We start from the raw sequence: 72,089 nt of genomic DNA, 5'->3' as shown, positions 1-72,089 counted from the left end.
AGTGAGGCAATGGATTTCCGGTAGGCATCCCAGTCAGCACAGCGGTAGTCACGGATGGACTTTGGAGGGGCAGCTGGGTGGGTTGTTGCAGGGGGCCACGGGCAGAGGAAATGGTGAGAAGGACGGGAAGTTGGTTACTACCAATGAGATCAACGATGTCTGTAGCGATACAATCGAGGAGGTTGGGGGAAGCAAAGATAACATCCAGGGTGGAGTTACATTCAGGATGGGTCTGTTGTGGAAGAGGAACAAGATCACCATGGAGAGTAGCAAGGAACTGATGCCACAGCTGAAGTGCGGCTGGGTGTCGCTTGTGGATGTTAATGTCGGCGGCAATCACATAGGTCGAGAAGGTATGGTCAACATGGGAAGTGAAGTTGTAGGGGGAGAGGACCTGTGGGATGAATATAGATGGTGGTGCAGGTGATGGAGACGGAGGTAAAAAAGATGCTGAGGAGAAGGTGTTCAGTTGGTTCACTGAGGAGTGGTTGTGGCCAGATAGGGAGATGCTTGAGGTGGCAAAATGCGACCTGACCTCGGGCAAGAGAAAAAGGATTTTCGGTGTGGTGAAGGAGATCTGAAGAGGTGCGGGCAACATTTTGAGGTTGGATACAGGTTTCATTATGGATGGCGTCAACCTGGTGCTGGGGGTGGGTGGGTGGGGGGGGGGGGGGGGGATAGAGGAGAGAGGGGCTCAAACGATGGTGTCTACATGTGTGAAAGTAAAGTGGGCCTGATTGTCGGAGTAGGTGGCATAGGTATTCAAATGGAAGACAGAGGGGCTGTAAAAGGAAATCTGCTGGAGGTTGTGGGAGCATTGGAAGGAGTGGATGTTCTGCAGGATGATGGTCAGGAACCAAATGTCTTCAGCTGTAGGAGGAGAGTGGAGGGAATTCTTGGGGTGTATGGTCTGGTCGATGGGGCGAATGGGGACTGTTAGCTCAAGATTGGTGGGACGGGGTTTGGGTTTGCATTTGGAGGAGTAGGTGGAGTGGGGTTTCATTGCAGATTTGCACAAAGGGGGAGAGGCAATTTTAGGACACTGTTTAAGAAAGTGGAGGTGATCTGTGGAGCAAGGGGACTCAGTAAAGATATGCATGAGGAAGGTAGGGCGAGAGGAGTTGTAGATACAGATTTGTAGATATGGTGGGCCGTGCAGCTGAGTTTTGTGATCACAGTGGAGAGTGTTGACAGATTACAAGATGGTTGGGGCTTGCAAGGAGAGGAGGGCATAATAAAAGGGGTGAGGGATGCAAGGGGGCCAAAGGGGATCTGGTCAAGGTGGGGGAGGAGATCAGCATGGAAAGAGGGAGAGGGGGATTTGATGAGGACAGAGTCTCGGGGTTGGCTAGGACGACGATATATTGGGGAGAAGGGGGGGGCTGAGGAGACAGGAGGAGGGGTGGTGTCCACAGGGGGATCGGCAGGAAGTGGGGGGGGGTGGTAGTGTTTTGGAGGAAGGGATGGAGATGAGGTCGCCATTGGGCGCTTGGGCGGTTTTTCCCTGGTGTCGCCTGGGAGGAAGGTGAGGGACTGGACGGATGGGATGGTGGTCGGACCAGGTCCCTCTTGTGAGGCGGTGGCACTGGCAGTGGAGGTGGTGTGCTCTGTGGTGCAGTGGGTGGTTACTCTGGCCTGGGAAGGGGTACCAGTTGTAACAGGGCCGATGGGGTTGGGGGGGGGGGGGGGGGGAAGTCATCACATTGAGTGATAGCAGCAGTAGGGGGCCAGGAGCAGGAGCAGGAGGAACGTATAGATGGGGATACCAGGATGAGGAGGAGATAGAAGCTGAGGAGACTGCGAGGAGCAGAGGTGGAGTAGATGGGTGAAGCCCAGAGTAGGCAGTCCACGAGGTAACAGTGGGTGGAGGGGAAGAGGAGGTGTAGATGTAGGGGTGTCCACAGTGGAAGGCTTTGTCCACTGGTGCCAGGAGTTGCCAAAGTGGTAAAAGAACCAAAACGGGGAGCAGTGGTGGCGAGCACTGGGAGGCGGCGGGGGCACGCAGTAGGAGGCGGCGGCGGCAAGCAGTGGGAGGTCGTGGGGGCAGGCACCGGGAGGCAGCAGCGGCGGACACCGAGAGGCAGTGGTGGCGGGCACCGAGAGGCAGTGGTGGCGGGCAACGGGTGGTGTTGGCGACGGTGAGCACTGGGCAGCGGGCAGTGGGCGGCAGTTGACAAAGAGACAGCTAGCAACAGTGACGGCAGGTGGGCGGTGGACGAACGGACGGATGATAGTCACACAAATGGATATATGGCAGCATAAGGGGGTCCTTCCAAAAGTGCCGATTTCGATTGCACCTGTGTGCAGCTCAGTAATTGATTTGGAAGTTAGGGGATCCAACCTTTGAGATCTATTCCTGTGGTTAAACAGTGTTTCCAAAAATTTAGTGAGATATATTTTTCTCTTTTTTTTTTTTTTTAATCGAATTTTGACTCCCCCCCCAGAGGGGGGCCTACAGACGAGTTAAAACACGGAATGAAAAGGTAACAAAGAATAAAAACAGATGATAAAAAGATGCCACACAACAGCCAATGGCAGAAGGGGGGAAGGGGGGAGGGGAAGGACACGGACAGGTGAGGGGAAAAAATGGGGAGAAGAGAGGAAAAAGCAAAGAGGGGTTGTGACGATATAGGGAGAGGACACATAAAAAGGAGGGGGGGGGGGCAGGGCGGTCAAGAGAAGGAGGGGGAAGGCAGAGGCAGAGAAAGCAAAAGCACTCTGGGGAGAGAATGGAGTCAAAGAGGGTAGAGGCTGGGAAAAAAGGAGGGAAGGGGGGGGGAAGAGGCAGACCATGAAAGGGACAGAGGCAGGGAGGGGGAGTTGAGGATTAGAGTTCAAAAATTAAGTGAGATAAAAGTTAGTTTATCTAAATATACAAAAGGAAACTTTTTTCTTTGTTGCACTTCAGTTCCCCATCTGGGTCTGGCTGGCAGCAGCATAGGCGCTGCTCTTCTGCCAAAAGACATTAATTATACAGTAGAAGACATTTAAAATAACATAAAGGTGAAAACATGGCGATACATAAATATAAAAAGGGGGAACATTATAGAAGAGAGCAGACAAAAAGGAGGTGACCATAAAATGAAGATAAAAACGTTAAAAAAGAAGTGTACGCAGAAAACCACACACTGTGATAATTAAAAAAACACAAGGCGAAGTATAGCTAGAGCATAAAAGTTGTGACAGGTGTTGTATCGCAGAACAATCACAGACAGCAACACTATGTACAAGTCCAGCACACGATTGAAATCACAGCTCTTGACGTCACAGGAGAACAGCACCAAACTCAACACAGACTGCCGACGACAAACAAACTGAAGGGGTCTGCCAGGAGTAAGGAGACAAGGGAGAAGGGAGGAAAGAGGGGACGGGTGGTGCTAGAGGGGGGTAGGGACGGGGAGATGGGTGGGGGGGCCACTGATGGGGGCCCAGGGAGGGAAGCATGGGGGAGGAAAACAGCCGAGGAGGGATGTAGAGACTCAGAGGGGGAAGGAGGAATAACCGCTCTGAGGGAAGGAGGGGAGATGGAAAATGGGGATCCCTTGGAGGGGAGGTGGGAACAAGGCCATGCTACAGTTTGTAGGAAAGGTAGATATCACAGCAAAGTTCAACATCTGGGAGAGGGAGGTGCTGGGCATTGTCCTGATGAAGGAGACGAAGTATGTGGTGGTGGGGAGAGGCAGGGATACAGCGATAGAGGTGCGGCAATGGACGGGGTGTGGTGAGGAAGGAGGACACCAGAGGGTAGGGGGCATCAAGCTTGTGGACAGTGTAAAGGATGCAGAGATGTTGGAGGGAAAGGAGGAGGTGTGGGAAGGGGATGAAGTCATACAGGAGTCGTGTGGGGGGCGGAAGGCGGATACGGAAGGCGAGGCAGAGCGTGTGTGGTGTTCTAGACTTTCGAGGGCCTTATAAAAGTGGGAGGGGAGGACATCCGGGCAGTGCTGGGATGACAGAGGATAGGACGGATGAGGGATTTGTAGGTGTGGGGGATGGTGAAAGAGTGAAACCCCATTTCTGGCCAGACAGGAGTTTCATGAGACAGAGGTGGGAATGGCTTTCTGCTGGATGTTCGGGAGATGGGGGGTCTAGGTGAGGGCATCATCCGGGAGGGGGAGTTGATGGAAGCCACCTTGGGAAAGGAGATGAAGGGTGTAGAGATGGAGGGTTGGGGGGATACAACAGTGAAGGTGAGGCCAAGCTATCTCAGTAGGTTGAAATCGTGGAGACGGAAGGAGTGAGTGGTGCGGCCTGGGCTTTGGAGGAGTTGATATGAAGGAAACACTGTTTGCACCAGGTGGTGAACTGGTCAGTGTGGGTTTGTAGGGTGTGTTGTTACCATTGAAGGGTAGGATAGAGAACCAGGAAGGTGGTGTCATCAGCATATTGGAGCAGGTGAACAGGTGGGGGTGGCTTGGGCATATCTGCGATGTGCTAGAGGTAGAGGAGAGGGGAGTGGACCGAGCCGTGGGGGATGCCAGCAGTGGGATAAAAGATATGGGTGTTGGTATCATAGAGGGTGACATAGGAAGGATGGCATGAGAGGAAGGTAGTGACCAGAAAAACAAAATTTATAGGCAGGCAGGCAGCAGCTTATTACCCTGCTCTGCAGCCTACAGACTTTTTAAAACGTAAGAAGAAGTTAAGAAACAATAAAAGCAGGCGATAAAATGGGGAGTTAAAATGCAAAACCGGAAAATTGTGGAAAGTTAAAACATAAAGCAAAGGGTTGACAAAGCGAATAAAACTGCACTAAAATGTCGGCACAAAGAGGACACACCATAGCCTAGGGCAGATGGCCAAAGGAGGAAGAGGACTCATAATGGGGGAAGGGGCAGCGCAGACGCGAGAGGGAATGGGAAAAGGCAGAGGAGGGAAACGCAAAAGGACTTGGGAGATGAGAAGGGCGTCAGAGAGAGGGTATATGGGGAAAGAGGATGGAAGGGGGGGAGAGGGAGCCCAGGAAAAGGATGGAGGAAAGGAGGGGGGTGAGGGCAGAGATAGGGAGGGGGAGGTGAGGATCAGAGTTGATAAGAGGGATAAATGGAGGGTTAGAGGGCATCATCCGGGAGGGGGAGTTGATGGAAGCCACCTTGGGAAAGGAGATGAAGGGTGTAGAGATGGAGGGTTGGGGGGATACAACAGTGAAGACGTGGCAGGGGGCAGGGATGGGAGAGGAGAGGAGCAACCAGGGGGTGAGGGGGATCAAGGCAGCGGGAGGTGTAGAGTATGCAGATATGTTTGAGGAATAGGAGCAGATGGGGGAATGAAGAGGTCACAGGGGATCCGCGTGGGGCATGGGAGGCGTATACGGAAGGCGAGGCGGAGTGCATGACGCTCAAGGATCTGGAGGGACTTATAGAATTTGGGGGGGGGGGGGGTGGCAGATATCCAGGCGGTACTAGCATAAGAGAGGATGGGACGGATTAAGGATTTGTAGGTGTGCAGGATTGTAGAGGGGTGCAACCCCAATGTCCAGCCAGAGAGGAGTTTGAGGAGTCGGAGGCGGTTGTAGACTTTGGATTGGTTGGAGATGAGGGACCCAGGTGAGGTGACGGTCAATGGTGAGGTCAAGGTAGGTGAGGGTGAGGGTGAGGCAGACAGGACGGGTGCAGACAGTAAGGAAGAAATCCAGGAGCCGGAAGGAGCGAGTGGTACGACCTACGATGATTGCCTGGATCTTGGAAGGATTGAGTTTCAGGAGCCACTGGTTACACCATGTGGCAAAAAGGTCAAGGTGATTCTGGAGAAGGCATTGGGACCGTTGGAGGGTAGGAGCGAGGGCGAGGAATGCGGTGTCATCGGCATATTGCAAGAGATGGAATGGAGGGGGGAGGGGGTTGGGGCATATCTGCCGTGTACAGGAGGTAGAGGAGATGGGAGATGACAGAGCCAGAGGAGTAGAAGGTGTGGGAATTGGCATTATGGATAGTAACATAGGAGGGGCAGCGGGAGAGGAAGGAGGCCATCGGACAGATGTAGTTGACAGTAAGAGCTTAGGTTTGGAGTTTGAACAGGAGACTGGGATGCCAGACACAGTCGTAGGCCTTTTCGAGGTCGAGGGAGACAAAAATGGCGGAGCGATGGGAGTTAAGCTGGAGGGAGAGGAGATGAGTGAGGCGGAGGAGTTGGTCATCAGCAGAGAAGGAAGCTCGAAAGCCACATTGGGTGTCGGGGAGGAGGTGCTGTTGGTGGAGGTGACGATGGATGTGCCAGGAAAGGGTGGATTCCAAGAGCTTGCTGAACACCGATATGAGACAGATAGGACGATAGGAAGAGGCATCAGATGGAGGCTTCTTGGGTTTGGAGAACATCAGGATACAGGAGGTTTTCCACAGGTCGGGATAGAAGCCAGTGGCAAGGATGACATTGTAGAGGGTGGCAAGGACTGAAAGGAAGGAGGGAGGGCAGTGTTTGAGGTGTCGGTAGGTAATGCAGTCGTGGCCGGGAGCAGTGTTGCGTTTAATGCGGAGTGTGAGGCTGATGTCCTGTGGAGTGATGGGAATGTTAAGTTCAGATGGTGGTGTGTGGCCCAAGGACTGGAAGCTAGGAGCAAGGGGAGGAACAGAGGTATTCGTACGGTCCATGACGTCAATGAAGAGGGAATAATCAAAGTGGGGATGGGATGGGATGGGAAAAACATCAGAGAGGTGATAGGCAAAGTGGTTGGCCGTACTGAGGTTGTCAGGAAAGGGACGGTCATCAAGGAGGTGAGGGTACTGGGGGGTGGGGCTGTTCCCAGTAATGCGGTGGAAAGCAGACCAATACTTGGAAGAGTTTATGGGGAGCGAGGTGTTGAGTTGTGTACATGTCTGGCGCCAGGCACGGCGTTTCTTCACAGTAAGCAGGTTGCGGATGTGTCATAATTGCCGGTGGTGGATAAGTGTATCCCGGTCACGAGTGCAGAGAAAAGAGCGGTAGAGGCGGCAGGACTCTCGAAGGAAAAGGACGGCCTGTGGAGGCAAGGCGGGGCGGTGAAGGTGGATGGCTTTGGTAGGGATACAGGTGGCGACGGCGTCAGACAAGGTCTGGTGCAGGAAGGCAGCAGTGTGAGAGATGTCATCAGGAGATTAGAGGGCAAGGTCGTGGCCATCACCCTGGGTGAAATGGAGTCCCGGTAGGCATCCCAGTTGGTACGGGAGTAATCATGGACAAGTTTGGGAGGGATGTCAGGGCGAGGAGCGTTGCGGGGATGGTGACCATCAGAGATAGTGAGGAGGACAGGAGCATGGTCACTGCCAATGAGGTCAAGGACATCTGCGGTGATGCACCCAAGGAGGTTGGGAGAGGCAAGGACCACATCGGGAGTGGTGTTGGATTCGGGTTGAGTGTGCTGAAGGAGGGGAACCAGGTCTCTCTGGAGGGTAGTGATAAACTGAGGCCACCACTGTAGGTTGGCAGGATCACGGCGGTGGATATTGAGGTTGGCAGCAATAACGTAGATGGAGAAGGTGCTGTCAATGTGGGCCAGGAAATCATACGGGATGGGGGTGCGAGGGCGAACATAAATGGTGGCATAGGTGACGGTAAGGGTGGGGAAGAAGAGGCTGAGGATGAGATGCTCGGCAGGATTGTTAAGGAGAGGTTGGGGCCGGACTGGGAGGTGCTTGAGGTGGCCAATAGCAACTCTGACACGCGTCAGAGTATGGGTTATCGGTGTGGTGAAGGGTGTAAGGAGCTGTGGAGATGGTGATACGGGGTTGAAGGAAGGTTTCATTTAGGACGAAGGCATCCACGCGGTGCTGACGGAGGGTGTGGAGGAAGAGGATACGGTAGCGCTGTTGTTCGATGGTGGGGGGGGAGTTAGACGAGGGTGGTGAGGAGGATGAAGGTGAAGTGTGCCTTGTTGTGGGAGTATGTAGCATAGGTGGCAAGATGGAAGATGGAAAGGGCAGCAAGGGCAATTTGGGAAAGGGTGTGGGAGTGCTGGAAGGGGTGGATGTTTTGGAGCACAATGGTGATGAAACGGATGATGTCCTCTGCAGTAGGTTGAGGGTGGAGCGAGTTTTTGGGGTGGATGGGGTCATCAACAGGAAGGACAGTGACGGTGAGCTCAGTGGTGACTGGAGTAGGTTTTGCTTTACACTTCGAGGAGTAGGTAGGATGTGGTTTGTTACAGGTGTTGCAGGAGGGGGGAGAGGTGTGGTTGGGGCAGTTCTTGAGGAAGTGGGAAGCTTTGGAGTAGGGACAATTAGGGGCGTTCTTTCAGGCAGAGGTAACACGGTCATTGTATTTGAGGCAACATTGGTAGTGGTAGGATTGGACTGGGGAACGGGAGTGGTCCACCTTATGGCGGCGATTGTAGATGAGGGCTCCTTCGTTGAGGAGGCGGTCAATAGAGGAGGAGGATTCGGTGAATATCCGCATGAGATAAATCAGCCCGGCATCATTGAAGGTGCGACGGGCCGAGTGGATTTCAATGTCGGGATGGGTGTTGAGTTCTGGCAACACTTCAGCCTCCATGACCACAGGGCTAAGCTTCATGATCACAGCGGTGAAGGTTGGCGGACGTCAGGGAGGTTGAGGTTGACAGGGAGAGGACAGGGTCTGGTAGGGGGTGAGGGTTGCACATTGGCCAGATTGGATACGTGGGATGTGGGAGAGGAGATCGGTGTGGAAAGAAGCATTGGGGGATTTAACGAGGAGCAAGTCCTTGCGAGGAATCGGAAGGGAGATTGGGGCATTGGGGTAGTATTTCCAGATAGCTAGGGTAAGGGAGTTGGCATCAAGGAATTGAGGGTCACGATTGGAGAGGACAAAGGTGTGGGTGGCAGGCGTGGCAGGGGTGGGGGTTGGGGTCACGCCCATGGGGGTGGGCGGGTCATGGGAATCGGGGGTTTTCTTTGAGGAGATTACGAGGGAAGGGTCAACATTTTGGGGCTTGGAAGGTTTCGTGGACACGACAGGGTGGAGATGGGGCTGGGGGATGGGATGTAAGGGGTGTTGAGTGGTACTTAAGTAAATAAATTAGTGAAATCAAAGTGAAGTAGAAATTAGAATATAAATGAAAAACTTGGTTTAGTTTAGAGAGTTACATACTGGCAAACAGCAGGCAAAACAGCAGAATAAAAGAGACAATGACCATGAAGTCAGCAAGTTCCACATAAGTGGGCGCTGTCGATTCAGCCGTCAGGGCATCGCCTGACCGGCTCACGTGTTTCTCAGTTGTCGCATGTGAGCAAAGGCCCTCGCCTACATCCCAAGAGCCAATGACCGACGTTAAGAAGATTCTTCGAGAAGCTTTTCAACGTGACAGAAGAGGCAATGGCTGTGAAGTCGTTCACCTCCAGTGAACTGAAGTGAATAAATACGCGAGATGCGGTGGGCCCGACAGACGGGGACGGAGACGAAGACGAGAGACGAAGGAAGAAGTGAAGAGTAGCAGTAGCTTTCAGTCAGTTTCGGTGCTGAAGACCGTCGTGCAAGAAGAGACTACATCATGCACAGACACACCAAGTCCGCCCCTGTAATGGAATAGCAAGCAGCAGACTCGGCGCCAGAAGACAGAAGTTAAAAGGTATTTGAAGTCTGATTTTTACATACCCGGGTGACTCGTGAGGACAGGAAGGAGACGGCCTCACATCAGCAGTCACCTGTGAGCTGGGATGAAGATCTGACAGCCGAAGACTGGCGAGCGAAGGAGTCCGTTGTTCGAGTCTGGGACACTGGCCTTCCCCCGCCGCGCCGCTCCGCTGGCCGACGCACAACACACGCGGCCGCTTAGAGAAGAGAAACACTGGGACGCCACATCCAAGGTATCACCATCCGATGCACGACTTCGCTCGCAATAATTAAACGGGCCACCTCGCGCTGCGCGTCTCCAGTCAGCCGGGCGAAATGGCGACACGAGATACACACCGCTACGCGTACTCAGAAGCCGCCGCCGCCGCTGCCGCAGCAGAAGGCTACGCAAACGACACAGCTGCCGTTCTCCGAACCAGAACATCCCGTAAGATACAGTTGTATGAAACTTTCAATAAAAGTTATCTTATGTAAAAATGCTGTTTCATTCTACCTCATACCTGAGCCAAGGAAGAACCCACCCTGCCCACATGTTGTTAAGAGAGAAAAATTGATTAATTTAATATTTTCACCCTGACAGAATGCTTTAGAATCCTCATCCTGACAATTGACAGCATCCAAAGAGAAAACCCAGTTACATTTAATAGCAGAAGTGTTACATTTAGTATCACAATTGTTACATTTGGTGTCAGAGAGAAAACCCTTGGCTCAATATGAGGTGTGAATGACAGTCACTAAAGGTCCACAGTTAGTATTGTTTAATGTGTGAAAGGCTAGAGGTGTCCATAGCAGTCGTAATATTTTCTTTATTTAGAAGTGTAATCTCGCTAATAATTTTGAGAGTTTGTCGAAAATATTTAAACATCCTTTTCATTCAGTGTGGTAAGATTGTGTAACTAACAGTTTGTAAAACGATGACACGAAATCGTACAAAGTCAGAGTCAGCACCACAAGCGGTTTCTACTGAGGAAGCTATTCAGAGCTTAGTTAATCAAATAGCACAGCTTAAAAATGATAATAATGCATTATTTAAACAGTTGAGTGAGGATAGGCAAACCAGTTCAATCCCTCCCACCCTAGATTCCTCAGCAGCAGCCTTAGTAACTCCTTTTTCAGGTAAACCTGGCGAAGACATAACAGCCTTTTTTGATGATTTAGTAGCAGCTGCAAAGTTAGGATCATGGTCAGATGAACAGCTCTTACAAATGACAAAGTTAAGACCTGCCGTGTGGCGGCACTCAGTCTGCAATCACTGATAGTGGCGACACGCGGGTCCGATGTATACTAACGGACCGCGGCCGATTTAAAGGCTACCACCTAGCAAGTGTGGTGTCTGGCGGTGACACCCCCCCCCCCCCCAGTCCACTTCCTGCAGTATGCCAATGACACTGCCTTCCTTGCCTCGCTCCTACCCTTCAACTGTCCAAACATCTTCTCCAGAATCACCTTGACCTTTTTGCCACATAGTGTAGCCAGTGGCTCCTCTAAATCAATCCTTGCATGGCCTAGGCAATCATTGTAGGTCAAACCACTCACTCCTTCCGGCTCCTTCTCTGTTATGCCAGTCCCGCCTGAATAACACTCCCCCCACGCCAAAAAAAAAAAAAAAAATCTGGAAGTCCCCTCCAGATCCAGATCATCCTCGCCTTCCGTATATGCCTCCCATCCTCCACGTGGATCCTCTATGACTTGATTCTTTTCCCCCATCTGCTGCTTTTACTTGACCATATCCAAGGCCTCTTTACCTCACACTGACTTGATGCCACCCATCCCCTGATTGCTCCTCTCATCTCCAACCTCTGCACGCTGCTGCGCCTTCACTGGTGTCCCCCCTACCCTTCACCCCTACACCCTACATCTCTTTTCCCAAAGTGGCTTCTGTAAACTCCCCTTCCTGGATGATGCTCTCTCTCCCTCCTATCAACTCTGGCTGTCCCCTCCCCCCCTCCCACTGTCCTTTTCCTTGTCTCCTTCACCCCCTCCCCTTCCATCCTGTTCCCTTTTTCCCCACCTACCCTCTCTTTGACTCCTTTCTCTCCCCTGAGTACTTTTGCTTTCCCCTTCACTGCTTTCCCCACTCCTTCTCGCATTCGCCATGCCCCCTCCCCCCCTCTTTTACTGTGTCCTCTCCCTCCATTGGCTCCCCCTTTTTGCTATTCCTCCCCTTCTGCCTTCTCTTTTGAAAGGGTCCACCCCCCCTCCCCCCCCCCCCAAACAGCCTTCGTGTCTGCTTTATAGTGCAGTGTTTAAGTGTTGAACGTGCCGTTTTTTTTTTATGTGCTGTGAACAAATACCATACTGTCACTAGATGTGTTTTTTAACTCTTGCGAACAGAAACAAGACTGTCGCCAGGTTTTTGAATTGTGCCTGTCTAATTACTATGTGGTTTAAACAGCCGGTTTATCGCCTGTTTGTATTGTTTATACTGTACTCTGTACTCATTATGTTTTTAAGACTCTTCTGTAGGCTGCAAAGCGGCATATTACGCTGCTGCCAGTCCCCCCCCCCCCCCCCACCTTCTGAGGGTGAATAAAAATCAAAAAAATCAAAAAAACGTAAATACGGGGAACATACAACAGAAGCTGCATCAACGAAGAATTTTTAACTTGAACTAATATGTGATGAAAATTGCCGCATAGTGTTGTGTTGATGAGTCGTCGCATTTAGTCGCGAGGAGTTGTTGGAATGATACTAACAGTAACGCATATGACTGGACCAACAGATAGTAAAGTATCTAGTCCCTGAAATACGCTCTTATTATTTGTTTATTTGCGTGTACTGTATTATTACAGGACACGTGGAATTGTAACAAGACATGAAAACTATAATAGACATGCAAATGTAATGTGAATAATATTATCGATTTTTTTTTTTAAATTCTCGTTATTTTACAGCTGTTTTCATACTACAGTAAAATGTGTCAAGTGCAAATAGTAGTACAACACGCATGTACAATGTTCATGAAACTTATCAAAATGCATCACATCTCCTATTTTAAACAAGCGAAGTATAAGACTTGTGCGGCTACAAATATTAGGCAACTGCCGATTGCTGTGTTACTGTTAGAAAAGCAAATGAGAACCGCCACACTTTCTCAGCCAGCGTATCAGGGTGCCATCTGTCGGTGACGTCTAGCAACACTGCTGTCCGGAGCTTCACTCTAAATCATTTGAATTCTTCATATTTGATTTCAGTTCACAATTAGAAGCTCTACAGGCAGGTGTTGAATAAGCAATTAACTCGTTTCATCTGTTTTTATTCTGCTCTTATAAACGCATTTATCTTCCAATTCTTTATGACGAGAATCATCATACTTAATAATATTTGTGGTAAAATGTTCTACATAGTCAACCACTCGGTGTCGCAGTTCACGAATTCGCTAGCAACTTTTATCCCTCTCCTATTTCGGCGATTTCTGCTATTAATCACCGTAGATGTGACACGGACATTTGTCGCAAATGAGACTTGCCCACAGGCAAAATTTCAACGAAACAATCAGTATGAAGTATGTATTACTTACGTCCTTCCTTTGGCTTTACATTATATTGTTAGTTTAGTTTAAATTAATAGTGTTATGCCGAGAATCATAACAGCAATTACCACACAGTACCATAGGAGTTCATGTTTAGAATATGGGCTCTAAACACGTTTTTACGCCTTCACAAGTATCAGAACCACAATGTAAGTCAGTCGCTGTAGCGATAATTAAAAATATCAGTGACAGCAGAACTGGAAAAGTTGTCACATCGTCTTTACACCGTCTTCCTCAGAACTTAGAAGTAAGGTTAGTTTCTGTGTTTGTGAATGAACGTACATCATTTGTGCAAATTGTGAAACCTCCCCACACTAAAGTGCTTTCATTACCAGAAATATTAGCAGTTGTATGATGTGAATTATATTGCTAGTAATTAGTAGAAGTTTAATAATCCTCGTGATTTTCCAGACATAGTTCCCATTTCGATTAGTGGATGCTCTATGTACCTAGCCATATCTAGAAGAGATAATCGACAAGTTTCATAATGACTCTTCAAGAATTCACAGCCTAAAAGAGCCATAGTTGATAATAAACTGTGCAAAACGAGTATAGGTACAGTGCGTAACTGAAGACGTTATGTGATGAGAAAGGGGTGCTAAATAAATGTTAACTATACTGTAACCGAATAACGAAAACTCCATTCTGATCTTTCATCCTATTCCCCAAAATTTTCTGCCATATATTTAATGATAAAGGCCTGCTAGATTGTGATACTGATCTGTCTATCCCTCCAACCTTTAATGTTGGTTGTGATGACAGACTGACCTGTAGCTAAGCCCAAGGTCTAGGTTAGGTCGGAAACTTGCGTGTTTTAAGATTGATGATGTGCACGTCAAAACAGTGGAATGTACGGATGTTACTGTTACAGGTTGAAATTGGAAATTGTACTAATGGAAAATTTTGAGATACAGACAAAAGTTTAGCTAAGTATTGTACTGTTGGAAAAAATATCCCCCTTTTGAATACAGCTGTTAAACATTTGGTAAAAGTTACGTAGTAGACACCAGATTGAATATTTTTGTAGTTTATGGATGAGATATGTGTGTAATACACATGAAAATACTCGTGCAATTTTAGACTTTATGATGGAGTGTGTTTAAATATCTGTTTATAACCACAACCTTTTTATTTTTCTTTTATTCGGTTTCAAATCCCCCCGGAATGGGCCAGGCTGGCAGTAGCTCTGTACGCTGCTCTACAACCTAAAGAATTTGTAAAACAAAATAAGAAGATAATAAGTAATAAAAGCAGGCGATTAAAACAGGTGACTTTTCAATTGTAAAATGGCAGAAAGTTGTGGAAGTTAAAATATAAAACAAAGGGTTGGTGCTGCTAATTAAATACATAGGAAGAAGACAGGTACACTAGTAGACAGACAATTGAGAAACACTGTGACAGTCTGGTTTCTGTTCGCAAGAGAGAGAAAAATCACCCCCAGCAACAGTACGGTTTCTGTTCGCAACACTTCGGAAAAGACACACAACAGTTATCACCCGTTTAAAACACTGCACTAAAAATTAGGCACGAAGAAGACACTGCACAGTCTCGGGCAGATGGGGTTGGCATGGACAGATAAAGGGGGGGGGGGGGGGGAAGCAGCCGATGGAGGGAGAGTACTCATAAGGGGTGGGGCGGCAGTGTCTTTGCAGAACTAGCTAATCATATTAATTGTAAATATATTCTTAGACAACTTACATGCGAGTGTATCAACATCTGTGTACCACTTTAGATTGCTTTGAATTGTTAAATCAAGGAATTTTACACTAAAGTCTTTTTTACTAATTCATTCCCTTTGTATACTTTAATTTCATTATTAAAACTACTGTTGTTAAACTCCATGAGTCATGTTTTACTACCACTTACATTTGATGGCTTTCATTAAAGTAGCGTACAATTTAATTTGTCACATTATTACAACAGGGCTCTAGTTCATTAAATGATTCCTTTTTCCACACAATGGATGTATAAGCTGCATACAGAACTATTTTGGAATTCTGAGTGCAATATCTTATGTCATTTACATAAATTAAAAACAGAAGAGGAGCCCATACTGAGCCCTGGGCACTCCATTTTTATATTAGTTATTTTGGATTTTTGAACATCTCTTTCAACTTTAAGCAGTACAAACTTTTTTGGGTTAACTCGTGCAAGATTTTATTATGTAATGAGAAGTGCCTTTGATTTCAATATTCCATGCTTTTCTAACAGGATTGTGGCGCTCTCGCAGTTGAAAGCTTTCTCATCGTAGCAACATGTTGCTTGTTCTCGGTGTCACTTGTTCAATTAATTGAGCAGGTACTCTGCTGGTTGATTTACATATTAAGAAACCATTTTGATTTTCAAACATTGGGTAGTGCATCAGGAGAGAGCTTATAATTCTGCTGTATATGTCAACTATTTTGGAAAAGACAAAGTATTGAGGTGGATCTGTAGTTTTGAATTTTGAGTTTGTCTGCTTTTTTAAAGATTGGTGTTACTTGGGCTATTTTTAGTTTGTCTGTGAAGGTGACTGATTCTATTACATCATTTACTGCTACAAACACAGTTTGTCTGCACGCTTTTAATACATTAATACTGAGGCCGTCATGCCTGTGAAATGGGAAGATTTTAGAGAGCTAATTATGTTAATTATTTCTTTGCAGTTTGTGGGGGCTAGATGTATGTTATGCTCTGATGCATTTCCTTTAAAATTATACTGCAGGTTATTATGTTTGTCATTGATAGCTTCCCCCACTGAAGAAATATATTCATTGAATATGTTAGCAATTTTGAAGTTCATCTTTTACTACCATCCCATTCTGGTCAACATTAAAAGTCTATACAGCTTTTGCCCTGCCTGTTATCAAATAGTTGCTCACTCCCAAGACACCAGTAGTAACACTGTGTGAAGCCTGAAGCTTGTTTGCAACAAGACGAGTGCAAGATGGCGCCGGGTAAAAGTGTACAAATTGCCGATCCCGCAGTTCCAACGAATTTCGACCGTAATAAGTGCAAAATATGTTCGAAAAGAGTTATTCGAGGTATTCTGTGTATTAACTGTAATTACTGGTATCACGAAAAATGCGTCAAAGTTAACCTGAAATACTTTAAGAGTGAAGAACAGTGGACATGCTGCCAGTGCATCATACAAGCAGCTGAATCCAAAGTAAACAATACTCTAAAAACGCAGGATCACATAATTACGTCGTTGAAACAAGAAATAATGGACCTCAACCTGAAGCTTGAAAGCCTACTGGTGAAGTATCATGAACTATTAGTGAAGTGTAATGAACTTGAAGTGGCAGTAACCAATAAAACCACGAACAATGAACTCTTTATCCGCACACCGAACGTAAATATCGGTAACAAAAACTGGCGTTTGACGGGACAACGTACTACGAGAAATAGTCAAGGCGTAAATCGTGCTCAGAATGCAATGCTCAGAAATCGTGTGTTGTCTAGCGCCACGTGTGATCGTAGCCCTGTAAAATCTGAATGTAAACAAACTGCAACTGAAAACAAAGTTAATGTGGGGGTACGCCTACGTGAAATGGATCCAGAAAGTGATTTTAAAAGTGTAACTACTGATAACCGCCGGGTCCAAGATGCTAGCAAGGTCAATTTGCAGTCTAACTTTGCTCAATATCTTACGCAAAGATTAACCCAAAGTGAACAATCCCCCACAAAGTGTATGAATAATCCGGCGACGAACATAATCTCTCAAGCACCAATATATGTGCAGGACAAAAACGAAAGAAATTCCAGAACGTTACATAGCAAGAAAATCTCGGAAAAAATGAAAGTACTAATATTAAGTGACAGTCATGGAAGAGACTGTGCTCAAATACTGCAAGACAAACTAGGGCCCTCATACCAGGTAAAAAGCATAGTAAAACCTGGCGCCCCACTAAAAGAAGTGATAAAAAACGCAGAATATTTGACAAGAAGCTTCGGTACACGTGATACTTTGATTTTAACAGGGGGTTCTAACGACATAGACAAACCTCTCGATCTAATGTTGAAGCATGTGGTAGAACCATTGGATCCAATAGTCGCTCTAAGTCACAAAATGAATATCATTATCCATCCTATACCCAGGAGATATGATGTTCAAAATTTAAATAGTAAAATTAATACTGCAAACCTCCACCTGATTCAGGCTCTGAATTTAGCTAAACACGCGTACAAAAAAAGAATTGCTGTGAACTTTGAAATAGAGAGACTAGCCAGAAACCATTTCACAACACATGGCCTACACCTAAACAAATGTGGCAAGGAGATTATCTGCAGTAGACTGGCCTTCTTGACAACTATGAGTGACAATAAGAAACCAAAAGTCAGAAACCATAAACAGACGCTAATAAGCAATTGGATAAAGACAAACAGGATGGGAAATAAAAAGAGTAATAGTGGCCATACTGTGCAAACTACACTAGACAAATGGGTCAAGAAGTCACAGAGACGAAACACAAACCCCCTGACCCCTCAAAAAGGTCAGGAACCTGAAAGGATCAAAAATGGGATGGTGAACATTATCGAGACATCCCTCCAAAACGTCAGTGTGATGCCTCAACAGTGTGAAGTGCATGTGGATACTTTTCAGGCCCACCTGGAAGATGAGATGGCTCCCAAGGACGACCAACAGAACCAGCACAACTGCTCAGAAGTCTGCATACCTGGAATACAGCACAATTTAAACTAAAGGTCAGTGACACAGTAAATATGACTTCGAGCCCCCTGAGTAAACCACACTCAGACCTGAAAATCTATTATCACGATGTCCAATCCTTGAGCAACAAAACTGATGACTTAAGCATTTTGCTGACCAGTGAACTCAGTGATATCTCAGTGGTATGCCTAGCAGAGCATTGGCTCTGCACTGATGTGGTTAAGCTAATCTCACTACCCAACTTCAAATTGTGTGAACACTACTCCAGATCAAATGATGGACATGGTGGGGTTGCCATCTTCATCAAACAACACATTGAATATAGCCCACTTCCTACCCTAAAGGAAATAGGAACAGATAAGATCTTTGAATGTGCACCCATAAAGCTTACAGATCTAAATCTAATTGTAGCTACAATCTACCGTCCCCCCTCCAGTAGTATTAATGATTTTCTGTTAAAAATGGACTTGTTTTTATCCAAAATAAGTCAGTGGAAACAGGAGGTGATTATATGTGGTGACTTTAATATAGACTTTCTCACCCACAACAGAAACAGGGAAACATTGATTAACATTGCAAAAACTTATAATCTGCATGGCCTTGTAAACGAGCCCACTAGAATAACACCTACATCCAAGACAGCTCTAGATCAAATTTTTGCAAATAGAAATAAACTTAACCCAACTCTAGAAGTATACAATGCAGGATTCAGTGACCACCAAGCTGTCATTCTAAAGGTCGATGTTAGCAAAGATACCTCAAACCCAGCCCCACCTAAAACTTTACGAAGGTTTTTCACCCAAGAGAACTTGAACAAGCTAAATGCCCTCCTTAGTAAAGAAAAGTGGACAGAGATGTACACAGTCAAAGATGTCAACACGAAATTCAACATATTTCTTGACAAAATGATCCACCACTTTGAAGAGGCCTTTCCGCAAAAACCAGTAAGAATAAATAATAATAGAAACAAGAGTTGGATTACACCAGCTATAAAAATCTCTTGCAAACATAAAAGAATACTCCACATGCTATGTAAACAAAGTAGTGACTCCCCACAACTAACAGAATACTATAAAAACTACACATGTATCCTAAGAAGAGTGATAAGACAAGCAAAAAGGATGCAGAATGATGAGTACATTGACAAATCGAGCAATAAAGTAATAGCAATGTGGAATATCATAAAAAGGGAAAGAGGGGAAATGAAAGCTTCACATACGAACATAGAAATCAAACTCCACAATGAATCTATACCTAATCCCGAAGTAGTGGTCAACTCATTCAACAATTTCTTTACAAGCATAGCTGAAAAACTGGTCCAAAATAATCCTAACACAAATTACCAACCAGCAAACAAAAAATATCACACATGTGCAGAGTCAATTTTCATTACCAAAGTCACTGAAAATGATGTTGCAAAAGCCCTCAGAGAGTTAAAAAATTCATATTCAGCTGGAATTGATGGTATCCCAGCAGTTGTAATCAAAAATTGTGAACACACAATTGCTGAACCATTAACTCACCTCTGTGACTGTTCTTTCCAGGCAGGTATCTTCCCTGAAGCTCTGAAACTTTCTAAAGTAATTCCTGTCTTCAAAAAAGGTGATAATAAAGATATGAATAACTACAGGCCTATCTCAATCTCATCCTGCTTTTCTAAATTTTTTGAAAAAATAATGTCCAAAAAAATGATGGACTTCATTGAAAAAAAAGGTTTACTAAGTTTAGCTCAACATGGGTTCAGAAGCAACAAATCTACAGAAACTGCAGTATATGATTGCATAAATACGCTTTTAGAACTGTTAGATAGAAAACAACCCGCAACAGGCATATTTCTGGATCTGTCAAAGGCTTTTGACACTGTTGACCACAAAATATTACTGGAAAAATTAGAACAGTACGGTATCAGAGGAATTGCAAACAACTGGATTGCTACATTCCTAACCAATCGGACGCAGAGAGTCAGCATGAAATATACTAATAGACAAAGCAACTCAATAACCGAAATACTATCAAGTAATAAAACTGTAAAGCAAGGTGTTCCACAGGGCTCAGTATTGGGACCCCTACTTTTCCTCCTGTATATTAATGACTTGAGCCTGAATGTTGATGCACACAAAACAATAATTTTTGCTGATGACACAACTGTACTCCTCAAAGGGGAGAATACAGAGGCGGTGCAAAAAGCTGTGAACGTGGCTACTGATCAACTCAGCAACTGGGCAAAAATCAACAGATTAACCATCAACACCAAAAAGACAGCTTCCATGAATTTCCACACAACACAAAATGCAAATTCCTCTCAGCCATCTGTCACTATAAATAACCAGTCAATAGATACCAACACTGTTTTCAAATTCCTAGGTCTGTGGGTTCAAGATAACCTGAAATGGAATACACATACAGGAAAGGTAAATGCCAGGATTTGTACTGGCTGTTATCCATTGAGTGTGCTGAAAACATGTACTAGCCTGAAAACATTAACCAGTGCATACTACGCTTATATACAAGCCCACCTAAAATATGGTGTAATATTCTGGGGAAATGCTCCAACTGCTCTGAGCACATTCAGAATCCAGAAGAGAGCATTAAGGATTATTAATGGGAGCAAACCCAGAGACTCCTGGAAACCCATCTTCAGAAAGTTAGAAATCCTTACACTGCCTTGCCTCTACATTCTTGAGACTCTAAAATTCTTCAGAAAACATATAGTGCCAACTGACCCCAGAGTCGTAAAAAATAATGAAATACATGAACACAACACCAGGAAAAACGCAAACCTGCATGTTATACGTACAAATACTCAACTGTGTAAAAAGGGAGTTTTCCACATGGGCCTCCAACTGTTCGACAATCTTCCCACTAGTATTAAGTCCATTGAAGACAACATAAAATTTAGCAAAGCTGTGAAGTCATATTTGCTGTGTCACTGTTTTTACTCTGTAAATGAATACTTAGACAAGTAATCTTGCTGTTTGTGCTAAATTGAAAACATTGAGCAATATAATACATTAGAATACTATAGGCTTACATTAATACATGTTAACAATGTTAAATGACATTTTCCGACATCTGCAACACACTGTGTACCAACAGATCACATGGAATAAATAAATAAATAAATCGCTACTCTTGGTCTGTATCAATAAGTGTTTATAGAATTCTTGATAAGTTTTGAAAGCCTCCTTTAGCTTGAAATTTAGTCTGTTATTGAACATTGCTCTATGGAATAATTTTAATTTTTCCCTTGCTTCAATGACATCATTATTTTTCCATATACTTCTGTTTATATTTTTAGTTCGTTCAACTTTTGTGGCTGCAAGGGGGCATGTGGCATCAAAACAATAGTAGAAGTCAGAAACAAAGCTCTTGTAGGGAAACCTATTGTTCTAAAAATCATTATATGTGTGCTAACATACAGGTCAGTCTATTGGTGTATTCATTATACATATTTCTTTTTCTTACATATAGTTTCTTTTTAGTGGCAAAAGAACTGACATGTGATTACATTTTCACACAATTTGGGTGCATAGATCCTGAGAAATCAGTACCCAGAACAACCACCTCTGGCCATAATAAAGGCCTTGATATGCCTGGGCATTGAGTCAAACAGAGCTTGGATGGTGTCTACAGGTACAGCTGTGCATGCAGCTTCAACACGATACCACAGTTCATCAAGAGTAGTGACTGGCATATTGTAACGAACCAGTTGCTCAGCCACCATTGACCAGATGTTTTCAATTGGTGAGAGATCTGGAGAATGTGCTGGCCAGGGCAGCAGTCGAACATTTTCTGTATCCAGAAAGGCCTGTACAGGACCTGCAGCATGCGATCATGCATTGTCCTGCTGATATGTAGCGTTTCCCAGGTATCGAATGAAGGGTAGAGCCACAGGTCATAACACATCTGAAATGTAGCGTCCACTGTTAAAAGTGGCGTCAATCCGAAGAAGAGGTGACAGAGACGTGTAACCAATGCCACCTCATACCATCACGCCACATGATACGCTAGTATAGCGATGACGACTACACACTTCCAATGTGCGTTCACCGCGATGCCAACAAACATGGTTGCGACAATCATGATGCTGTAAACAGAACCTGGATTCATCCGAAAAAATGACGTTTTGCCATTCGTGCACCCAGGTTTGTCATAGAGTACACCATCACAGGCGCTCCTGTATGTGATGCAGCATCAAGGGTAACCGCAGCCACGGTCTCCGAGCTGATAGCCCGTGCTGCTGCAGACGTCGTCAAACTGTTCATGCAGATGGTTGTTGTCTTGCAAACTTCCCCATCTATTGATTCAGGAATCGAGACGTGGCTGCATGATCCGTTACAGCCATGTGGATAAGATGCCTGTCATCCCGACTGCTAGTGATACGAAGCGTTTGGAATCCAGCACGGCATTCCGTATTACCCTCCCGAACCCACCGATTCCATATTCTGCTAACAGTCATTGGATCTCAACCAAAGTGAGCAGCAATGTAGCGATATGATAAACTGCAATCGCGATAGGCTACAAAGTCGGAAACGTGATGGTACGCATTTCTCTTCTTAAACGAGGCATCACGACAATGTTTCACCAGGCAGTGCCGGTCAACTGCTGTTTGTGTATGAGAAATGTCAGCACGTTGTAGGTGTCGCGACCAGCACCAAGCTTATGTGCATGCTCTGAAAAGCTCATTTGCATATCGCAGCATCTTCATCCTGTCAGTTAAGTTTCGCGTCTGTAGAACGTCATCTTCATGGTGTAGCTATTTTAATGGCCAGTAGCGTATTATCCAGACATGTTTTGCTGTTGCTAATCTCTCTAGTTGGCTCATGGATAACTCTCGTCAAACTGAAACTGTCGAGTAGGGGGTGTAGCTTTTTGGTGCTGGCATCATTAGTTAATAAGTCTGTATTTATATCCCCTTCTATTATAGTATATATATGGCCATTTAATACAAAAAATGTACTGTCTGTGTATATCAGCAAGTCAGAGAGATTCTAGAAAAATGTATCCATACATGCCCCAGGTGGCCTATACACACCGACAGTTGCTGTATTTTCTCTGCCACCCCATTTTAGATTTTCTGCGGCAAATTCTGCGATTACTTTTGCGCAGAATGTACAGGGTGACACAGAAAAATGGGAACATTTCCACATTCCAATAAAACAAGAAGTGATGAAGGAAAGGAATGGCATTCATAGTAGTTGAAAGCTTACAACTTTGCCATTTACGAAACACAGATGGCATTTATATTTTTTTAGAAATAATGTCCTTTAGATCGTGTCATTCCGTACGAATACGTTCGTGAAATCTGCTGTTGAAATTACTCAATGACCTCTGCAATATCACAGCTGGGATATACTCTGTTTTAACTCTTGGTCAAGTTGTATAGACGTTGTTCTTGAGGTAGCCACAAAAGAAAAAAAATCACAAATCGGTAAATCTGGCCATCTAGGTGGCCAGAGAATGTTACCAAATCATAAGATCACAAGGTTGCCAAACAATTCTCGCCCATATGCCATTGATTGCCTTGCAGTGTGTGATGTCACTCCGTCCTGTTGAAACCAGGCATCTTGAACGTTTGGAAAGTAATTCAATGCAGGTGTAATGAAAGTTAATGTCATTCCACGTAACGGTAATGGAATCAGTATCCAGATAAACCAACAAAACATGCCTTATTTGCTTCTTGACATTCCCTGTTGGCTTCTTCTGGAGGAATGTCGTCATCTACGGAGTCATTACTATCGTCGATATTAAAGCCATTTCAGATATTTCTAGACGAGTAAGATTTACACTAAACTTTTTACTTATCTTTTTTTCTCACACAGTTTTCTCCAGTTCTTCATGTCTAGGGTTCTGATTCTTGAAGCAGAAATTTTCATATTTTAGGTTCTCATGGTTCCAATTGATGTAACTAATTTTGAAAAATGCCTGCACAGAATTTTGTTTCTTTTTGGGGTTTATTTGCTTCACATTTTACTATATCACACTGTCTTGAATTTTAACATTAACAAAGCTGAAATTACATTGTTCCTCCAAAATGCAGAAACACGTGCAATCACATTAGAGGCATTCCCACTACTGCCTCCTCACTCTGCGGTAATAACAATACTCCAAATGGTTTATAAATTTTCTTGGCAAATGAATTTATATTAATGTATAAATGAATCATGAAATAAACACAATAAACAGTACTAAATTGCGTAATTAACAATAGAAATTTTAACTGAGCCAAATATTTCATAATTTCAAATGTTTCTAAAAAAAATTTAACTTTAAATACAGAGCTATTACATACTGATTGTAACAATGAACAGAATTTTATATGGAGGAAACTCAACATTCTCAGAAATAAAGTAAGGCTGGTCTACTATTAAACATGATTTAAAATTGTGAAAAACCTGTTGAAGAATGTTGTAATCTCTTCATAATATCCCCCAAATCACTGTCATAATTTATGCAACTGGTATGATTCTTACAACAACATGTTCTAAACTGTCCACCAATCTCTCTGGTATATCTTTCTGCAAGATTACCCAATGGATGGTACACTGAAGTTAGAATATGGCTTACTTTCGTGTGATCAACAAAATCTTTCCAAGCTTGTGATGTAAAATGTGAACTATTATCAGATAAATTTTTTTTAGGAATACCCAAGTGAAGAAAACATGTTTTTAAACGTAGAAATGATTTGCTTACTGATAGCTTTCTTAAGAGGAAACGGCTTTATGAACTTTGAAAATATATCAGCCACCAAAAACACACAACAAAATCCATTTTTAGATTTAGACAAAGGACCATAAATGTCCACAGATACGATATCGAAGATAAAATACTGTATTGTCACATAACATATTTTTATACAGTCATTCGATTTATAACATTGATGACTTGTCAGTCTTTAACCTAAGTTGTTACAGTATTATATATGCTACAGGATATATGTAATACATTCATTGCTTATTATAATAAAAATACAACATTATAATTTAAATCTTTTCGTAACTCATCGAATCATTACCATAGACTTCACACACCTATATGAAGTACGGATGTACTGAACGGAACACAAACCGCCATTCAAACTATAATTCTATATATAAACATGAATATACAGTGAACGTGTATACTCTGTATCTACATGGCTTCAAAAGTATACCATTTGTACTTGTATACTTACTCCCTATTCCTATTTACAAATTCTTCTAAACTATAACATTTGCTTTTTATTCATTTAGAAAGTCTTCTAGACTATAACAACATTTGCTTTTTAGGTATGTGCCAATGGTCTCCAATGTGGATTCCCCAAATATTGACCTTTCTGATCTTCAGAGCCATGTAATATGGAGTATTTTCATATAGTGTGAGTCTGTGACAAGGTAGCATGTATTTCAATTTATGTCTAGTTTCATAGGCATGTGTGAATTTATTTCCTTCAGACAGATGTGAATTTTTATGTTCAAAGAGAAGTATTTCATATATGGAAATGGAAGGGATTGTCATGAAGTCCAGGCTTTCAAATAGTGGTTTGCATGAATGTCTACTATTAGTTCCTGTCATTGCCTCGATTTTTTTAGAAGATTTGAAGGAGGTTTGTCTTTTCAGCACCCCAAAAAATTATTCCATATCTTATAACTGTTATGAAATATGCGTGGTATACAAATTTCTTCACCGTTAAATCCGTTACTTTGTGTATTACCCTCATTGCATAAACTAAACTATTTAATCTCTTCCGAAAACTGTCCACATGGGCGTTCCATTGCAAGTTTTTATTTAAAGCTATCCCAAGAAATTTTACAGAATCAACTGTGGTCAGTTCTTTACCCGAATATTCTATTTGTGAAACACATTCAGTAGTTTGTTTGGTCCTCAAGTGCATGATTTGGGTTTTTTCAAGATTTAATTTCATAGCATTATTTTTTATCCATTGTTCAAGTTCCTGTAGAGTTTGTTTCGTGGTCCATACTAATTCTTCACTGTTTTTGCAGCAGACTACAGCAGTTGAGTCATCTGGAAAGCAGCCCCAATCAAATGATTGGTTTATTATTTTACTGAGTTGAGGTGCAATGCTATCACTTCCTGCCTTTATGATATTTGTTGGAATTTCATCCCAGCCCACAAATTTAAGATTTTTTAGGGATTGTATGATATTAGCTACTTCCTGACACGATACTGCAGTAAATTTAAACTCTCTTGATTCCTGCAGTACTGCATCAGGTCTTATTTGTGGAAACAAGAAGCTATGAATTTTGTTTGTGGTTATGATGTACTCATTAAATTCTTCACAGATGTGCCGAGCGTTAGTAACAGTATTCCCACCAGTTCCTAGTTTGTAACTAAAATGTTTGGTTTCTTCAGTACCTGTTCCTTTCTTGACAACCTGCCATACTGCTTTTGATTTATTTGAGACATTAGCTATATATTAACTGTTTGCTGTTTATTTTGCTTGTTTAACTACCCGATCAAATATTTTTTGTATTTGATTTTGTATCTAATAAACTCAGCATCATGGTTGGTTTTCACTTCCTTATGCATTTCCCTCTTTCTAATACTAGAGATCCTGATACCTTCTGTAATCCATGTCGTACTTTTATTGTATTTATCATGTGTTAATACGAGGGGAAAGAATTTGTTGAAAATGTTCTTGAATTCAGATATGAAAGTGCTGTATTTATTCTTTACTGGACACTGGTTGCTGAAGGTCCAGTGGGTTTCCTTTAATTTCAAGATAAATGTTTTTATATTTGGCTGGCTGAAATTTCTGACCAATTATACTATGGGCGTATATGTTTTGTCTATGTATGGCAATGACATAAAAAGTGCTGCTCACTATATTATCAATGCTTGTGGCAGAAGTGGCTATTACCCTGGTCTACTCAGTGAAATTTAGTGTTAAGCCATTTGTAGCCAACAAATCCTTCAGAGTGGTAACAAATCTGTTTTCGTCTCTCATATCTATATTAAAATCAGAACAAATTACAATCTTTTTATATGGTTTCCCTACCTGCAACCTACTTAGCAGAGTTTCAAATTTCTCTAGAAATACCCTAGTAGCCCAATATTCAGGGATATGATATGTGCTTGTGATTAGTAAACCGTATTCAGACAGCTCAATGCAACAGCTTTCAAATACCTGTTCCTAATTTAAACCGTCAAAAGTTGTTTTGGATTCAAAGTTTTGTGTCTGTTCAACTAATATACATGATCTCCCAGGCCCCTTTTTTCTGCAAAAACTCGATGCTAACTTGTATCCTGAGAGTGAATTTAGTAGCTTGACATTGTCCCATTTAAGCCAATGTTCATTCAAACATATGACTTTTACAGAGTTTATTTACCCTAAGAGTATTTCTAAGTCATATAGTTTGTTCATCATTTCTCCCAACACACCACCTATATTTAATTGCATTATGAAGCTATTTTTACTAACTAAAGAACTTACAGTACCTATTAAACTGTCGGCAAAGGCTACACCTTTGTGAGTCTGTACCAGGCAATAGTAGGAATAAGAACAGCAATCTACATAAAGATCTAAAATCACTTACTTTGGACAAAATTTCCTTTCCTGGGGAATGCTTTACCTGTGGATTCCACGTTTTGCTTTTTTTCTGTCTCACACGAGGCAATAATATGTATCCTTTCGAAACACTTCATCTGTCAATGCCAGCTGCCTGCTTTGATCTTTTTGCAGTTTAATATCATGACAGTTAACTGTCTGATTAGGTAGGACTAATTCATGAACAAGACAAGATGAGCACTCAAAATGAAGGGCTAAGTCTTGCATATGACAACCTCAACATAGCAGTGAGTGCACCTAACAGAGTTTTTCAGTGTTGCTTAACATAACAGAAAATGAACTGACTTGAGCTCTTTGAAAACAAAAAAGCATATTTTATTCAAAAACGTTCATGTAGTATGCACAAGTGCTAATAGGCCCAAATGTAAGTAAGTCTATACTTTTATTTAAATACACTGACAAAGTATCTGATGTGATTATTGTTGTAAGCATATTGTATTCATGCCAAATTTACCTCCGTGAAGTGCTTCAATTGCAATACATATGTTTGAAGTGTACACTGGACAATGTTCCTGCATAAAAGTGATATGCTCCAAACTATGTATAAAATGTTTCAAAGTCAATGGCCAAAAACTAATTAAATGAAAAAAAAACGCCTATTTGCAATGGATGTGTACAAATTGAGGAAACTCATTTTTCTTTCGCTAATGCCACAAAGCTAAGTCTCACCAAATTACATAAGTTTCTTTGTATTCAAGTTGACCTGATACAGCACTTGCACTTTTTCATCATGATGCTACCAAGCATTAGTGATGGGGTATACTTGGAGAAGATACTCAACTATGTTCCATTTTTAGATCACCTCCAATACTCAAGGCATTTCAGTAAGTGTAAAATCCCTAGAAAGTATTAACATGTTGCATACACACTACTACACTTCATAGCTTTCCATACTATGTATGAGACAGCAAGTGTTTGTGTTCACAGTAGTGCCACAAATTTTGAGACATTTCTTGAGAAGGTAGGAGATGTGATACATGTATCACTTCAGATGAGTTTCCTATCCTGCCCCAAAATTAACAAAATATATTCTTACAAGATTACTGCACAGCTGTTTAATTTCTGTATGTTCTATGTAAGACACCTATGTTCATGAGACAGTAATATCAGCTCAACAAAGACACATTACCATGCCACATGAGACATTACCATATTTGTACGTAAAATATATCCTAAAATGGTAGTAAGTGCTCGTCTTTGAGCTCATGGGTTTTCAACAAATTACTTAGGAGTACATGGAACAAAAGGAAGATAAGTTAAAATAAAAAATGGTAACCAACACAAATGTATGTACATGTGAGATGATCAATTTTATTCTGACTTTTCCACAATGATACGGAACACTTAAAACATATTACAGTATTATAAAGAGAATGAATAAATAGTTAACATGTCACAGACTGAGCAGAAACTCAGACTGGAAATGGCAGTTACTCTGCCATGGCCTATTCAGTGGAACCAACAAAAGTATTTGCCTAAAGGAATTTAGGGAACCCACATAAAATGTAAATCAGGATGTTCAAACAGGCGAAGGATCCCAATGCACCTGAATGGAAATTCGGTGCTATAACCACTCTGCAATTTTCTCAGTAATTTAACGTGTGACCACAAATACAAATATATAAACTTTTTTATTTCATCCAAGAATATCTCAACATAATACAGCAGTTGTCACAGCAATACAACAAACATGAATAATTCAAAATATGGGTATACACAGAATGTTTAAAGGATCTCTTTAAGGGCAGGACAGGTGGTCAGCCGTGGCCTCGATGAAGGAACCATCCCGGCATTTGCCTTAGTGATCCAGGAAAACCACGGAAAACCCGAATCAGGACGGCCAGACACAGCGAACCCCATCCTCCCGAATATGAGGTCAGTGCTGTTAATAGCTACACTGCCTCATTCGGTTGTTACCTATTATACAATGTTCTCTGATTTACATGAAAATAGGTTTTACAACTAGCAAAAATAATGATTAAATATATGCACAATTACATATGCAATTACACTTTAACATTTTTCTTTATCACTTTACACAAACAGACCACACAACACTTTGTTCACGGAACTTCAATAAACTGCCAGAGGCTGCTTCAGCAGTTGCTGCATATATGAGTAGTTATCTGAAACAGAAGAACAGGAAACAAACAGCAGAAATATCCTTGTCTAAAGACACTTTAGAAACAACATAAAAACTTGCAGCAACTACTTAGCTGACTCACATTAGTAGTAAACATATTCACTTAAGGCATGTCTCTAGCAATTAATTTAATATGTTCTTCAAACTTCTATATGTATGCTGATAACACTACACTGTAGAGTGTGACCACAATGAAACTAACAATGTAAGGGATATCTTCTACACAAATTCTGGGATGTTGAACATCTGAATAGCTGTTCTCTGCAAAACACTGTTTTTTATAGTTGGAGGGTCCAGCATGTGAAGCAAGATACTGAAACTTGTTTAAGACTTACTGAAATTTATCTTTTGATGCAGTTTTAGATTTGAAGTTAACATTTAAATACCTCAGATAATGACTGACTTTTTCAGTAAACAAAATGTCCATGAAAGCCTCTAATAATAAATAATTGCATGTCCCACAAGGTAATTGTATTTTTTAAAGAGTGGAGCCCCTCCACACTGCACATGGTGACCATAACAAAAGTTCTACAATCACCTCTGCAGTGGTTAGTTTTTTAATCAATACAGGCACCAAGGGAAAAAATCTTCCACAACTGTTGGACAGGTAGTAAGAGCAGTAGCAGATTTCTTGCTGTCTGCAACAGATCGTGCAAGGGTAGGTCACATTAGTAAGTGGGTACCATGCAGTTTGATACCAGTGTTATAACCACCTGCACATCAGTACAAATGCATGTTGGAGCACCTCAGGCTACAGTGGGGAAGGCCAGTTGCACCCTTTCTGTACTCTAACCTACTTACATTTAATGCCCGATTTAATAAAAATTATACTCTTCCATTTCTGGCACCCTTTCTAGAATACAAACTAGCAAAATTATGAGAATTTGTTGTGTTCCACCACAAAGATAGGAAAACTTCCATGTTTTGCAAATGAAATTTATTATTGAGTGCAAGATGTTTCACCAATTCACATTTGGCATTTTCAGTGGTATTCCTTTTTGTCCTATTCAAGAAACCATTTCTTCCAGTAAATATTTCTGAGCAGGTAACCTATACTGCAAGTTTGCAAAGGCTGAAGTGTTGTTATCATTACAATAAAACAATTTCAGTTAACATCTGAGGAAAATAGCAGCATATATTAACAATAATATACGGATTAGTGTTAACACACATGAAACCGATGTCAGTATCATTTTAAGAAACTTGAAATTCAAAATAATTGAATGTCAGAATGGGTGCTACAGCTAACAATTTTTAAGTAAAGCAGAAAACAAAATGCTACTGTACTTACAAACTTTGAGGTGCCACATGCCTTGACACAGGCTACCAATAACCCAAAAGTATTTTTGACATCTCATGCCTCACAGGTACTTAACTGGATTGCAATCTGATGATTGCTGCTATCAACATGAAAGATAATATAGTTGTATCCAGTGACCAAATTTCAAAGCCGATACTGAAATTAAGTTCTAAGTTACAAATTCCAGTATTTACATATACATCACTGGTAATCCATTCACGTGTCATAACATTAAACTCACTGCAAATGTACCTCCATTTTAAGTGAAAGGTCAAGTTTGCCATTGTATGCAAAACACTGTTACTTTATACTTCAAGTTTGCCTCTATAGGACTGTGTAACATTTGCTGCTGCTGGAAGACTATCCGAGCCATAACTGGAACAAAGAGCTCAGAGTTACCACCTACCAATATAAACAAACTTCAATTTTAAACTGAAGGTGAAATATGTCATATGTATCCAAACCACTACCACATTATTCTTCAAGCTTCTCACATTATGGCTGTGTGACGTCTGCTGCTGCTGATGCTGCTGCTGCCGACTTGCCGACTGACTTCGAGCTGTAACAGGAACAAAGAGCTTTGAGTTACCATTTGCCAGTATACTCTTAAGGACTATAACTGTACCTACATTTTAAGTGAAAGGTGAAATTTGCCAAATGTGTATCCAAACCACTAGTAGCTTATTCTTCAAGTTTCCCATTTTTTAACTGTGTGACATCTGCTGCTGGTGGCAGTTTTCTGGAGCTATAACTGGAACAAAGTTCTGTGTGTTACTGACTGCCATCGTTACAGGAAATGAGATATTGAAACAAGATTATAAAGGCGTGAAAACGCAAATATAATGGCAATAGTAGGCCTACAGACTTTTTTTTATTTTCTCGGCGTTTTATAGCTCTTTCTATACGGTACTAATGTAAGCAACGTTTTCTTTTCCTGAACTTAATTTAGAGCTGTTATGTAAGTTAATAAGTAGGGCTACATATGTGATACATGGGTAAGGAGTCATAGTGTATTATTCAGACACATAATGTGCATTGTATGTTACGATATTATCAGTCGTATGTACTTTTTTTTTTTTGTTCTACAAATTAACATAAATTTCACAAGGCACGTTTACGTAAATTACACCTATGATTAAAATGACACTCGACGAAGACGTAGCACAAACACTGGTGTCGTGAAGAGCACAATTAAAAATGGTCGTTTACAGTACTGTGAACCACATGCGACGACGACACTCGACACACACTGCACTTACGTTACACACATGGCGAGCATCATTACACGACGAAGTAGCTGGATTAAAATTGGAAGGAGCTGCCAAGAGAGGGGAGATCAGTGAGGAGGGAGAGAGGAAAGAAAGGCGTGGGTCGGTGAGGAAGGGGAGTGGGGGGCAAGAACGACGGATGGGGGAAGCTGGTAGCACAGCAAGGGGCTGGAGGTGGAGAGGGTGGGGAGAGAGCAGCCGAGGAAGGAGGGGCAAAGGACAGGGGGGCAGGAGGGAGGAAACAGAGGATGAGGTGTGGTAGGAGAGAGACACTAGGGAGGAGGGGAGGGTAAAATAATGGTCAGAGGTGGCAGGAAGGGTAAATATCAGGACGAAGCACATTATCCAGAACATAGAGATGATGTAAGTTTCTTTGGGAGAGAAGGTGGAGGGTGTGGAGGTGGATAGAAGGTGGAACACATAGGTAGAGGTGTGGCAGCAGGTGGGGAGTGGAGAGGAAGGGAGACATCAGGAGGAGATGGAGAGCGAGGTGAAGGTTGGTGTAGGGGATACAGATGTGTTCGAGGAATAGGAGGAGGTATGGGAAGGGTATGAGTTGACAGAAGATTCTCGTGGGGGACAGGAGACGGATACGGAAAGTGAGGTGGAGAGCATGGTGTTCAATGATTTGGAATGCTTTTTAGAATTTAGGAGCAATTGGATATCCAGGCAACACTGGTGTATCAAAGGATGACGGACCGGGTGTTTGTAGGTATGAAGGCTGGTAGAAGGGTGCAATCCCCAGGTCCAGCTGGTCAGGAGTTGCAGGAGGTGGAGTCTACCAGGGGCTTTTCATTGGATGATAAAGAGATGGGGAGTCAGGTGTGACAGTCAAGGGTGAGACTGAGATATTTCAAGGTGGGGTAAGTTGGATAGGGTGGTTGTAGATCGTGAGGTAGAAATCATGGAGCCAGAAGAAGTGGGTGGTATGTCCTATAATGATTGCCTGGATTTTGGAAGGATTGATTCAAAGGAGTCTTGGGTTTCACCAAGCAGTGACTGGTTTTGGTTGGTTGAAGGGTAGGACAGAGAGCAAGGAAGTCAGTGTCCTCTGCATAATGAAGAAGATGGACTGGTGGGGGTGGTTTGGGCATGCCAGCGGAGTACAAGAGATATAGGAGAGGAGAAAGGACAGAGCCCTGGGGCATACCTGTGGTAGGATAGAAGGTTCAAGAATAGGTATTATGAATTGTAACATAGGAAGGACAATGGGAGAGGAAGGGGCAATGAGATGGACAAAGTTGATAGGACGGGCATAGGTCTGGGGCTTGGGAAGGAGCCCGGATTGCCAGTGACTTTTGGTGTGATAGGAGTGTTCAATTCTGAGGGCAGTAACTCATCCAAGTAGTGGATGTTGGGTGCAAGTGGTGGACAGTGGTATCAGAGTGGTCACGACATAGGGGAAGAGGGAGTAATCAAAGTGAGGCAATTGGGTATGGAGAAGTCTTTGGAGAGTTGGAAAGCAAAATGGTTAACTTTACAGAGGGTGATAGGGAAGGAGTGGTCATCATGGAGGAGTAGGTAATTGGGCAGGGGGGGGGGGGGGGGGGATGTTCAGGCTCGGATCTACCAATACTTTTGAATGAGGGCAAAAAGTTGATAGTGACCCCACATCCCAACTGTCTGAAAGAGGATATAAAATATTTTGGAAAAAAGGGTTTTTCAGAAATAGGGTCAGTTTGCAGCGCATATCTGTCTGAAGAGTTTGGCACACATAAAACATATATGTTTGAGGAAATGTAAGATATGTTACTTGCACTTAAGTGTACCAAAGTGCAGTGCCACACCTCTACACACAGCATTCATCTATAGCATGTCACTGTATTTTGCTCTGTGGAATGCATATCAGCATATTTTGTAATGAAAGATATCAAACCTATAATCAGGACAGTAGAAATTGAGATTTTCGGTGGACCATACAACAGGACCTGCAACATACGGTCATGCATTATCCTGCTGAAATGTAGGGTTTCCCAGTGATTGAATGAAGGGTAGAGAGCCGGCCGCGGTGGCAGAGCGGCTCTAGGCACTTCAGTCCGGAACCGCGCAACTGCTACGGTCGCAGGTTCGAATCCTGCCTCGGGCATGGATGTGTGTGATGTCCTTAGGTTAGTTAGGTTTAAGTAGTTATAAGTTCTAGGGGACTGATGACCTCAGATGTTAAGTCTTATAGTGCTCAGAGCCATTTGAACCATTTTTGAAGGGTAGAGCCACGGGTCGTAACATATCTGAAATGTAACGACCACTGTTTAAAGTGGCGTGTATCTGAACAAGAGTTGACTGAGAAGTGTAACCAAGGGCACCCCATACTATCACACTGGGTGATACACCAGTATGGCGATTACGAATACACGCTTCCAATGTGCATTCACCACAATGTCACCAAACACGGTTGTGACCATCATGATGCTGTAAACAGAACTTGTATTCATCTGAAAAAATGACATTTTGCCATTTGTGCACCCAGGTTCATTGTAGAGTTCACCATCGCAGGCCCTCCTGTCTGTGATGCAGCATCATGGGTAACCACAGCCACGGTCTCTGAGCTGACAGTCCGTGCTGCCGCAAACGTCATTGAACTGTTCATGCAGATGGTTGTTGTCTTGAAAATGTCCCCATTTGTTGACTCAGGGATCGATACGTGGCTGCACGGATCGTTACAGCCATGCGGATAAGATGCCTGTCATCTCGACTGCTAGTGATACGAGGCCATTGGGATCCAGCACGGCGTTCCGTAATACCCTCCTGAAGCCACCGATTCCATATTCTGCTCTGCTAACAGTCATTGGATCTCGACCAACGCGAGCAGCAATGTTGCGATACGATAAACCGCAATCGCGATAGGCTGCAGTCCGACCTTTATCAAAGTCATAATCGTGACGGTACGCATTTCTCCTCCTTACACGAGGCATCACAGCAATGTTTCACCAGGCAATGCCGGTCAACTGCTGTTTGTGTATGAGAAATTGGTTGGAAACTTTCCTCATGTCAGCACGTTGTAGGTGTCGCCACTGGTGCCAACCTTGTGTGAATGCTCTGAAAAGCTAATCATTTACATATCACAGCCTCTTCTTCCTGTCGGTTAAATTTCGCGTCTGTAGCATGTCATCTTTGTGGTGTAGCAATTTTAATGGACAGGAGTGTACATTCACAATCACTTTAAGAATCCTCATGGAATACAACCCATGTATTCATGCAGTGTACCATTGCAGTATCTGACCACGACTGATTTTCTATTGTGGGAACTGCATAACTTTTAACCCTTATACAGAAACTGTCAGAATAATAAAAGAAAACAAATACAGAGATTCCTGTGAACCAATATTTAAAAAATCTCAATTTAATACCCCCTGCCTCTTTTACACATCTATGAAGCCAGATATTTACAAAAGGAAGTGCTTTAAAATAGATAAGCAGCTTGAAACATAACTTTACTTTGCACTTTTATGATATTAGGTAGAACACATTGACACAAAAGTACAAACATTTGTTGTAGAGGAGTATACGATATGAACATTATGCTGTATAATATACCATTGCATTTAAAACAGATACCAAATTTATACACTTTTGAAGTGAAACAGGAACAATTCTCCTTTGGCCACTGCTTCTGTTCTGTCCTGTCCAAGTTTGTGCAACGCCATTACAATTATTGTAATTAATCACATATTTTAACTTTACTTATTGCTTTCAATACTCTTGTTTGTTTTCTAATCATGTTACCAATATGCAACATTTATTGACCTGTAAGATCTATTTAAAATTCATAGTGGTTGTGTGTGTGTGAATTGTATTTATTGCCTTGAACCTGATGGATCCTATATTGTATGTGCAAACTATGTACCGTATCATTATGGAACCAATAAATAAATACAAATACTTTTGTGTGAAGTGATATAAGAAAACATAAGTAGGATGGGTTAAATCCATTGAATGAAATACTTTACAGCTGTTGAATCTCACATTACGGAAACATTATGAAGGTCTTTTTGGCTGAAAGCTTACTTTCTGACAGTCTTTTCGTTGTGGCTGTGTGCGACTCATCATTTCCAGTGTATGGTTGGTAGCAATCTGCCCTTTTCAAAATATTGTCATTATTCCATCGTGGATTTTCCATTGTTTGTTTTAAACATTGTCTTTAATTTTATGTATGTTGTTTGAAAATTTGTGTGTGCATATTGGAACTGTAACAGGTGCTGCAAATTTCCACCATTTCAGTGACATCCAGTGCACACTTGTCACACATTGATTTGATTCCTGTAAGGTGTCCAAAAGTTGAGTAGGAGAATATATTTGTGCAGCTTGTGTAAATTCCGTGGACAGAATGGGCTTTTGGGTGTGGAATTATAGATTTTGCTTGAAAGACTTGAGGAATGTACTTCTGTACTGCCCATATTTAAAGGATGACTTCAGAAATGAGTATTTACACAAGTAACTTTTCACATTAGATCATCGGTGAGAAATCTTTAAAACTGCAGTGTATAATTTTCATCAGTGGCTTTTGACAAAGTTCTGAAGCACTGAAGGAGAAATTCCTTTCATTCCTCATTGGATGTGGAGAATAGTTCTTAACTGTCATTTAGCATATTTGTCTTCAATACAACTCCAGAATTTCCTCTTTTGGAAACAGCATTTATTTTGGGGAGAAAACTTTGTGGGTATATTAAAGAAATGGTGATTGATGTGGTAACACAGTTGAGATAGCAATAAGGTTTTTCTGGTGTTTGACTTCTTTTGATAATGTAACGGATGTTACATGTTGCTTCCAGTGTTTAGTGTAGCAGAATATTGTCAAATGATCTTTCACAGAACCCAAAAAATTCTGGCCATAAGCAAATGCTGTTAGTGGCACCAAAGTTTGTGTGCATGCATTAGCAAATGAGACAGAAACTGAAATTGAGGGTAGCAAAACAAAAGCTGATATGGTTGACTCCATTTTGAGATGTTCATTTACAAAGGAAACCCAGGAGAATTGCCCCAGTTTAATCCTCATACCACTGGAAAGATAAATGAAGTAAGTGTTAGTGTCAGTGGTGTTGAGAAATAGCTGAAATTGTTAAAATTGAACAAAGCTCCAGGCCCCAACGGAATTCCTGAAAGGCAACCAGTAACATGCAGTATTTTTTGATTTCCGAAAAGCATTTGCCTCCGTACTGAACCTATGCTTATTGTCAAAAGTACAATCATACGAGCTATCAAGTGACATTTGTGATTGGATTGAGGACTTTTGGTAGGGAGGACACAGCATGTTATCTTGGATGGAGAGTCATTGTCAGATGTAGAAGTAGCTTCAGGAGTGTCCCAGGCAAGTGTGTTAGGACCCTTGCTGTTCACGTTGTATCAGATGATGCTGTTATGTATGATGAAGTATTGTCTGAAAGAAGCTGCATAAATGTTCAGTCAGATCTTGTTAAGATTTCAAAGTGGGGCAAAGATTTGGCAACTTTCTTTTATGTTCGAAAATATAAAATTGTACACTGCACAAAACAAAAGAACTATAGTATCAATGAGTCTCCGATGGAATCAGCCAACTTGTACAAACTCCTGGGTGTAAAACTTTAAGGGGATTTGAAATGGAATGATCACGTAGGCTCAGTCATAGGCAAAGCAGGTGGGAGACTTTGGTTTATTGGTAGAATACTGGGAAATGCAATCTGTCTCCAAAGGAGATTGCTTAAAAGATCACTCATGTGACCGGTTCTAGAATAGTGCTCAAGTGTGTGGGATCCATATCAGCTGGGACTAACGGGGGATATTGAACGTATTCAGAGCAGTGCAGCGCAGATAGCCACAAGTTTGTTTAATCCATGGGAGAGTATCACGAAGATACTATAGGAACTGAACTTGAAGTTTCTTGAAGATAGCCATAAACTATCCCAAGAAAGTCTATTAACAAACTTTCAAAAACTTTCTTTAAATTATGACTCAAGGATTACACTGCAACTCCCTACGTATCACTCACATAGGAATTGTGAAGATAAGATTAGAATAATTACTGGATCATCAGAGGCATTGAATGAATTATTCTCCCTGCTCACCATATGTGGATGGAACAGGAAGAAACCCTAAATAACTGGCACAACATGACGTACCCTCTTTGGTGCACCTTACAGTGGTTTGCGGAATATGGATGGAGATGTTGATGTAGATTACTAATGAACATCAGAAATTCTTTACTTGTTAATTTGTGTTTTTTCTATTTGTAATTTTGAAATTAAAAATATATTACAGTGTTTTGAAACTAACTGGACTAAATGTGTGTGCTGAAGTATATGCACTTTTTTTCCATTTGTGACGAACAGTATGGGTTCAGATGCCAGGAAACCTTTCCCGTAGCGAAGCTGTGCTTGCACTGCACTCGAACAGGGACACACCCACCAGTGGGGCAGACCTCGTTTCCAGCACTCTCTTTGCTTGTGCCTGATCTATTCCTCTGCAATATCCCTTCTCCCAGGAGTGCTAATTTCCGAGGTATGCAGAACTTCTGTCAAGTTTCTAAGGTAGGAGATAAGGTACTGTGAGGGCAGGTCATGAGTCTCGCTCAGAATGATCAGTCGGTGGAGCAGAAGGCAAAAGCTGTGGGTTCGAGTCCCTGTCCGGCACACAGTGTTAATCCTCCAGGAAGTTTCAAATTGGAACTCACTTTTTGCTGCACTGAGAGACATTTATTTGGGATATTTCCTTCTCCTTCTTGCAATGTATGTATGAAGGTAAATGGTATTGTTAGTTCCGTTCTTCCTTTTCTTCACCAGTTTCCCTGTTAGGCTCCAACCCCTCCTACCCAACCCCACGGAATACCTAATCTTTACCCTCTTCTTCTCCAGCCTTACCATTACCTGCACCACCGTCCTGCAGCCCCCGTCCCATTTGACTCCCTTTCCCACATTGACCGCAGCTTCTCCCCCTTCGTGATTGCCGCCGGCCTCAACATTCGTACTCGACCCACACCCAGCTCTGTCCGAGGCATCGGTTCCTTGCCTCCCTGTGAGGTGATCTCCTGCCCCTTCCACAGCACACCCACCCTGAATCCCATACCTCACTCAATGTAGTCCTGGCCTCCCCCAACCTCCTTGGACGCATTACGGTGGACCTACTTGACCCCATCGGTAGTGACCATCTCCCTGTCCTCCTTACTGTGTCAGACAGATGTAACCCTCCGTGCAATGACCCTGCCCCGAAGTATGTCCACATCTAATCCCGTGCCAACTGGAATGCCTACCGGGACACCCTCAATACCCAGGTCAAAAGCCACCCTCTCACCTACCACCCCCCTGATGACATCACTCGTGCCGCCTCCCTTCTCCAGCAGACCTTGACTGAGACAGCTCAGGCTAACATTCTCACTACCGCCCTTTACCCACACTGTTCCACTTTACCCCCACAGGCCATCCTCCTCCTGCAAGAATCCCGTCGTCTCTACCGTGCCTTCCTCCATACACGGGACCGGGACACACTCTGATGCCACTAGCAACTCCACAGACACATTTGGAATTTCCTCGTGCCCAAAAAACGCCGCGACTGGCGCCAGACCTGCACCTACCTAAATGCTACCCTACCTATTAACTTATCTAAGTACTGGTCAGCCTTTCACCGCCTTACTGGATCTAAACCTCCTCCACAGTATCCCTTCCTTCGTAGTGATCAGCCCTTTCCAGACAACATCAGCCTCAGTAAAGCCAATCGTTTCACTTCCAACCTTTCCGATATTCTTATAATCCCCGATGATACTCTATTGGATTACTCCCTCTTCCCCGATGTCTGTGATCAGGCTGACACCTCTGCCCCTACACTTGCTCCTAGCTTCCAGTACTTAGACAACATCCCACACCAGATTTCAATAACCCCATCACACTCAAGACATTGTAGCCACGCTTCACTCAACACTTAACACCACTTCCGGTCACGACCGTGTCACCTACCGTCATGTCCGTGAAGCTCCCATTTCCTTCCTCATTGTCCTGGCTACCCTCTATAATGTGGTCCTTTCCACCGGCTACTAACCCGACCTGTGGAAAACCTCCCAGATCCTGATGTTCCCCAAGCCCACAAAACCACCCTGTGATGTCTCCTCCTACCGTCCTATCAGTGTCAACTCGGTCTTCAGCAAGGTCTTGAAATCCATCCTCACCCGACGAATCCACCAGCACCTCCACCTGCACCACCTCCTCCTCCCCACCCAATGTGGCTTCTGACCCTCCTTCTCTGCCGATGACCTTCGCCTTCCGCTCACTCACCTCCTCTCCGAGCAACTCAATTCCCGTCGCTCCGCCATCTTCTTCTCCCTCGATCTTGAAACACACCTATGACGGTGTATGGCATTCTGGTCTCCTCTTCAAGCTCCAAACCTTCGCCCTTCCTATTAATTATGTCCGCCTCATCACCTCCTTCCTTCCATATCACCCTTCTTAGGTTACCATCCACAACACCGATTCCTGCACCTTCTACCCCTCCACCAGTGTGCCCCAAGGTTCCGTCCTCTCCCCTCTTCTGTACCTCTTGTATACAGCGGACATGCTGTCACCCCAACCCCCCATCCACTCCCCCAATATGTCGATGACACCGCCTTCCTTGCCCTTACCCTCACCCTTCAAAGCTCCCAATGCCTTCTCCAATGCCATCTTGGCCTGTTCACCACTTGGTGCAACCAGTGGCCGCTCGAGGTCAGTCCTTCCAAAACCCAGGCAATCATCGTATGCCACACCACCCCTTTCTTCTTTCTCCTGGATTTCTACGTTACCATCTATGGCCACCCCATTAACCTCACCCCCACCCTCGAGTACCTCGGTGTCGCCCTCGATTGCTGCCTTTTCTGAACCCCCCCATCTCCGGACAGTCCAAGCTGAGGCACGAACGCGTCTCCGCCTCCTGAAACTCCTCTCTGGCCAATCTTGGGGTCTGGACCCCTCCAGAATCCTCCTTACTTGTAAGTCCCTCGTCCACCCCCTCCTTTGTTATACCCACCCTGCCTGGATATCTGCCCCTCCCACATATTATAAGTCCTTTCAAATCCTTGAACGCCATGCGCTCCGCCTCGCCTATCGCATCCGTCTCCCATCCGCCGTGCAGATCCTTTACGACTCGATCCCTTTCCCGCACCTCCTCCTTTTCCTCGAACAGATACGGACCCTCTACACCTCCCACAAGCTCGATCCTCCCCACCCACTTGTCTCTCCCATCCTCTCCTACCCCATCCTGCTGCCGCGCTCATACTCTTGCATCGCACCTGCTCTCCATCTTCACATTCTCCACACCCTTGCCCAAGGTGGCTTCCGCCAACTCCCCCTTTCTGATAATGTCCTCGTTCCTTCCGTATACCCCTCCTATCAGCTCTAACCCTCCCCTTCCTTTCCCTTTTTCCTCCAGAGCTCCCTCTCTCCTTCCTTTCTCCCTCCCCCTCCTCTCTCCTAGTTCTCCCCTCCATTCCCTCCCCCCTTGGGTTTCCACACCCGACTCTACCCTCTACCCTCCCTTTCTCCCAGTGGCTTCTTCACCCCCCCCCCTCCTCCTACCCCCTGCCCGTTCCCGGCACCCAGTGTGTACATTGTACCAAAGATTGTCACTCTTCATCCATGTCCATCACTGCTTTCTTCGGTGTGCTCCTTTGTTCGCATGTAAAACTGTTTTTCTACATTTGTGTGCACTGTTGAACTTGGTTGTAAAACCAGTGCCTTCCGTGAACACCTCCATTTCATTTCTTCTGTATATCTTCTGTTTTTACCATTCATGTATGTTTGTTTTTCTATCTCCATGTTTACTATCCGTTTTTCTTTTGGCCAAAGAGTGGCATATGTACACCACTTTTTTTCATGTTACTTATGAGTGGTCACGTAAGTAAATTAGTACATACATGATAGATGGAGAGGGATTCACAGTGTGTTATTCAAACACATTATGTAAATTGTGTGTTAATTTGTTATCAGTAGCTGTCATTGCTGTCCATAGGGGGATGAGAAAGATCGATTCCTCCTTAGTGGCCAGACAACGCTTTTCTCACTTTTGATAGAGTGGTGCTTCCATTCAAAATCAAAGCAGGCTATGAAATTATCACAGTCTGACTTTACATTCTGAATGCAATGCACTGTTCCCATTGTCACACTAGAACATGTTATTGACACTCGGTCAAATGTCTAACCTGTGGTAGGGATGCACACAAGGGCGATTGTTCACCTCCTTCTACCCACTGTATCAACTGCAATGGCAGCCATGCCATCTTCTCTCGAGATTGTCCTGTGTATCTTGATGAGTGGGCTGTCCAGGAGATCCGGGTAAAGGAAAACGTGGCTTTCCCAGTCGCTTGCAAGATATTGGCTAGTTGTGAACCCTGAGTTCTAACATCTGGCACTAACGGTCCTGTTCTCGCTACATTTCGCTCCACGAAGGACGTGGACATGCAGAGATGAGGCTTCAAATTCATCTATGAGGTTGTGAAATCGCCCAGTGCCCAGGTAGCATCACCGTCCCCTTGACCAGCTGTGCAAAAAGCCACCAAACCCTCGCCTCAAGGGGCGAAGCCCCTAGCTACACAACTGTCAGGCTGGCAAGCACAGAAGGAGTACTCCCGTGAAGACTTGCCCCGTCCCTCCAGCCAACCGACACCTGAGTCTTATGCTGCTAACAGCAAAGACTCGAAAAAGTCCTACAGAAGCAAACGGTCTGTTCCTTCACCGACTCGAAGATCCCCATCGACGGTGTCACCACGAGATACCTACACCTGGCCGGCCTCCGTTTCGTCAGTGCACACCACCGACTGTTTTTCTTCGTCGGACTCCACAGACTGACAGCACGAGAAAGCCATTGCTTCTGTGGGCCTCACAGAGTAGGATCCTCTTGCTTCTGTGCCCTGTAGCAGTGAGTCTTTGCAGGTCGGCAGCTGCCGAGATGACAACTCTTAATTTTTTCGTCGTCACAATTCTCCTCCAATGGTACGTTTGCAAACTTCAATCCCACAAAGAGGCTATACGGCTACCTTTAGCTTTGCAGCATCCCTTTGTATTTCGCCTTCAGGAAATAAAAATGCGTCTTCGTGATCACTTTGAGCTCGTGCATTTCTTTCTGGTCAGTTTTGACCTTCCCCCTGAGGTCCACATCCCATCTCACGGGAATGTCATACTGCTCATACGGGACTACATTCATAGTCGACCCATCTCCCTGACTTCCTGCCTTCAAGCTGTTACAGTTCACCTTTCCCTTCCTCACTTGACTTTTTCCCTTTGTACCATTTAGGTCCCTCTGTCATTCACTGTCACCAGGGCAGAGTTCCTTCAGTTTATCAAACAGATACCTCACCCATTTCTGCTACTCGGTGACTTTAATATGCATCATCTCCTTTGGGGCTCTCCCAGGATCTGTCACTTTAACCTCTTCTGCCTTAACACGGGAGCCCCCACGTTCCTTTCTGACTGCTCGCACAGCTATTCCCATTTAGACCTGGCCTTCTGCACTGCCCAGCTTGCACGTCATCTCGAGTGGTCCGTTCTTTCTGACACCTACTCGAGCATCCATTTTCCACGTGCTAACTATTTGCTGACTCCTACTCCACCTGCGTGCACACCCAAATGGCAGCTTACTAAGGCTGACCGGCAGCTATACTCCTCCGTGGCGATCTTCTAAGAACAAGATTTCTCCAGTTGTGATGACCAGGTGGGATATCTTACAAATGTATCTATTCTGCTGCAGAACATTCCATTCCTTGCACTTTTTCTTTACCACGCCATGTCCCAGTCCTTTGGTGGACTGAGGCATGCCACAACATACACTACTGGCCATTAACATTGCTACACCATGAAGATGACGTGCTACAAATGCGAAATTTAACCGACAGTAGGAAGCTGCTGTGATATGCAAATGATTAGCTTTTTGAAGCATTCACCCAAGGTTGGCGCCACTGGCGACACCTACTACGTCCTGACATGAGGAAAGTTTCCAACCGATTTCTCATACACAAACAGCAGTTGACCGGCATTGCCTGGTGAAACATTGTTGTGATGCCTCGTGTAAGGAGGAGAAATGAGTACCGTCACATTTCCGACTTTGATAAAGGTCGGATTGTAGCCTATCGCGATTGTGGTTTATCGCATTTGCGACATTGCTGCTCGTGCTGGTTGAGATCCAATGACTGTTAGCAGAATATGGAATCGGTGGGTTCAGGAGTGTAATATGGAATGCCGTGCTGGATCCCAATGGCCTCGTATCACTAGCAGTCGAGACGACAGACATCTTATCTGCACGGCTGTAACGGATCGTTCAGCCACGTCTCGATCCCTGAGTCAACAGATGGGGACGTTTGCAAGACAACAACCATCTGCACAAACAGTTCGACAACATTTGCAGCAGCACAGACTATCAGCTCGGAGACCACGGCTGTGGTTATCCTTGACGCTGCATCACAGACAGGAACGCCTGCGATAGTGTACTCGACGAAGAACCTGGGTGCACAAATGGCAAAACATCATTTTTTCGGATGAATCCAGGTTCTGTTTACAGCATCCATGTTTGGCAACATTGAGGTGAATGCACATTGGAAGCGTGTATTCATCATCACCATACTGGCGTATCACTCGGCATGATGGTATGGGGTGCCTTTGGTTACACGTCTTGGTCACCTCTTGTTCGCGCTGACGGCACTTTGAACAGTCGACATTACATTTCAGATGTGTTACAACCCGTGGCTCTACCCTTCATTCAATCCCTGTGAAACCCTACATTTCAGCAGAATAATACACTAACACATGTTGCAGGTCCTGTACGGACCTTTCTGGATTCAGAAAATGTTCAACTGCTGCCCTGCCCAGCAGATTGTCCAGATCTCTCACCAATTGAAGACGTCTGGTCAATGGTGGCCGAGCAACTGGCTCGTCACAATACGACAGTCACTACTCTTGATGAACTGTGGTATTGTATTGAAGCTGCATGGGCAGCTGTACCTGTACACGCCATCCACGCTCTGTTTGACTCAATGCTCAGGCATATCGATGCCGTTATTACGGCCAGAGGTGGTTGTTCTGGGTACTGATTTCTCAGCATGTATGGACACAAATTGAGTGAAAATGTAATCACATGTCAGTTCTAGTATAATATATTTGTCCAATGAATACCTGTTTATGATCTGCATTTCTTCTTGGTGTAGTAATTTTAATGGCCAGTAGTGTAATTTGTGCATGCAGACATGCTCTCTGCAATTTTAACCATCATCCTATGATGGCAAACAATTTTTGTTATAAACACATGCGTGCACAGTGTCGTCGTGTTCTTCGGGTTGGCAAAAACGCTAGCTGGACTTCATTCACTAGTTCTTTTAACAGTTCCACACCTTCCTCTGTCACGTGGGCCAGCCTCCGACAGTTCAGTGGGACCGAGGTCCGTACCCCAATTTCCAGCCTGACACTAGCAGACAGTGTCATCGTGGGCCCTATTGCTATCTCCAACACCTTGGGCGGCCATTTTTACGAAATTTTGAGCTCTTCCCACTATTACCATGCCTTCCTCCATCGTAAATGAGCAGAGGAGGCTCGAGTCATACCCTTGTCTTCTCAGAATCGTGAGTGCTACAATGCCGCCTTTGCTATGAGAGAGGCTCGATCGTGCTCTCAGTTCCTCCCGATCCTACACCCCATGACCAGACGCTCTCCACATTTAGATGTTTCAGCACCTTTCTCTTGCAGGCAACCACTTTCTGTGTAATAGGTACAACTTCATCTGAGCGGAGGGCACGTTTCCCGGAAGCTGGTGTGAAGCCACCGTCGTACCCATACCTAAGCTCACAAGGGAGCCTCCCCATCGCACCCCCCGCAGATTTAGTTATAAGTTGGCACAGTGGATAGGCCTTGAAAAACTGAACACAGATCAATCGAGAAAGCAGGAAGAAGTTGTGTGGAACTATGAAAAAAATTAGTAAAATACACAAACTGAGTAGTCCATGTGCAAGCTATGCAACATCAAGGAAAATTCTAACTGAGGGGCGCCGTGGTCCCGTGGTTAGCGTGAGTAGCTGCAGAACGAGAGGTCCTCGGTTAAAGTCTTCCCTCGCCTGAAAATTTTATTTTCTTTATTTTCGCAAAGTTATGATCCGTCCTATCGTTCACTGACGTCTCTGTTCACTGTGATAAGTTTAGTGTCTGTGTTTTGCGACCGCACCGCAAAACCGTGCGATTAGTAGACGAAAGGACGTGCCTCTCCAATGGGAACCGAAAACATTCGATCGCAAGGTCATAGGTCAACCGATTCCTCCACAGGAAAAGACATCTGATATATTCTATACGACACTGGTGACGGCATGTGCGTCACATGACAGGAATATGTTGTCGACCCACCTACCTTGTACACTTGGCGAATGGGTAAAAAGATTCTTCTACCTTGCCCGATTTAGGTTTCCTTTTGGATGTGATAATCACTCCCAAAAAATTGATGAAAACATAAGAGTTTGTCACATAAACTGAAAATAAAAAATTAAATTTTTCACTCGAGGGAAGGCTTGAACCTAGAACCTTTCGTTCCGTAGCTGCTCTCGCTAACCACGGGACCAAGGCGCTCCTCGACTCCCATAGTCCTTGATGTTGTCTATCATCGCGTGGACTACTCAGTTTGCATATTTTACTAATTTTTTTCATAGTTCGACACAACTTCGTCCTGTTTTCTCGATTGATCCGTGTTCAGTTTTTCGAGGCCTATCCACTGTGCCAACTTATAACTAAATCTGAGGGGGGTGCGATGGGGAGGTTCCCTTGTCAGTAAGGATGAACACCTTCCTTCTAGCTACTGCCCCATCTCTCTCACCAGCTGTGTTCACATGGCCATGGAACATACGATTCATGCCCAGCTAGTATGGTGGCTCAAGTCTCGAAATTTACTAACGACGGTATAGTGTGGATTTCAAGCACGCCGTTCTGCAATTGACCATCTCGTCACTTTGTCCACCCACATCACGGATGCTATTTTGCAGAAATCTCAGACTGTGTTCACGTTTTTGATTTGGAGAAGGCCTACGACACCTGCTGGAGAACTGGTATCCTCCGTACTATATACATGTGGTGCTTCCGTGGCCGCCTGCCCCATTTCCTTCAGGAATTTTTAAAATATCTAGTTTTCAAGGTGCTTGTGGGTTCTGCCTTGTCGGATACCTTTATCCAGGACAATGGTGTGCCTCGGGGTTCCATCCTGAGCGTCATCCTTTCCGCTGTCGCCATTAACCCTATAATGGCCTGTATCCCGCCGGGCAACTCCGGCCCCCTTTTTGTTGACAATTTTGCCATCTATTACAGTTCTCCACGGACCTGTCTCACTGAGCGGCATCTTCAGCAATTTGTTGATAATCTTTACTCCCTGAGCTTTGAGAATGGCTTTCATTTTCCACTGATGAAAACATCTGTATGAATTTCTGGTGGCGCAATTGGTTTCTCCCACCACCCTCACATCCTGGGGTGTTGCCCTACCATTCATTTAAAGTACGAAATTCCTGAAGCTCGTGCTCAATAGGAAACTCTCTTGGTCCTCCCAGGTTTCTTACCTGGCAGCCCGCTGTATGCAGTTCCTTAAAGTCCTACATGTCCTCGATGGTACTTCCCGGGTGCCAATCGAACGACCCTCCTCCGGATGTACCGGTCCCTCGTCCGTTCGAAATTCGACTAAGGGTGCTTTGTTTATGCATTGGCACCTCTATCCCTCTTACACCATCTCAACACTATCCACCATTGTGGCATCTGTATGGCCGCAGGTGCCATTTACACTAGCCCGATTGAGTGTCTGTATGTTGAGCTGCTGAACTGCCGCTGTCCTACCGCTGTGACTTTCCCCTCAGCAGGTATGCATGCCATTTGTCTGCCACACGTGGCAACAAATCCTATGCCTCCTTCGACAATTCCTTTGATCACCAGTATGGGGCACATCCTTCTTCTCTGTTACCTCCTGGAGTCTGCTTTTGGCACTTGCTACAGTTGCTTAAATTCACACTATCTGCACCTTCCCCAGTGGGTGTGAACCCTTCACCACATTGGCCTCATGAAACGACCTGTGTTAACCTTGGCCTTCATTCGATTCCTAAGGACACTACTCCTGCCTCGATCTGTCACTTTCAGTTTCACGACCTTCACACGGAACTTTGCAATAGTACCTTTGTGTACACTGACGGCTCTCGGATTGCCCGTGGGGTCGGGTGTGCACTCACCATTGCCACCCGTGTCTTTCGATATTGGCTTCCAGTGCACTGCTCGGTATTTACAGCCGAGCTCTTCCCCCTGTATCAGTCCACGCAGTACATCTGGTGACGCAGCCTTTTCAATTATGTCCTCTGCTCAGACTCACTCGGTGCCCTTCATAGTCTATATGTGCTGTACACTGCCTATCCCTTAGTGCAGCAGGTCCAGGAAAACGGTCACTTCCTCACTCTTACCGGTGCCACTGTGATGTTTATTTAGGTTCCTGGTCATGTAGGTTTGCCAGGAAATGAGGTTGCTGATGCTGCTGCCACAGCTGTAGTCCTCGTACCTCAGAACACTAGTTCCTATATTCCCTTTCGTGATCTCTCTGTTGCCGTCTGTCGGGAAGTGGCGTCACTTTGGCACCGCCAGTGATCCTCTCTTCGTGGGAATAAACTCCAGATTATTACACCTTTCCTCCCGACCATATTAAGCCTTTCATCTCAACCCACCCTCCAAGAGTGTCATTTTAACTAGGTTGTGTATTGGGCACTGCCTTTTTAGTCATCATCATTTCTTAAGTAGCGCTCCCCCACCACTTTGTGCACATTGCGCCCAAGTTTTAACTGTCCACCTGGGTTTGCTGACTGAGTTATCGGCCATTTTAGTGAACAATGCACGGGCTGTTGGCCACGTTTTACTTTTTATCCGTCATAGCAATATGTTGAAGGCCATTTAAATTTTAGTTCTGGACCTCCGTTTCTGTACGGTGTCTTTCATAGGCCTTTCTCCACGTCTCTGTTTTTAGCTGTCTTCTCTTACATTAATCATTTTTAACTCCTCTCTGTCTTTGTGTTCTATAGCTTTGAATTGGACGTGTACGACCCCAGTTGTTTCTGCACCCTAAAACAAAAAAAGAAAAAAAAAGACAAGCAAATCACTTATGCAACCAGTTCTAGACTATTGCTCAAGTGTGTGGGACCCACACCAGATGGGACTAATGGGCGATATTGGACGTATACAGAGAAGGGCAGCATGAATGGTTTGTTTATTCCGTGGGAGAGAGTCACAGAGATACTGAAGGAACTGACCTGGAAGACTCTTGAAGATAGACACAAACTATCCCGAGAAAGTATATTAACAATGTTTGAAGAACGGGCTTTAAATGATGACTCTAGGAATATACAGGAATCCCCTGCTTATCGCTCACATAGGGACTGTGAAATAAGATCAGAACAATTACTGCACACACAGAGCCATTTAAACAATCATTCTTCCTGCACTCCATATGTGGTTGTAACTGGCAGAGACCCTAATAACTGGCGCAAAGGGACATACCACTGCCATGCACCTCAGGGTTGTTTGCAGAGTATAGATGTAGATGTAGGTGTAGATGTATCATCTTCATGATAGCCAGTGTTCAGCTCTGGGCTTGACTCTTAGCGGCTGGTCAGATCTGATATCAATATTTGTAATGGTCTGTCTTCACTCACTTCCTCCATTGTACCATTCAGAGGTGTCAAGTGTGTTCATATTAGGAGGAGTAGAAGGGAGCATATGCGACCTTAGTTTGCATTTTAGGGTATCATCATGCTGTGTGCTCTAGCCCTATTTGTCTCATACTGTCAATTTATGGGCAGGGATGACCGCAATGTTGAGCACCCTAAAGAAGGAACAACATAACAAAAACAAATCACGACAGTTGTGTTTCTGGCCATGACTGTTGTGCCCGAGAAGCAATTGAACAAATTGGAAGCAAAGCTAATCTTGTTCCTGGATGGTTGTTACTATGTCAGCTCAGTAACTTTGTTATTCTGATCCTCGTATATATAAAGGCTTCTGGTTTGTCCCACAATCTTATTAAATGACCCTTGTATGAAGTGGGCTTATAAACTGAAACCTAGGTCATACAATAATAATGAAGTTGGTGAAACAAGGCTGAAAAAATGTTTTGTTTGGTTAACACAATATGCAGTGTTCCACTAAAAACCCACAGTTTAATCTGTTAATATTTTTTATTTGTTTTGGCGTCTGAGCTGGCCTCACAGCTGTCAGCATACATATAAGATTTAACACATTAAAGAGAAGTATGGACGTTCAATTTCATACATTACATATCAAAAAATTGGAAAAGGACTTGTCTTCCAATGCAAAGGCATATAAAGGGCGATATATTCTGAAGTCTCAAGCAGAGCCATATGGTGGTACACATTGGCAAATTCCTAGTGATGGTGAACAGATACTGCAAGGGGTGGCTTGTAGCGTTGTATCTGTTCGTGCAGCTGAGAAAGGTGTGAAGACATCACTCTGTCATAGAGGGCTGATTTTGCGAGCTCATCTACATTTTCATTGCCAGTATGCTTTTACCCAGCACGTGGTACCTTCATGATCCTTATTTGTCACCTGTAACATCAGGCCTACTACAGTAGTAAAAGTTTATATGCCAAGTAGCTGTGCAGATGACGAAGAAATTGAAGAAATGTATGATGAGATAAAAGAAATTATTGAGATAGTGAAGGGAGATGAAAATTTAATAGTCATGGGTGACTGCAACTCGATAGTAGGAAAAGGAAGAGAAGGAAACGTAGTAGGTGAATATGGATTGGGGGGAAGAAATGAAAGAGGAAACCGTCTGGTAGAATTTTGCACAGAGCATAACTTAATCATAGCTAACACTTGGTTCAAGAATCATAAAAGAAGGTTGTACACATGGTAGAAACCTGGAGATAGTGACAGGTTTCAGATAGATTATATAATGGTAAAACAGAGATTTAGGAACCAGGTTTTAAACTGTAAGACATTTCCAAGGGTGGATGTGGACTGACCACAATCTATTGGTTATGAACTGTAGATTAAAACTGAAGAAACTGCAAAAAGGTGGCAATTTAAGGAGATGGGACCTGGATAAACTGAAAGAACCAGAGGTTGTACAGAGTTTCAGGGAGAGCACAAGGAAACAATTGAAAAGGATGAGGGAAGGAAATACAGTAGAATAAGAATGGGTAGCTTTGAGGGATGAAGTACTGAAGGCAGCAGAATATCAAGTAGGTAAAAAGACGAGGGCTAGTAGAAATCCTTGGGTAACAGAGGAGATATTGAATTTAATTGATGAAAGGAGAAAATATAAAAATGCAGTAAATGAAGCAGGCAAAAAGGAATACAAACGTCTCAAAAATGAGATCGACAGGAAGTGCAAAATGGCTAAGCAGGCATGGCTAGAGGACAAATGTAAGGATGTAGAGGCTTGTCTCACTAGGGGAAAGATAGATACTACCTACCTTTGGAGAAAAGAGAACCACTTGCATGAATATCAAGAGCTCAGATGGACACCCAGTTCTAAGCAAAGAAGGGAAAGCAGAAAGGCGGAAGGAGTATATAGAGGGTCTATACAAGGGCGATGTACATGAGGACAATATTATGGAAATGGAAGAGGAAGTAGATGAAGATGAAATGGGAGATACGATACTGCGTGAAGAGTTTGACAGAGCACTGAAAGACCTAAGTCGAAACAAGGCCCTGGGAGTAGACAACATTCCATTAGAACTACTGACAGCCTTGGGAGAGCCAGTCCTGACAAAACTCTACCATCTGGTGAGCAAAATGTATGAGACAGGCAAAATACCCTCAGACTTCAAGAAGAATATAATAATTCCAATCCCAAAGAAAGCAGGTGTTGACAGATGTGAAAATTATCGAACTATCAGTTTAATAAGTCACAGCTGCAAAATACTAACGTGCATTCTTTACAGACAAATGGAGAAACGTAGAAGGCAACCTCAGGGAAGATCAGTTTGGATTCTGCAGAAATGTTGGAACACATGAGGCAATACTGACCCTACGGCATATCTTAGAAGCTAGATTAAGAAAAGGCAAACCTACATTTCTAGCATTTGTAGACTTAGAGAAAGCTCTTGACAATGTTGACTGGAATACTCTCTTTCACATTCTGAAGGTGGCAGGGGTAAAATAAATGGAGCGAAAGCCTATTTACAATTTGTACAGAAACCAGATGGCAGTTATAAGAGTCGAGGGACACGAAAGGGGAGCATTGGTTGGGAAGGGAGTGAGACAGGGTTGTAGCCTCTCCCCGATGTTATTCAATCTGTATATTGAGCAAGCAGTAAAGGAAACAAAAGAAAAATTAGGAGTAGGTATTAAAATCCATGGAGAAGAAGTAAAAACTTTAAGGTTCGCCGATGACATTGTAATTCTGTCAGGGACAGCAAAGGGCTTGGAAGAGCAGTTGAACGGGAAGGACAGTGTCTTGAAAGGAGGATATAAGATGAACAACAAGCAAAATGAGGATAGTGGAATGTAGTCGAGTTAATTCGAGTGATGCTGAGGGTATTAGATTAGGAAATGAGAGACTTAAAGTAGTAATGGAGTTTTGCTATTTAGAGAGCAAAAAAACTGATGATGGACGAAGTAGGGAGTATGTAGACTGGCAATGGCGAGGAAAGCATTTCTGAAGAAGAGAAATTTGTTAACATCAAGTATAGATTTAAGTGTCAGGAAGTCGTTTCTGAAAGTATTTGTATGGAGTGTAGCCATGTATGGAAGTGAAACATGGACGATAAATAGTTTGGACAAGAAGAGAATAGAAGCTTTCGAAATGTGGTGCTACTGAAGAATGCTGAAGATTAGATGGTTAGATCACATAACTAATGAAGAGGTTTCAAATAGAATTGGGGAGAAGAGGAGTTTGTGGCACAACTTGACTAGAAGAAGGGATCAGTTGGTAGGACATATTCTGAGACATCGAGGGATCACCAATTTAGTATTGGAGGGCAGCGTGGAGGGTAAAAATCGTAGAGGGAGACCAAGAGATAAATGCACTAAGCAGATTCAGAAGGATGTAGGTTGCAGTAGGTACTGGGAGATGAAGAAGCTTGCACAGGATGGAGTAGCGTGGAGAGCTTCATCAAATCAGTCACAGGACTGAAGACCACAAAACGACAACAACAACAACGACAACATCAGGCTCATAATGTCATTTTCTGTTGTGAGGTTGTATCTTGTGCTGTGCAGATGACATAATAGTTGCAGCACTGATCTGAAACTAGAAGGGGCCAAAGTATTACTTCATGTATTGAAGGGGTCGAATAGACAAAAGCTCAGCCGTCATAATCGTGACTTCCTCGGGGAGATTAAATTTCATGCCAATACGACTGCTGGTATTTCAATAAGCACAACCACGTCCATCTTCATTACTTGAAGTCTTGGTGTACACGAATCGTGCATTATGTTTGCAGAGAATTCCTTAAAAATGCAATTATTTGAATATCTTGTTGAAAAGACACAAACATTCATCTTCAGCAACACATTTTCATTCTGCAAACTGGATTGACAATGTGGACTTTTAGACGAAATCCAGAAGCCTGTGGACCAGTTAGTGGCAGTTCTGAGGTCGTGCTGCAATCTGGATACCGAGGAAGACAACTGACTGGGAAAGGAGGCCTTCATTTATTTGTTTATCCATCGTGTTTTGTAGACCCGATAATGAAGAACCTTTAGTGCTGCAGTATGTGGTGTTACACATAGCTCCAGAACAGTGCCGTGTGTCCCTCCATATACCTTACTAACGAATGATGCTTGAAACTTTATGAAAGTTATAAAATAAGGTGTTGAATGTAAGGTTACAAGTGTTATGTGGGGTTGTTTTTCTTATTTGCATTGTCCTGTCATATCAAGTGTCCGTGCGCGCGTGTGTTCGAGGTGGAACAGTGACTGCAATAACTTTGCGAGAGGAACTGCGTGCTAGGACACTGGGCGTACAAGCTCTGTTCATCGCCGGCTTGTGTCGAAGCGTTGTGTTGTCCGAAGAATAAATGCCCTTAGAGAACAATAGAAATAATCTCCGTAAAGCAAATGAATTGAACTGTCGATTTTAATTGTGTACTCTGTGTTTGTAAGTAGTCTTTCTGGCTTTGAATATTGAAGAAAACTTTAAATCACTTTGAAGAATACACGAGAGATGTACGAAAAATTTATATTTCCTTATTGAAGAAAAACAGAAATTGTTCTATGTCATTGCCTTCCAGGATATATAGCATTATAAGCAGAAGTCCTGGATACTGCGGCAAAGGCCACCTTCATCTAAGAAGAAAAGAAAACCAGAATGGTATTCAATCCCTGCTGACAGAAGTAAGTAGAAGCTCTTACTTTTAAATGTCATAAGAACACTATAGGAACCAGTCAAGGGACTCTTAGAAACCTTAGTAACAGTAAGTATTTGTAAGACTTGTCATCATCAGGTGAAGGAGATCAGCAATCTTTATTACTTGTTAAAAATTATTAGTATTGATTGTAATAAAACGTAATTACATTTCACCGATTTCTGGGTTCAGTTGACTAATAACAATTCTGATGTCGTGCCTACCTAAAAATAAGTACAATGTTGGCCATGACACCACTGTTGCTAAGTCTAACTCATATCGTGCTTACTAAAGAATTGCTGCCTGATCACAAAGTTGGCCATCTCATTACTGTGTGGAACTCATGTGTGGTAAAAAGTTGGCCAAAGCACGACTCTAGGTGTATAAAACCAACAGAAGGCTCAAAATAAACTATCAGTATACTGCTTTGTACTGTTTTTCCTTATGCCACCAAAATGTAGTTCAGTAAATTAGAAGGAAGTCCACCGTCTCAAACAGAGCTGAAGCTTCCTCAGTTTTTTTTTGTTTTTTTTTTTTTTGGCTCTTCAGTCATTTGAAAGGTTTTGATATTTCAGGCCACAAATTCCTCTTCTGCAGCAACCAAATGTACAGGATGAGTCGAAAAGGGCCTTACAACTTTGAAAGAATATAGAAATTTATTGAGATAACTTACAGATTTAATAGATGTGTCGTTTTCTGGCAACCAACCTCAAGTTAGATTCATGTAGTGCGTCAGTACCCCATTCTGCCACTAGGAATGCCAGTATAGTGCACAGTTAAAATGTTGCATCAGATAGAGGATAATGAGACAGTCCTGAAAACAATACTCTTCAGTCAAAATTTCATATCAATGGCACGGTGAAAACACCCAGGTGCAAGATACGAGGAAGCAAAGATACATATGCGACCCTGGAACATGTTCATGACAACCCCATAGTTAATGCGCTTTGTTATTGCGTTTTGTGCCCTTAGCAGACTGAAAGCGTACGACCATTTCTTCTTTGTGGAGACAGTTGTCACCGGTATTGTGTATCTGGATCTGCTCGAAAACTTTAATTCCCCACATTGATGAAGATGACAGAGACGGGACGGTTTAACAACAGCAAGGCTTCCTCAATAATTGCTTCCGAGGTTTGTGGATTTTCTGTGAAGGGCCAATCGCATGACCAGCTCACTTTGCAGGAGAAACCCAGAGTCTTGACCCGAGTTCCACCTTACTAATAGTAGAAAACAGACATTTCCATCTCATTAAGTTAACAAATATATTTCAGACGAGAAACTAAGATTAACATCCATATCATATCTGATGAACTAATGTACGATTTCTGGATGAAACATTTGTAAAAGGTGATAGTAATAACAGAATGCATTAGGTTCTATGGTGAATAGTAATTTTATTTAATAGTCTACCACAGGATGGAATAGAAACTCAGAAACATCACAATGAGTGACTACCTCTGCTGTACGGTCCACTGAAAATCTCAATTTCTACTGTCCTGGATATAGGTTTGATATCTTCCATTACAAAATATACTGATTTGCGTTACACAGAGCAAAATACAGTGACACGCTATAGATGAATGCTGTGTGAAGAGGTATGCCACTGCACTTTGTTGCACTTAAGTGCAAGTAACATACCTTACATTTCCTCAAACATACATGTTTTATATGTACCAAACTCTTCAGACAGATGTGCGCTGCAAACTGACCCTAATTCTGAAAAACTCTTTTTACTAAAATCTTTTATCTCCTATACCATGCATTTGTGGTGCTGGGGGTGGGAGCGCCGTCACTATCAACTTTTTGCAATCATTCAGAAGTATTGTAGATCTGGGGCTGGACATCCCCCCCCCCCCCCCTCATGCATTACCTACTCCCCCATGACAGCCGCCCCATCCCTATCATCCTCTGTAAAGTTAACCGTTTTGTTTCCAACTCTCCAAAGACTTCTCCATGCCAAATGACCCTCACTTTGATTACTCCCTCTTACCCTATGTCGTGACCACTCCGATAGCACTGTCCACCACTTGCACCTAACATCCACTACTTCGATGAGTTACTGTCGTCAAATTTGAACACTCCTATCACACCACAAGTCATTGGCAATCCGTGCTCCTCACTTCATGTTCAGCAAGGTCTTCAGGACCATCCTCTCCAGTCACATCTATCATCATCTAACTCAACACCACTTCCTCCCTCTTACCCAGTGTGATTTCCGACACTCCTCCTGTGCCGACGAATAGCTACTTAACCTTACCTATCTCCTCCGCTTCCAACTAAACTCCCATTGCTCTGCTCCTTTTTTCCCCCCTCAATCTCCAGAACGCCTGTGACCGTGTGTTGCATTCCTGCCAGCCTTCATACCTACAAACCCCCGGTCCGTCCCATTTTGTGTTACACCAGTGTTGCCTGGATCTGTGTCGCTCCTAAAATCTAAAAAGCAATCAAAATCATTGAATGCCATGCTCTCCGCCTCACTTTCCGTATCCGTCTCCTGTCCCCCACGAGGGCCTTCTATGAACTCATACCCTTCCGATATCTCCTCCTGTTCCTCGAACATATCCGAATCCCCTACACCAACCACCACCTCGCTCTCCGTCTCCTCCTGACGTCTCCCTTCCTCTCCACTCCCCACATGCTGCCACACCTCTACCTGTGTGTTCCACCTTCTATCCATCTCCACACCCTCCACCTCCTCTCCCAAAGAGACTTACATCATCTCTCTGTTCTGGATAATGTGCTTCGTCCTGATATTTACCCTTTCTTCCACCTCTGGCCATTATTTTACCCTCCCCTCCTCCCTAGTGCTCTCTCTCCTTCCCCACCCTATTCTCTGTTTTTCCCTCCTGCCCCCCTGTCCTTTGCCCCTCCTTCCTCAGCTGCTCTCTCCCCACCCTCTCCACCTCCAGCCCCTTGCTGTGCTACCGGTTTCCCCCATTCGTCCTTCTTGCCCCCCACCCCCTTCTTCACCGACCCACGCCTTTCTTTCCTCTCTCCCTCCTCACTGATCTCCCCTCTCTTTCGCAGCTCCTTCCAATTTTAATCCAGTTACTTCGTCGTGTAATGCTGCTCGCCGTGTGCAGTGTGTGTCGAGTGTCATCGTCCCGTGTGGTTCACATTACTGTAAACCACCATTTTTAATTATGCTCTTTATGCCACCAGTGTTTGTGCTACATCTTCATCGAGTGTCATTTTAATTATAGAAGTAATTTATGTAAATGTGCCTTATGAAAATACCCCCTTTTCTGTGAATTTTAACTTCCATTGTTCCCTTGTCATGTGTAAACATCTTTTATCCCCATTTTTTATGTATTCCCACATGGCCTGGGCTATAAAATAACAATAAAGGAGACAAAATCTCAATAGCATAACATAGTACACATATATAAATCAGAAACTTATAATGTATGCTGATGACACAACAATCATTTGCACAGCTGACACAAAGGAAGAGCTTGAGAAGGAAGCACTCCTGACTATTGAAAATGCAAAAAAATATTTAACACACAACAACCCGTTTATGAGTCAGTCTAAAACAATGAATGTAGTATTTTAGACCAAGCATAGTGAAAATTATAATATAAATGTTAATATAAATGGAAAGACTATTAAAGAAGTAACCAGCACAAATTTTCTAGGAACTATAATAGACAAACATTTGGCGTGGGGGGAGCACATAGATGCACTGTGTAAAAAGATAAACAAACAGATCTTCATCACGCATAAAACAGCTAAGACTGTGGATGATAAAGTCCTCAGATCAATGTATTATGGACTTGTCTTCCCACATTTGTCTTATTCAGTTCATATATGGGGAAATGCACAAGCTGGCTACCTAAAAAGAATATTCACAATTCAGAAAAGGGCAGTGAGATGCATTGAAAAATACCACCAAGACAGACCTGTAGGCAAGCTTTTGTACTATACAATATTAGGACAGTATATTCACTGTACATATACCAAAGCATAATGGCGGTAAGGTCAAGTGATAAACACCTCCTAAATAAAGATGTACACAAACACGGTACAAGAGGAAATGAAAATTACTACATGATAAACAGAAATCTAAAACTGTCTATGACTGCCCCAGAAGAAGCAGGCAAAAGGTTTTTTAATAAACTCCCCAAAATCATTAAAAAAGAAACAGATCTAAAATGTTTTAAAAATTATTTGAAACTACATCTCACAGAGAAATGTATATACAGTTTGAGTGAATACTAAAATGGTGTTGAAATATATCATTACTGAAATGTACCTTTAAAAATTATCATTTCTGAATGTTGTTTGAATTTGTGTGTACATATAATGTGAAACATGTAAAACCTTTGTATGATTATGGACTATTTCGGTTTAATTATTTGTTTCATTTATATATAATGAATTCAAGTTTGATGTTAATAGGCTATTGTGTGACACACCCAATACTCTCAGCTGGATTTTCAGCTGGAGTCCATGGGCAAAGAATAAATAAATAAATTAAAAACGGTTTTTTATGGTGATAACAATACCTGTGCAACACTCTTCTGTCGGTATCATCTTGGTCTGGAGTCAAATAATTCTGGATATCAGTCAAATTACAAGCAGTGAATCTCATTATGATTGTTGTCATGAGAAGCGCAGAATCTTTTCAACTGCCCATTGCTATAATATTTATAACAAAAATTTATGTTAATTTGTAGAACAAAAAAACATTTGTACATACGACTGATAATACCTTAACATACAAAGTACATTATGTGTCTGAATAATACACTATGACTCCTTACTCATACATCACGTATGTAGGCCTACTAATTTACTTACATAACAGCTCTAAACTAAGTTCAAGGAAAGAAAATGTCGCTTACGTTAGTGCCTTATAGAAAGAGCTACAAAACACAGAGAAATTAAAAAAAAAATCTGTAGGCCTACTATTGCCATTATATTTGCGTTTTCATGTTTCTTAAGCCTTTATAATCTTGGTCAATATCTCATTCCCTGTAAAGATACACAGAATGCATGTAAGCAAATGAGAAAATGATGCTTATGGAACCGCACACTGCAAATGAAACTAGAACCTTACGTTCTTAGCCTATTTAGTATACGTCACATAATCACTAGTTTCCCACTACTGTACACAAATAAAAACATCGATACTTTAATAATTTAGTCTTAGCATTACACAAATATGAAGCAATACCTGTGGATTGACGGCTACGGCTTCTGGCCTGGAAAAGTACTGACGAAACCACAACACTGGGCATTATCCACCTCGAAATTTGCGAACATACACAACACTTCCTATCTTAAACAAGCGACAGCACGAACAATGTAGCTGGAAACATTATGCGACTCGATTTTTACCTATTACGAACTTCAGACAGCGGCAGAAGTCGAGTGTTTCGCCCAGCGGTGAGTCGTTCTGACATCTGTTGGCGACGCCAAGCAACACTGGTGCCTTGTGTAACTTTTATTTTATTACACAACGAGACGTGTAGAAGCAAATTAATGTTAACAACAAAATTTCCTTAGCTATATCAATTACTTCTTTCTACTTCGTTAATAAAATAGCTATAAGCGCCCATATTTATTGATATTTTACGGAGAGAACATTTCATACCTGGCAATTCTTGTGGTATATGTAGTGGTTATATACAGCACCAGCAATAGAACATTGCAGTATTTTGCGATCAAAACGCTTTTTTCAATTTTTGAAGGGCGTGGAACATGTGGTCCATGCCATTAGTACAAGTAAACATTCGTCAGCAAGTGCGTATTGCGTAAGAAAATATATATTAAACGCCGTGTATATTATGAATATACGGACGAAGTTTCTCTATCGATCTCTCTGTTTCCATTGTCTTACATACATGTACCGCTCAAATCCATTTCATTTCAGGCAAAGCCGTAATTACCCCTACCACTCCATTCTGCTCCCTGACCCATGCCTATTTTCGTGTGTTCCTCAGTAATTCACAATCTATGTCCTCATAGCTCTCAAACCAACCCTCAGACTTCCTATAGCTCTCACGCATTTGAAACTCACGGCATTGTCTCATTGCTAATAGTCCAAACTGCTAATTGCTGTACTTCTAAACATACCGTTCGCAAAGATTGGCAGTTTGGATTTGAAAACATTCATCGGTTTACAACAGTATAGCAGCCCAGTCATCATCTTCAGTTACCATAACTAAATAAAAACAGGCTTATCCTCTATGACTTTCACCAATTTGCGCATTGCACATTGCCTTTGGTCTCGGTGAAACTGCATTACAAGCATACTTTCAAACTTACTACCTTAGGTTCATACCTCAATTTTCATGGTTTTTTTTTGTGCTCTAGATTGCAAACAACACAATGGAAAGCAAGCTGCTTGGCATAAAATTATTTCGCCTGTTTCGACTCACCGAATGCAGCTCGCTGTCAGCTAATGGTGTCAAGTGCTGGTTAAAAGAAATTTATTTCTATTTTCACTCCAGCTGGTTTGGAGGCAGCCTTCCCTCGCTCCAGCTATGATGACAAGAAGGTGATTTTTATATTACTATTATTTATTATTCCGTCATAGCAGTGCGCCCGTCGCGTTTAGCAGTGGAGACCCAGGCGCTAAGAACAGCGCAGGAGGTGTAATGGTGGGGACACTCCACCGTCTCCACGTTGTGAAAGAGAGGGACGCGAGAGGGCAGCAGCTGCTAACAGTTGCAAGCACCATAGCCCCACGTAGTAAGGGCAGCGGCCGACAGAGGGCAAGCGCGTGGTGCAGAGCTGACTCTTGAGTCCTGCACGTTCCTGCTAGTCTGGTCCTCCACTTCACAGTGCGACGTCCCGATGAAATGGGAGAGAAAAGCAAGCGACCGGACAATGAATGAACGGAATGGTTTTTCGTTGTGTTGCCTTCACGACTGCAAGCACTTCACAGATATCTGTTAGAGATTTTATCCCATTAATAAAAAAAACACATAAAGGTCTGGAACAATGAAGTATGTACTTGTTAACACCCAGACACAAACAATTTCTTATTTTTCAGTAATGCGGGTAGTATGGGGAAGGCGAGCTATCTATCAGAGTTCGATCGAGGGTCAGCATGAGCATTTCGGAAACTGCTCCACATGTTGTGTGTTGGAGGAGTGGTCTGGTATGTCTTCAACACGTGGCAAACTCGAGGTGAAACCATACCCAGACGCCATGGAGTTAAATTGCCAGCCCTCATTACAAATGTCGGACTTAAGGCTGGGCAGACTGGTAAAACAGGATATGTGGCGGAACTAAAATGTGACTTTAGTGCCAGGCAGAGTAGAAGTGAGTCTGAACGCACAGTGGACCAAACTAATACTCCCAACGACGAGCCTCCGCAGCCGTCGACCCGTGCACGTGCCAATGTTAACGCCACGACATTGGCAACTACGATCGAAATGGGCACGTGAGCATCGGGACTGGACATTGGTGCAGTGGCTGAGCATTACACGATCTGACAAATTACAATACATTCTTCATCGTGCCAGTGACACGGCGGGAATCTGTCACCTTACAGGGGAAGAGTTCCTCGACACGCGTAGTACAGGATGGAGACGAGCTGGTGGCAGCTCCTTTAAGCTCTGGGAACATTCACTCGGGCAGCCGTGGGTCCAGTGGAGCTTGTGCAAGGCACCTAGATGGCCGAGGGGTACCTCCACACTCGTTGCAGACCACGTACACCCCTCCACGACAATCGTGTTTCCTGTCAACCGTGGCATTTTTCAACAAGGTAGTGTGCTACGTCACAAGATCAGGAGTGTGACAAAGTGGTTCGGGGAATACAGCGGCGCGTTCCAATTGATGTGGTGGCTCCCATCTCGCCAGATCTGAACCCGACTGAATGCATCTGGGACGTGACTGAACGTGTCATCAGAGCTCATCCCCCCCCCCTCCCCCCTCCAGGAACCTTTGGGTTCAAATGGTTCAAATGGCTCTGAGCATTATGCGACTTGACTTCTGAGGTCATCAGTCGCCTAGAACTTAGAACTAATTAAACCTAACTAAGCTAAGGACATCACACACATCCGTGCCCGAGGCACGATTCAAACCTGCGACCGGAGTGGTCTGTCGGCTCCAGACTGTGGCGCCTAAAACCGCACAGCCACTCCAGCCAGCGGAACCTTTGGGAATCTGGAGACTTGTGTGTGCAGTCTCCCTCCAGTGACCTACCAGGACCTCATTGCTTCCATCACATGACAGGTTCCAGCAGTTTAACGTCCAAAATGTGGATATTATGGCTACCAGGTAGGACATCATAATATTCTCGCTGATCAGCATATTCGTGTGATTAACACTGCAAGATCACATATTGATATAAGTAGGTGCAAGATATGCCATTGCAAATGTAACACTGGTACGTTAACAACTGTTGTAACTGCCAGGATATTGAATGCGAGCTTGGATGTCTTGCACTGGTGCCATATGTCATTTTGTGCCTGTCGCACTCGGTCGGTCAGTACAGGGACGGCTAATGCTATTTGTGGATGATGCCGGAATTGTCGTCCGAAATGTGCTCAACTGCAGACAGATCTTATGGTCGAGAACGTTCGGTTACAACAGCGGTATGTAGGCAAGTGTTATACTGTTGGAAAACATGTACTGGAATGCAGTTCACTGATAGCAACACAACAGATGGAATCACTAGACTGACATAATATTTTGCAGTCAGGGTGCCCGGGATAAGAGAGAGAGTGCTCCTGCTGTCACAAGAAATCTGTGTCTAGCACACAGACACACTGGTTGCGGACGCCCGACTGGTTTCCTCCTAAGAAACGTGCGGCTATCGCTGGCCCGAGGCAGAACCGGCCTCCAACGAGAACACGACAGTGCTCCACCACACCCTCCAGCGAGTTTTCACTCGACACAACTTTTGTCAAAATTGGTGGTGGTTTAGGGTCAGTGGAATTCACACTACTGCCAGCTAGCACGGTGTTACTGCTTCAAAGTGTGTCCACTTGCAGGTTCGGCTCTCACATCCATCTTTTTGCACCAAAAGAGCTGTCTACTGTTGATGTCCACCAGGAGTTCCCCTCTATCTATGGGGAAAGCTGAATGAGCATCCAAATGGTTCAATGCTGGCTTGGAAAATTCAGCTGTGAAGTCTTCCTGCAGTCTCCATATTCACCAGATATTGTCCCAAGTGAGTTTTACGTGTTCCACCCCTTCAAAGGTCATTTTGGAGGGAAGCCCTTCAGAGCCAACACTGAAGTATGAAGTCACATCACCAGTGAACAGCTAGTTACGAGCACAGGACTCGACCCAGCATACCACTGGTTTGTGTCACGTTACCAAAAAGGTCGATAGAAAAATGACAATTATGTAGAAAAGTTGCAGATGCTTTCCATTATGTCAGTAAAATTGTTTCAACATGACAAAATTAGTAAGGTTTTTTTTATATAAAACAGGGAAACTTACTTACTGGATGCCCCTTGTGGTACACCACTGATTCCAAAGTATGATCAACTGTGCAATAAAAAAATGGGTTATAAGCCAAAACCTAGGTCATTCAAAAATAATAAAGTTTGTTAAAGAATGCTAACAGGTTTCATTCAATTCATAATAATCTCTATATACAAAAGGCAATGTCATGACTAACTAAATAACTACTCATTGCCCAGCCCAAACTGCCAAGGGTAGAAAAGTGAAGAGGATGTTGATCTTTTACTGTAGGCACCGTTTAAGAAGGGACTGTCCAAAATTCCACGCTAAGGAGGTGTAATGGGGGATGAAAGCATTTTTAAAGTACGTCACTATTAAGGGATTTTTCCACCCCATGAACCATGGACCTTGCCGTTGTTGGGGAGGCTTGTATGCCTCGACGATGCAGATAGCCGAACCGTAGGTGCGACCACAACGGAGGGGTATCTGTTGAGAGGCCAGACAAACGTGTGGTTCCTGAAGAGGGGCAGCAGCCTTTTCAGTAGTTGCAGGGGCAACAGTCTGGATGATTAACTGATCTGGCCTTGTAACACTAACCAAAACGGCCTTGCTGTGCTGGTACTGCGAATGGCTGAAAGCAAGGGGAAACTACGGCCGTAATTTTTCCCGAGGGCATGCAGCTTTACTGTATGATTAAATGATGATGGCGTCCTTTTGGGCAAAGTATTCCGGAGGTAAAATACTCCCCCATTTGGATTTCCGGGCGGGGACTACTCAAGAGGACGTCGTTATCAGGAGAAAGAAAACTGGCGTTCTGTGGATCGTAGCGTGGAATGTCAGATCCCTTAATCGGGCAGGTAGGTTAGGAAACTTGAAAAGGGAAATGGATAGGTTAAAGTTAGATATAGTGGGAAGTAGTGAAGTTCAGTGGCAGTAGGAACAAGACTTTTGGTCAGGTGAATACAGGGTTATAAATACAAAATCAAATAGGGGTAATGCAGGAGTAGGTTTAATAATCAATAAAAAAAATAGGAGTGCGGGTAAGCTACTACAAACAGCACAGTGAACGCATTATTGTGGCCAAGATAGACACGAAGGCCACACCTACTAGAACAGTACAAGTTTATATGCCAACTAGCTCAGCAGATGATGAAGGAATTGATGAAATGTATGATGAGATAAAAGAAATTATTCAGGTAGTGAAGGGAGACGAAAATTTAATAGTCATGGGTGACTGGAATTCGAGAGTAAGAGAAGGAAACATAGTAGGTGACTATGGATTGGGGGGGAAGAAATGAAAGAGGAATCCGTCTGGTAGAATTTTGCACAGAGCATAACTTAATCATAGCTAACACTTGGTTCAAGAATCATAAAAGAAGGTTGTACACATGGAAGAATCCTGGAAATACTAGAAGGTATCAGATAGATTATATAATGGTAAGACATTTCCAGGCGAAGCTGTGGACTCTGACCACAATCTATTGGTTATGATCTGTAGATTAAAACTGAAGAAACTGCAAAAAGGTGAGAATTTAAGGAGATGGGATCTGGACAAACTGATTAAACCAGAGGTTGTACAGAGTTTCAGGGAGAGTATAAGGGAACAATTGTCAGAAATGGGGGAAAGAAATACTGTAGAAGAAGAATGGGTAGCTCGGAGGGATGAAGTAGTGAAGGCAGCAGAGGATCAAGTAGGTAAAAAGATGAGGGCTAGTAGAAATCCTTGGGTAACAGGAGAAATATTGAATTTAATTGATGAAAGGAGAAAATATAAAAATGCAGTAAATGAAGCAGGCAAAAAGGAATACAAGCATCTCAAAAATGAGATCGACAGGAAGTGCAAAATGGCTAAGCAGGGATGGCTAGAGGACAAATGTAAGGATGTAGAGGCTTATCTCACTAGGGGTAAGATAGATACTGCCTACAGGAAAATTAAAGAGACCTTTGGAGAAAAGAGAACCACTTGTATGAATATCAAGAGCTCAGATGAAAACCCAGTTCTAAGCAAAGAAGGGAAGACAGAAAGGTGGAAGGAGTATAAAGAGGGTTTATACAAGGGCGATGTACTTGAGGACAATATTATGGAAATGAAAGAGGATGTAGATGAAGACGACATGGGAGATAAGACACTGCGTGAAGAGTTTGACAGAGCACTGAAAGACCTGAGTGAAAACAAGGCCCCGGGAGTAGACAACATTCCATTAGAACTACTGATGGCCTTGGGAGAGCCAGTCATGACAAAACTCTACCATCTGGTGAGCAAGATGTATGAGACAGGCGAAATACCCTCAGACTTCAAGAAGAATATAATAATTCGAATCCCAAAGAAAGCAGGTGTTGACAGATGTGAAAATTACCGAACTATCAGTTTAATAAGTCACAGCTGCAAAATACTAACGCGAATTCTTTACAGACGAATGGAAAAACTGATAGAAGCGGACCTCGGGGAAGATCAGTTTGGATTCCGTAGAAATGTTGGAACACGTGAGGCAATACTGACCTTACGACTTATCTTACAAGAAAGATTAAGAAAAGGCAAACCTACGTTTCTAGCATTTGTAGACTTAGAGAAAGCTTTTGACAATGTTAACTGGAATACTCTTTTTCAAATTCTGAAGGTGGCAGGGGTAAAATACAGGGAGCGAAAGGCTATTTACAATTTGTACAGAAACCAGATGGCAGTTATAAGAGTCGAGGGGCATGAAAGGGAAGCAGTGGTTGGGAAGGGAGTGAGAAAGGGTTGTAGCCTCTCCCCGATGTTATTCAATCTGTATATTGAGCAAGCAGTAAAGGAAACAAAAGAAAAATTCGGAGTAGGTATTAAAATTCATGGAGAAGAAGTTAAAACTTTGAGGTTCGCCGATGACATCGTAATTCTATCAGAGACAGCAAAGGACTTGGAAGAGCAGTTGAACAGAATGGACAGTGTCTTGAAAGGAGGATATAAGATGAACATCAACAAAAGCAAAACGAGGATAATGGAATGTAGTCAAATTAAATCGGGTGATGCTGAGGGAATTAGATTAGGAAATGAGACACTTAAAGTAGTAAAGGAGTTTTGCTATTTAGGGAGTAAAATAACTGATGATGGTCGAAGTAGAGAGGATATAAAATGTAGACTGGCAATAGCAAGGAAAGCGTTTCTGAAGAAGAGAAATTTGTTAACATCGAGTATAGATTTAAGTGTCAGGAAGTCGTTTCTGAAAGTATTTGTATGGAGTGTAGCCATGTATGGAAGTGAAACATGGACGATAACTAGTTTGGACAAGAAGAGAATAGAAGCTTTCGAAATGTGGTGCTACAGAAGAATGCTGAAGATAAGGTGGGTAGATCACATAACTAATGAGGAGGTATTGAATAGGATTGGGGAGAAGAGAAGTTTGTGGCACAACTTGACTAGAAGAAGGGATCGGTTGGTAGGACATGTTTTGAGGCATCAAGGGATCACAAATTTAGCATTGGAGGGCAGCGTGCAGGGTAAAAATCATAGAGGGAGACCAAGAGATGAATACACTAAGCAGATTCAGAAGGATGTAGGTTGCAGTAGGTACTGGGAGATGATGAAGCTTGCACAGGATAGAGTAGCATGGAGAGCTGCATCAAACCAGTCTCAGGACTGAAGACCACAACAACAACAACATGGATTATGTCCAGGGGAACAGGCACAAACACCTTGAGCGAGGGCACATTCAAGATTGGGGGCTGTGAGAAACCTCTACAGGACGAGGCAGGCTACAGGGGAGAGGTCGTTGGGACCGGAGAAGGGCCCGGCAGTGAGGGCGTGATCGTAGGTAAGCTCGACGTGGGGAGCATGTGATCACTCGACAGAGTGCGTGAGACCAGAGTAGAGGGTGAGGTAGGAGAAGAGCTCAACGATTGGAATAGGAAGTCTCTCGATTGAGTGAGTAAGTCCGACGTGGAGGGAGTGGTCGGAGCGTCGTGAGCCACGACATTGAGTGGTGTGGTCGTCGCCTGATGGAGGGTAGAAGTGAGCTCGACATGAGCAGGCTTTAGTCTGTTGAGAGACACTGTAACAGCTAAATCTTTTATCTGGATGTCATAGGTGTTGGCTGAGCGCTGGAGAACTCGGTACGGGCCGGTATATGGGGGTTGGAGGGGAGCACGGACAGTGTCATCTTGGAGCATGACGTACTCACAATTGTTCAGAGACTTCGGGTCGTAAACTTTAGGGCGGGGATGGCTGGTAGGCAGAGGGATGTGGAGGTTGATCAAGTGGCATCTGACGTGGTCCACGAAGGAAGGTAAGTCAGACTGAGGGAGAGACGCGGAAGGGCTCACAAGTTCGCCAGGGAGAACAATGTTCTGGCCGTAAATGAACTCAGCTATTGTGCCTTTGAGGTTTTCCTTATAGATCGCACAAATGCCGAGTAGCACAAGGGGAAGGGCCTCCGTCCAAAGAGAGTTGTGGCATCGAAGAGCTGCCTTGAAACTGTGGTGCCAGCACTCAACTAGCCCCTTACTTTGCGGGTGATATGCTGTGGTACAGATGCGCCGGATGCCGCAAATGTTACAAATTTGTTGAACAGGGCCGACTCAAATTGTCTCCCCTGGTCAGTCGTGATGATAGTTGGACATCCGAAACGCGATAACCGTGACTCGACGAAAGCTCGAGCAACAGTTTCTGCTGTGATATTGGGTAGGGGGCAGCCTCGACCCAGTGAGTTGTTCGGTCAATAGACGAGAGAACATAACAAAAGCCTATTAGAGGGGGGGAGAGGGCTGACAATGTAAATGTGAATATGCTGGAAACGCCCAGGAGGGATCGAAAAGGCGCCGAGGGGGTGTGAAGTATGCTTGTGTACTTTGCAGCATTGGCACACGATGCAGGAGCGTGCCCATTGCTGGCAGTCCTTGTTGACGTTTCTCCACACAAAGCACTCCGCTACGAGGCAGGCGGACCCACGAACACCGGGGTGGGCTAAATTATGCAGTGCGTTGAAGACAGTTCAACGGAGCGTGGTTGGGACGAGGAGGCATAACGTGCCCGTACTGTCTTCACACCAGATCTCACCAGAAATGCCAGGGAAGGTGCTGCAGACGAAGTGTAGTGAAGAGGTAGAGTCTGAAATCAGGTTTTGCGTGTCCTCGTCGGCAGGTTGGAGGTTAGGCAGTTCAGAGAGGTCTAACAGCGAATTAACGGCGTCAACTCGTGAAAGGAAATCGGCAACTATATTGTCAGCACCCTTTCTGTGTCTGACATCGGTGGTGAACTGAGATATCAAGTCCATGTATCTGAAACGGCGAGGAGGCGAGTCAGCTGGCGGGTTTGAAAGGGCCGCAGCCAGGGGTTTGTGGTCTGTTAAAACATAGAAAGGGCATCCCTCAACGTCGGTTTTAAAAAGCTTGATCGCTTCGTAGACCGCGAGCAACTCCCTGTCAAACGCAGAATATTTCCGTTGTGCATTGGTGAGCTTGCGTGAGAGGAACTGCAGAGGCGACGTTTGGTCGTCGACTGTCTGGCTAAGGACAGCGCCGATGGCAGTATCGCTCGCATCTGTGGTGATGAAAAGCTGCGCGTTGGGATGAGGATGCGCAATGGCACAGGCCTCAGCAAGAAGATTTTTGAGGGCAGTGAAAGAGTCAGACATAGCAGGTGTCCACGGAACGGGCCGAGATCCAGAAGTCTTGGTGCCTGCCAAGGCGTCCGTCAGTGGAGCCTGAATCTCCACATCCCGAGGAAGATGTCGGCGATAATAATTAACTGTTCCCAGAAAGCGCCAGAGCTCTTTGACTGATGAAGGTCTGGGTAGGTTTAGTATTTGTACTTTGTCAGGGGGCGGTTAGATGCCGTCGGCAGAGACCTGAAAACCAAGAAAACTGACAGCAGGTTGATGTAGCTGCAATTTGTCCTGGTTGGTCTCGATGCCTGCTGCCACGAGAGTGTCCGTAACAGTTTGCACATGTCGAATGTTGTCGTCGACGGAGGAGCTGAACACAAGAATGTCATCAAGATATGCATGCAGAATTTTAGTCGGAATAGCACTTCATTGATGAAGCGTTGCCAGGTCTGGGTTGCATTTTTCAGACGGAAGGGCACCAATCGAAACTGAAATAACCCGATCGGTGTGGTGATTGCTCTCTTCTTGATGTCTTCAGGAGTCACGGGGATCTGGTGGTAGGCCCGTTTGCAATCAAATGACAGAAAACGTGTTGCACCTGCGAGGGAACTGGTAAAGTCGGCAGTGTTGGGTATGGGGTAGGTGTCCATAATTGTTCGTGCGTTTAATCGACGGTAGTCTCCGCACATGCGCCAGGACCCGTCTCTCTTGGGAGTCATATGAATGGGCATAGACCAGCTGCTGGCAGAGGGTTCAATGACGCCGGAAATTTGAAATCCAGAAATCTGCTTTCTAAGGTCGGAGAGGCGCTCGGGACAAAGTAAACGTAGTTTACTGGAGATCGAGGGGCCTGGCATGAGGCGAAGCTTGTGAATGACGTAAATGTTGCCAGTGGCACGAGAGGCGGTTTGTTTACAATGTGTGGCGGGCGGGGCAGGCGAGGCGTGGTCGTGGTGTTCGGAGCCACTCCGCGGATCCGACGGGAGCCGAGGCGGCGAAGTGTCTCAGGAGTCAACGTCACAAGATGGCCGCCGGCCCAAAACAGTGGCACTGTGGTCGGGTGAGCTCGGTCGAGCTTGTGAAGCGTTAGTGGGTCCACTGTCCGAGGGTGCGGCCTGTGGCAGTACGGTCGCGGGCGAAGCGCTTGGCGCGAGTGCACTGTTTGTGTTGTCAGTGGCGGTCGCACGGCGGCGCGCAGGAGCCGAAGTTGCATAGTTTGAGGTGCTGCCAACAAGGGGAGGGGTACGAGCTGACAGCACGGGAAGACGTGACGCTCGTCGCAAGTGTGCACTCGTGTCTGGCCGAGTGTCAAATGCTGCCATGTTAGGGGGTTGTGGTGCTGTGGAACTGTCAGTACACATTATGGTAGACTCGATAGCACAGTTGCGAGGAGTAGCAGGAGGTAAGTACAAGGAGGCTCGATTGCTGGGACTACCAGCAGATTCGGCACACTTACTGACCTTTCTTTATCCTTGTTGCAGTGTCTGTAATTCCTTTGCTGCATCAGCTAGCTGGAGCTGAGTTTCGTGGAGTCAGAGGGAGAGCTCGAAGTTTTCCTTGCGTAGTCTAGCGACGTTTTTCAAGCTCGACAAGGCACTTGTGCGTTGTTTCTTGTAATGTCGACAGAGCCGAGCATGTGCAGATGAGATGAGCCCAGACAGACATGTCATGGGGAAGTTTGCTCAACGGAGCACATGGGAAGTGAGTTTTGGACGGGCGATGAAACACGGTGTTTCGCACTAGGCCTGGTGAAAGTTCGCGGTGTCGCAAGAAGTCAATGCCTACTATAGGTTCCTCAATATTGCACACTAAAAAAGCCCACTCGAGTTCGCAGTTTGCGGAGATTGAGACGACGTGGGAGGTTGAAACCGAGCATTGTAGTTTAGTAGAATTCACGGCTTGCAGTGAAGTACGATGAGGGCAGATGTTTGACGACACTAAGGACGTAGGCAGCAGCAAAACATGGGCGCCTGTGTCCGCTAGGAAAAAGTATTCCAACGAAATGTCTTTAATATAAAGTCGTCCGTAATTATCCAATTGCTCCCAGACAGAATGGAGCACTGGTAGGTGCCCGTCATGTTGTGTGCAGGAGGCGGCACCCAGACCTACCTGCGATTTGGGTTTGGGAAGCAGAAGGGTGAACTGCAGTTCCGTGCCGCCTCACCAAACCGTGTGTGGAAATAACAGTGTGGGTAGTGCGGCTGCATTTGCTGCGGAAAGTTCGTTGCCAGAGGCGGTGGCTGAGGTTCGGTGGCCGCAGCCGGTTCGGTTGCAGGAGGGAACGTGACGGAGGGCGGAGCCGGTGACGTCCCAGCTGCTCATTTACTGCTTCCCGGAGCGAGCGGAACAGTCGGTACAGTACGGCCCCGGCTGCGGGAAGAGGAGCCTGAACGTGAGACTTGCCAGGTAGTCAGTGTCTGGCGAAGTAGCGCAGTGATACACCATGCACTTTGTCAGCAATTGTCATTCGTTGCTCGACAGGTTTGGGAGACCTCTGAGCCAGAGCAAAGCGGATGTGGGAAGGTAGTTTATCTGTCCAGACGGCGAGGAGAGCTGTGTCAGAGAGCAGATCGTCACTGACCGGGGCCCGTAGCCGTCTCCAAAGTTGTGAAGGTTTGTCGTTGCCTAGTTGCTCGACATGGAGCACTTGCCATATTGCTGTCTCAGTCGAGTACACAAGCCGATGTAGAACTGTCTTTTTGGCTAGAGTGTACCGGGTAGCTGAGTCCGGGGTGTCGACCGGGCCAGCAATCAACTTCGCCTGGTCGTGCAGTTGGGTAATAAGGCACAGAAATCTGATTGATTCGTCGAGTTTGAAATGGTCGAACACTTCGTCCACAATTTTGAACCAGGTTGTTGCCCTGTCGGGATT

The 72,089-nt window shown here is 44.0% G+C and overlaps 1 long non-coding RNA gene across 3 annotated transcripts; it reads right to left on the bottom strand.

The window, feature by feature from the left end:
* Window positions 1-28,597: 28,597 nt before the first annotated feature.
* On the bottom strand, window positions 28,598-59,658 carry LOC126212849 (uncharacterized). 3 transcript variants are annotated; one of them, XR_007540946.1, is made up of 6 exons: window positions 59,449-59,658; window positions 58,778-58,910; window positions 31,346-31,467; window positions 31,211-31,275; window positions 30,708-31,091; window positions 28,598-29,399 (listed from the first exon to the last, which is right to left on the bottom strand). It is a non-coding gene; the product is annotated as an uncharacterized LOC126212849 (long non-coding RNA). The 3 variants fall into 3 exon arrangements; XR_007540945.1 differs by having other exon boundaries at window positions 31,187-31,467; XR_007540944.1 differs by having other exon boundaries at window positions 30,708-31,467.
* Window positions 59,659-72,089: the final 12,431 nt, after the last annotated feature.

This window comes from Schistocerca nitens, chromosome 11, assembly GCF_023898315.1.
Source record: "Schistocerca nitens isolate TAMUIC-IGC-003100 chromosome 11, iqSchNite1.1, whole genome shotgun sequence".
Lineage (NCBI taxonomy): Eukaryota > Metazoa > Arthropoda > Insecta > Orthoptera > Acrididae > Schistocerca > Schistocerca nitens.
Note: the sequence above shows the minus strand (reverse complement) of the source record. Positions and strands in the feature narration are given on the sequence as shown.